Source organism: Magallana gigas, chromosome 5 (assembly GCF_963853765.1).
Source record: "Magallana gigas chromosome 5, xbMagGiga1.1, whole genome shotgun sequence".
Taxonomy (NCBI): domain Eukaryota; kingdom Metazoa; phylum Mollusca; class Bivalvia; order Ostreida; family Ostreidae; genus Magallana; species Magallana gigas.
Window position 1 is genome coordinate 3,323,999 of NC_088857.1, and position 72,089 is coordinate 3,396,087.

The 72,089-nt window shown below is 32.7% G+C and overlaps 3 protein-coding genes and 1 long non-coding RNA gene across 4 annotated transcripts in view; all 4 read left to right on the forward strand.

Annotated features, from left to right (window-relative positions):
• Nucleotides 1–694: 694 nt before the first annotated feature.
• LOC105331837 (peroxidase-like protein) lies at nucleotides 695–20,346 on the forward strand. Its single transcript, XM_066085597.1, has 14 exons — nucleotides 695–712; nucleotides 848–873; nucleotides 7,417–7,630; nucleotides 9,675–9,840; nucleotides 10,096–10,325; nucleotides 11,097–11,282; nucleotides 11,376–11,418; nucleotides 11,773–11,906; nucleotides 12,215–12,310; nucleotides 12,786–12,884; nucleotides 13,081–13,807; nucleotides 14,103–14,281; nucleotides 19,346–19,463; nucleotides 19,598–20,346. Exons 3-14 carry the CDS (start codon nucleotides 7,426–7,428, stop codon nucleotides 19,854–19,856), a joined length of 2,442 nt encoding a protein of 813 aa, XP_065941669.1. The 5' UTR covers nucleotides 695–712; nucleotides 848–873; nucleotides 7,417–7,425; the 3' UTR covers nucleotides 19,857–20,346.
• Nucleotides 20,347–41,299: 20,953 nt separating this feature from the next.
• Nucleotides 41,300–53,398, forward strand: LOC105331854 (peroxidase-like protein). The gene is made up of 10 exons (XM_066084216.1): nucleotides 41,300–41,426; nucleotides 41,848–42,033; nucleotides 42,127–42,169; nucleotides 42,929–43,062; nucleotides 43,439–43,534; nucleotides 50,477–50,575; nucleotides 51,438–52,161; nucleotides 52,452–52,630; nucleotides 52,761–52,878; nucleotides 53,023–53,398. Exons 1-10 carry the CDS (start codon nucleotides 41,300–41,302, stop codon nucleotides 53,279–53,281), a joined length of 1,965 nt encoding a protein of 654 aa, XP_065940288.1. The 3' UTR covers nucleotides 53,282–53,398.
• A 3,341-nt stretch (nucleotides 53,399–56,739) lies between these two features.
• On the forward strand, nucleotides 56,740–58,027 carry LOC136275421 (uncharacterized). The gene is made up of 3 exons (XR_010713973.1): nucleotides 56,740–56,829; nucleotides 56,969–57,071; nucleotides 57,737–58,027. It is a non-coding gene; the product is annotated as an uncharacterized lncRNA (long non-coding RNA).
• Nucleotides 58,028–64,362: 6,335 nt separating this feature from the next.
• LOC117687154 (peroxidase-like protein) overlaps nucleotides 64,363–72,089 on the forward strand; it is a 7,784-nt gene continuing 57 nt past the window's right edge. Inside the window, exons 1-10 of the mRNA XM_066084217.1 lie at nucleotides 64,363–64,566; nucleotides 64,919–65,104; nucleotides 65,198–65,240; nucleotides 67,799–67,932; nucleotides 68,350–68,449; nucleotides 69,023–69,159; nucleotides 69,989–70,712; nucleotides 70,869–71,047; nucleotides 71,155–71,272; nucleotides 71,409–72,089. The exon at nucleotides 71,409–72,089 is cut by the window's right edge and continues 57 nt beyond it. Of these exons, the coding sequence (XP_065940289.1) occupies nucleotides 64,440–64,566; nucleotides 64,919–65,104; nucleotides 65,198–65,240; nucleotides 67,799–67,932; nucleotides 68,350–68,449; nucleotides 69,023–69,159; nucleotides 69,989–70,712; nucleotides 70,869–71,047; nucleotides 71,155–71,272; nucleotides 71,409–71,667 (2,007 nt within the window). The 5' untranslated portion in view covers nucleotides 64,363–64,439 and the 3' untranslated portion in view covers nucleotides 71,668–72,089. The remainder of the gene's footprint in view (nucleotides 64,567–64,918; nucleotides 65,105–65,197; nucleotides 65,241–67,798; nucleotides 67,933–68,349; nucleotides 68,450–69,022; nucleotides 69,160–69,988; nucleotides 70,713–70,868; nucleotides 71,048–71,154; nucleotides 71,273–71,408) is intronic.

The window sequence follows — 72,089 nt, forward strand, 5'->3', positions numbered from 1 at the left end:
AAAATTTTAACGACGATTAAGTCATCTTTGATTAAGTCACCTCCCCCCCCCTTCACACACACACACACTGAACCGCGTGCGTAAATTACTCTCTCTCACTCACAAATACAATGATTAACTATTTCCAATGAAAGAATTTTAAATTTTTAGTATGATTATAAGGTTTTAAACAAGGATGACAAGGGATATATCTAGTCCATATTAATCAATCAAATAATGCATCAAGGGCACTTAGCTATGTCATGTTTTACGTTTATAAAGTTCAGAGTCATTAAATCTGTCAACGTTTAAAACAGGTAATTTTTAATATTTTCAAAACATTATGAGCACTTGAAAACATTAAAAATGTGATCATTTCTTAACACAATTTGCTTGTCGATGCTAATTGGCATTGATTTTTTTCTTCAAATAAGATTAAGAATTCTTAATACGTTTTATATAAACTAAATCTTAAGAATTCCCAAGTACCGTTTTTTGAATATTAATTTATTCTGCCATTAAGGAAGCCCTCGTCATTAATCAAAATTGTTTTTATGAATAGGTGAGTTTTCGGAAATTCCGTAAAAAAATACAATTTGAAAAAAAAATGAGGAAAACCGAGTTCCAATATCCTATAAATTAGGAGGATCAAAATTGAATCGGCTAAAGAATTTGTATTTTTTCCAGGAACAAGTCAGGTACTGACAAACACAGCCCCTGTCTTGTTTTGAATGTAAATGATTGTTTAGTGTTGCCGTTAAATTGATTCCTCACTTTGTGTTAACAAGTTCTTTTTACAGGTTGTGAACAGAAGATAGGTCACGTGACCAAATATCAATGTTTTTTAACTCTATTTTTTCTTAATTAGATCATTTAGGACCATATCGTACGAAGGTAAGGTTGTTAATTCTACTTGTGACAAATAATATAATAGATAAATCAAAAATGTTAGAAGTAAATAAAAAATAGGCATTGTTTAATAAATGATAATCGTTCATAATGATTTATAGTGTCTTTTTAAAAATGATTATTAATCGGTTGCATGAACATGTTTGATTTCTTTTTACCATATATTTTCTTTATCTCGCCATTTGACCAAGTATATTACCCACAATTATTCCTTACCATCGACACACATTTTTATCCATGGTTTTGAAAGACAAAGAAAGACTGTTTGTTGTATTGTATTTAAAAGCAATATAAGAAAGTTAATTTATGATATATATATATATTTATTTTTTCTTAAAAATAAGTTTCCTATAAAGATTTTGCATTTTGCAGATCGAACAATTTATCTGACATATTTTTCCACAGCGCTCCAAACCATTTCTTTCTCATTTAAAAAAAATAAGATATGCATTGTTTGAATTTGCATTCATTTGACATGTTACCTTTCAGATATAAAAAAATACTATCATAAAGTAGGCAATTTTTTGACTTAAATACAATAAAATATATAGAATTGGTAACATACAATTAATTGTTATGTAACATAATACTGCAATTATGATAGTGCTTGTGAAGTATACATTAGGACGAAACTTTGCTACACTTAAGCTTATCTAAAGGACATTAGTAAAATTTAATTCAAACAAACAGTATGGTTATCATGACCTCTTTCAATATCGAAACAATGACAGAAAAGCGATGCGCAGAAAGTCCGAACTCTACAATTTTACTGTCCAGATTCCAGGACATTTTATTTACGGAAAGAAGGCTTAATTGCTTTTCGAATTGTTTCAAATAAGTGGCAACTTGGTTTTTTTTTGTTATTAGTAAATAAAAGATTGAATAATATTTAATTAAAAAAAACCCACAGAAATAAACTTACTTAATGAAATATTTAATTACTTTGTGTATTTATGAAATTGATTGAAAAAATCATCTCGCTGAACTATACTTAGTCTACCTTAAGACAACTGACTAAACTAAAAAATCTTGAGTACAGCACTTTTAACATTCATCCTACCCAAAACAAACGAAAAACCTAAAACGTAAGAAAGTAAAACAAAAGTTATTACATTGATTAAAAGATAATCGAATCAAGTAGTGATCAATTAATTGGAAATGTTGAAAATAATGTTGCAAGTAATTGAAACTACCTTTAAGCAAACTTGTAAATAAAATAACTATTTACATAAAAAAATGGGATAAAATAATGATTTAGTTATATTCCAATTTTTATTTTTAACGTGATTTTAAAAAGGCTATAAAATATTTCAAAGTCCGATGGTCAAGTAAAGTCTGATGGTCTGCGTCAAAGTCCAACAATGCATTACTGATGGTGACGCTTTTTGGCGTTACTGACGCCAAAGTCTGATGGTGACGGAATTACAACGTTTGTGACGTTACGTCTTGATTACGTCATAGTTTACGTTGTATTAGCGAATCAAATGAACAAGAAAGCAGCGGCAGGTCGTTGGCACGATTAGCTGATACGTTTTCGACCACTGAGGACAAAAAGGGAAACTACCCATCCCAATCTAGAGTAGCTTTTTCTGTTTGAAGTGAGGTACAATATATTGAAAAATAAAGACGGAACATTTATTATAATTGTAACGGGAAATTGTTTACGGTGGAGATCTGCAAAAACGAAAAGTTTATATAGTGTAAAATACCTGATGCACTTTCAAAATGTGCTTTAAATCAGTTGATGACGTACAACTCTAACATATATGTAGAGAACTTGGGGTGGGGTCTGTTTGGTTAAAATATTTTTCACCATAAGCTGAGATTTACCTCTTTAATCTGAATTTATTTTGTTCATAGACCTACCTTAGTTTATTGTGACGCATACAGACAAACCATATGCATAACGGAAAACAGTTCTGGTTTTATGAGTCAAATAAGTACCATCGCACTTAGGCGTGTCACACTATCGGACGTTGGCGACTGCACAAGGGCCATTGGGCTTTGGCGTCTGTATCTATTCGGGTTAGGCGCATACCATCGGACTTTAGCGTGACCGTCCGATTTTAAAGTGCAATTTATAAGTTATGATAAACTTATCGAGTTTTTGCTATATTTTTTACTTGACATTTGTGGCATTTTATCAAGTATATCAATAAAACACCCTGATGCATTATAATATTTTTTCCTTCATTAAAGCTTACATTCTGAAATAAATATATTAACATTGATACCATTGCAAATTGACAAAACACCTTTCCAGTAAGTCAAGAACAAAGATAAAGATTTATTGTTAAAAAGATAATTGATGTGTACTTTTACAGATATTATGGCGCTATTGATAGAGCACTTTTGATTTGTTTTAAACGCATTTTGAATTACAATCAAAATAAAAAAAAATTGCAACATGCCCTAAAATTACAGTAAGTTGTAAATAGCCATATTTGTTGATTTTTGTAAATAAATGTGAAACATATGTACCAGAGATATATTTCTATGATACATTTGTGAATGAACAAAGTTGATCCTTTTATATTTTCTTGTAAAATCAAGTATTCTTGTGAAACAATATAAGCATATGGTTAAATAACTGACTCACATGGTCATGGAGATTTACTTTAAATCAGAGACAACAGTACATGTTTTAGTTTTTGTCTTGTGTCACTCCATTCTAAAAAGTGCAAACCATCTTTTAATATAATGTATAATGTATTACTAAACACTTTTTGATTGATCATAGTTCTATGATCCAGAGGGACCTGTACTTAAATAAAATTAAATGAGTAACCATGCACTTTCACTGGTTGAAGTTTTTCATTGCATTTTTTTCCCAACAAAATTGCATTTAAAATGTAAATTAAAGTTCACAATTCGAAGCGCGTACTTTTCAATTACGATATAAATACATATCGTTGATCAATATTCCATCCAAGTCGGTACCGATCTTCTGGTTAAATGTGTATAATCAAGGTAGGTCATTTAACATTCTTAAGGTCAAGATCTAAGAAATGAAAGTTGTCACAGGTTTATAAACTTAAAGATATTGGTTCTTTCAATGATGCTTCATAACAATAGCTTTGTTTGATGGGGTGTACCGGGGCTAAAATTCTTGGTAAACACAATAAAAAAGTTTTAAAGTGTCATTTCCAATGAAATATTAAGAAAACAAGGAACAAATTTAGGAGTTTGGTCCATTTTTAACTAAAATATATCTAGAATGCCTACAGTCTCTCCAAAAACGTAATTAAACAAGCTCTTGATCTCCTCTTTAAAAAGATGTCAAATTGAAAATAGGTATCAGGATTACCTTTCCCGTGATTTATTATAGGATGTCAAGAAATTGTTTAGTTATCTACATAATTCCTTTTGAGCCGTAAAGAACGGGTTAATATCAAAGAAAAATAATAAAATAGTTTACAGCTGTTTACCGAACTCTCAAAAAGAACCCCGAACATTTATCGAATACAAACTTTTAAGAAAGAGTTTAACAAGATAGCATACATTTGACAAGTTAGATATCTTTACTATTAGAATAAAAGTCGTCCCGACCCCGGTTTTCAACAGTTACTCCATTTTGTTGCGTATATGCTTTGAGCACTTGATTTATCCTAGTTTGAAATAGGATCAACGTATAACAACCCGAAAAACTAGAGGTACTGTGAGCAAGCTCACAATTGATACCCCCCGCTAAGATAAAAATCATAATGCGTATATTTTTCCAATTATAGAAAATATTGGAGGAATCTATTACACCGTCTATTTTCTTTAAATAACAACTGCTCTATTCTTTTAAAACTGTTGGTCATAAGCAATATTTGTGTGCAGTAAGAACATTCAATGCTTCTCCATAAGAAAGATAATGACCAGACACGAATTTTGCACCTTTTCTGCAGTGACCTTGACCTTGCCCAAATGACCTTGGGTCAAGGTCATGACACACCTTTGGTCCTTAGCAATATTTTTGTTAAGTAAGAACATTCAATGCTTCTCCATAAGAAAGATAATGACCGAACACGAATTTTGCACTATTTTTCCCAACGACCTTGACCTTGCCCGAATGACCTTGGGTCAATGTAATGACACACCCTTAGGTCATAAGCAATCTTTGTGTGAAGTACGAACTTCCAATGTTTCTCCATAAGAAAGGTATGGGCTGGACACAAATTTTGCACTTTTTCTGCCAGTGACCTTGACCTTGCCCGAATGACCTTGGGTCAAGGTCATGACACATCCTTAGGTCATAAACAATCTTTGTATAAAGTAAGAACTTCCAATGTTTCTCAATAAGAAAGATATGGACCGGACACGAATTTTGAATTTTTTCTGCCAGTGACCTTGAACTTGCCCGAATGACCTTGGTTCAAGGTCATGACACACCCTTAGGTCATAAGCAATCTTTGTGTGAAGTACGAACTTCCAATGTTTCTCCATACGAAAGATATAGACTGGACACGAATTTTTGTATTCTTTCTGCCAGTGACCTTGACCTTGCCCGAATGACCTTGGGTCAAGGTCATGACACACCCTTAGGTCATAAGCAATCTTTGTGTGAAGTAAGAACTTCCAATGTTTCTCAATAAGAAAGATATGGACCGGACACGAATTTTGTATTTTTTCTGCCAGTGACCTTGACCTTGCCCAAATGACCTTGGGTCAAGGTCATGACACACCCTTAGGTCATAAGCTATCTTTGTGTGAAGTACGAACTTCCAATGTTTCTCCATAAGAAAGATATGGACCGGACACGATTGCACAGACAGACGGACGGACAGACTGACGGACAGACGGACGGACGGACGGACAAGGTGATTCCTATATACCCCCCCCCCAAACTTTGTTTGCGGGGGGTATAATAACGTATAATTAAACATTTACTGAAAAATAAAACAGCAGGAACTAAATTCAGAAAAATTATAAAAACTAAGTTGCTTTAAACATATTTTGCCAACAATCCGCATGTAAATGCTGGACGACAGAGTTTTAATAATTCATCATTTTTTGTTATGTATAGTATATTGTTTTTAAAGTGGTTTTTTTTTTCAAAGAAAAAAAATCGATTTACGGGATTATGTGTACTTTCTTTTTTTTAGCAGTTCATGATCCATATTTCACAACGATGCCTCTATTAAATTTTTTGAAAAGTGTAATAAATAGCTGGTATGATATGCTATTGTCTGAGAAAATGATTTATTATAACAAATCATTGAACTCTGTCAGACTCCCTCCTCATCAGTAAAGAGAAGGGGGTGTCCTCTTGAATAAAAAAACCCCAATATGTCCGTTTATACAATTAAATCATTCATTGGTGATTCATAAGGAAATAACGATGCAATACACTACATAAAAACAAATCATGCGCCGTGGGTTTATTTAAATATCATTCCATTTTCCCCCGTACATAGCAGTTTCATAACCCTATTGTACAGCCAATGACATTGAATTTTTTGACTTGTACTTTTGATCTCCCAAAATTTCATGTGAAAAAAAGCCAAAATTAACCACACCAATTTGATTTATTATAAACTTTCAAAAAAAAAAAGAAGTAAAAAAAGAAAAGAAAAGAATATGTTTTACTGAATAAGCTTTTAAACACTGACTAACAATTACATAATTTAGAAAGACGTAAAGAATATATAATAAGATCGTGCATCGTTCGATATTTTTTTTCAAAAAATCAAGAAAACTGCCCCTAAAAATATTTTGAACTGTATAAGAAACGTCGCAGCCATTTGTGTTTACAAGGAAGCAATCAGCAATATTTATAATAGAAACCAACATGTGGTCGGGATAAACAGGCAATGACCACTGATCAATTCATCATTTATTTAAATACTAATTGATAAAAAGTGAGAACTGTTTATGATTACGTAATACGCGTTCTTTAGCCTAATAATGAGTAAGACCCTCATGAGCATTGATTACAGATGTGCACAGGAAAATTTCAGCTAACTTTACTGTGTTTTAAAGATAATTATCATGCTGGAAAGTGTGGTTTTTGGTGTTAGGCAAAATGTGGCATAATATGAGGTTGACGAATCTGGTCGATGCATCCGACAGAAGTAAAGACAGCGCTACTTATCATTAAGGCATGTTTGGTGATTTAAGCTCTTTCCCAAAGAAACACAGATGCAATTTGATTTTGTTATACTTTCATGTTAAATACTGAAATCTGATTGGTTTAGACGCAGTTCATAATCTGTTCTATTACCTTCAGCGTTAGCAACGCACTTAGCAACGGGTAACATTACGAATTGCTACATGCGCGAAAATCATGCGCGTACGGTTCGGCTTAGAATTCATGTTATTCCTATCTAAAAGCAGTGATGTTTTCTTTAAAATTAAGACATTCAGTATAAAAAAATAAATAGTGCCTGTTTGGGAGGATAACAGTTGAAATTGACACCCCTCGAAAACCATTGTGTTTTCAAAGGTTTTCTCGGGGTGTCAATTTCAACTCTTACCCTCCCAAACAGGCACTATTTATATAGTATTGAGTTTATTATTAATTATGTATTTTGTCACAAACAGGTGAAAGGAATGAAGGTGTCACTGCTGATAACCTTCAGTGTGTGTCTAGTATACGAAGCTGTTGCCCAAGGAAACATTGATGCTATTGTAAACGATGCTGTACAGTCCGCCTTTGGGGGTGGAGCAGCACCGGCAGCACCGGGCGTGGCAGGGTTTGGTCCGGCGGGTCTAACGGGTGCTGGTCCCGCCCCTGCTGTGGGACAAATTCCTGCAAGTATGTTCTTAAGAATTTAGAGGTTTTCATATACGGAATTTGTTAGTTATTGAATCATTAATTTAAAAAATATTTACTAAATTAAGTGAAAAAGATTGTTTCGCATTGTTGATAATTACTGTTTGCTGTTCGCCTGTTGTATCGGAACATGATTAAATGGTAGGTTTTATTAAAAAGGTTTTGATGGGTTAATACAATGGATAATAAAAACAATAACTTTCAGGATTCAATTATTTTGAATACAAAACTCTTCCTGAAAAGAGGATTACAGAATCATTGTCGTTGTGCCGAGGATAATGACTTTACCTTATTCAGCATTTTTTGACCTCTGCAAATGCCAAAACTTTGGAATAAAAATATATCTCAGTGAGTCTTGATCAATATTAGAAATAAAATGTTAAACAACTCTCAACGGAAGCTGACAAAAATCCTCAAATGCATTAATAGTAAAACAATTATAACGACAATATACTACTTTAGTTGAAAACATTACAAAGACGTATAAATTACATTTTTAATGATTTTTCAAATATTCTATTTTATCCACAAATGCAAATTTTAAATAAAATCATTAAAGCATTAAAAATTACATACACACGCATACATTTATGTCGCTCGCTTAAGACGATGAAAAATATGAGAAAAGGGGAAAAAAAAGAAATAACATAACTAATTCATATCTTAAACAAGTATTTTTTCTTAACAATATCTTATTCTTTAGTGGTTAAGCAGTTAAACACAATTATTATTTAGTGGTTAAGCAGTTAAACACAATTAACCATTGAACTCGACATAAACGATATATAAATATTTTGTTTAACATATAAGATTTTAGAATTCATGACCCTGCTTTTGTAAGACAATGATAGGGCACAAAAAATAAAACACTCTTTTAGAAGTCTTTCCATATATATGAAGACTTGAATTACTCCACGATGTTTGAACTTTGTCAGAACATTTGATATTGTTTCAACATTTTTGTACGATAGCCACAACAATTAGAAGTTTTATTCTTATTTTTTTTTTTTTTTAGAAAATTTCTTACAGGAATGATTGTATGCAAAATTCGAAATTATAAAACTGAACAAAAGAATCAATTTTGGTTATTTAACAGATTTTAGAAAATAATTTAGATCTTGTACTGATACTTTGTCTACTCTATATGGCAAAAGTTCTGCCTTTCACTCGCGGATTGAGGATAGAATAACTAGACTTTATCAACAACAAACATTTCAAAAAATTTCAAACGTTTTTAGTAAAATTAAGAGTTTCCAAAAACAAAGTTACAAATGACTTATGAAATATTTTGACAGAATTCGAATGACTAGAAAATGATTTTAAGTATTTTCAAATAGCTGTCACATTGCTATTATAATATCCTTAATATCCTTATAATATCCTTCAGTTGTCAGTGAGATTGTACACGTTTATAAAGACTTCAAAAATTCAAAAGAATATAAATAATCATCAAAGAGTCTTTCAAAACTTGTGTGTTAGCGTTAGCTACTTCTATATTATAGTAACACCACACAGGAAAGATATGTAATTTGTTTGAATGAGAACATGATTTCATATAACCAAAAGATTAAAACATCTTTCCAAAAGTATTGTTGTCCTTCAGCAAGCATTTAAACATAAAACTGTCTTAAAATCATACACCTTCTGTACAAATATCATTAATAAGTAGGTAAAGATACTTTTTAATTTTGTCTGGCTTGGATTTCTATCAAAATATCCAATAAAGTTTTGCCTATTAATACACCGTATTCTTTTTGGAGTAGAAACTGAAAGAATTAAACGGTTTGATTTTAGAATAAATAAATTTCCAATGACAGGAAGAAGGCCAATTGGAGTAAACTTTTTTGTTTCATTTTTTACTGATATTTTTTTATTCGAAACAGCAAGGTTTGACTAAATGTGTTTTTGAATAAAAAGAAAAAAAAAGAAAAAGCAAAGAGAAAAGTTTAATGGGATCAGATAATCGTTGTTTCATAATAAATTATTATCTTTTTAAAAAACAGTATTTTTTTAAATTTTTTTTAAGGTCGAACTTCTGGAGGTGGTATAGCCCCCAGACCGGTGAGTGGACAGGGGTCGGGAGCCGCACGTGCTTTGGCCAGGTTCTCACAGAGTAACGCCCCAGCTACTAATACCCTTCTCAGTGACCGGTCAGCGAGGGCTTCTCAAGCTTCCAGGACCATAGCTGCAAAGTAAGTAACATTAAATTTGAAATTTGAATAAAAATTATTTATATTCACAACTTTTTCATTCTGAGAATTCTAAAAACAGTACAATGTGTAATTGGCTTTTCCGTAATTTTATTGAAACCTTTGGAACATTAGTGGAATTGTACAACATCATTTTTAGATAGTTATCCAATTTCATATCAGAAAGCTTAATAACAATACATCATAAAATATTTTTCTGTTTCATCAATCTTTAAGTATTTCGATTATGTTCTTCAGCCCAGAAGTTGGTGGTTTTGCTGCTGGTGGATTACAAAGAGCAGTTTCTGACCAACAGATTCAACAAAGCTTTCAGAGAGCGTTCGAGCCGTATTGTTACGAGATTCCACGTTGTGACTTCAGCGACCCCTACCGACGAACAGACGGACAATGCAACAACCTGATCAACCCAATCCTGGGATCATCATTTACTCCTCAACAGCGAGTCCTGCCAAATGCCTACGATGATTGTAAGACTTAATTTTATGGCTGGTACTTTATGCATGTGATTTTTGCGATCGGCTTCAAAGTTGTGTCCATAAGAGACATCCGGGAAATTTTATTTGCGCACGCATTTCGCCTTGCACTTATTTATTAACTATGCTATGGCCACCTCAGTTAAATCTTTCATTACACGTAGATTACAAAAAATGTTACTCTTATCCGTTTGACTTGAAAATAAAACATTTATACAGTTTCATACTTAATGATTCAAATCACGTTTTTCTTCACACATGCGAAAGAATACTTATCGGAAGTAAAATTTGCATACTAAAAGCTAATCTTATTCATGCCTTGCTAATTCGGAAATCAACTAAACCGTGCTATATAAGGTTTACTGCATGTATCGTAATGCTTTCGTATTACATTAACAGAGCTAACAAATGATATTACATGCCGATCACTCCTTTCAGAGGAATACTTGTTTATCCTTTGTTATAGTCAGTATCAAATGTTATATCAAAAAAGGCAAGGATAAAGACATAATGACTTCGATATCATGTACTTGATAAATTACTTTTTCCTGTTTGATTTATGGGATTTTAATTCTGTAATCATCTAACTCACTTAAAAACAATAATATCGACTCTTTATTCAGTTTAACCTTGTACACACAGAAATAATTAATTAACAATGAATCACAAAAACTGAAACTTAACCAAAGCAATTCGATAGCAAGTGATCGAAAAAAGTTTAGAATTAAAAAAATATTTGATGTTTTCCAAAATGCCTTTCGATAGTTATCGGCCTACCACGCACACGGTCTGTGGATCCCTCTCAACGCTTGCCTAGTGCCCGAGTAGTCAGTAACAACGTATTTTGGAGGCGTTTTGGCATGACTCCGGTCAGCGCGGTGTTCTCTACCTTCCTCACTCACCACGGACAGTTCATTGACCACGATATTATTGCCACGCCCTCAGAAACAGGTATGCCTTGCCCACTTTTGAGCTAATTGACAGTTAGAGTTTATACTTTATAAACTTGTTTTTAATATGTCTTTGTCAATCCTTCTATTTCAGTTCCGATGAATGAACCGATATTGGACTGCTGCAACCCAATTGGGTAAAAATAACATTTATGATAGTTTTCAGCTCACATGAGCAGTGTGCTTTGGTCCTATTTCTTTGGAATCCATTTGTTTGTTTGTCAATTATATGAATATGGACCTTTCACCTTTTTAATGTTATATTTTAAAACCATGAATAAACTTTATCTTACCTTGACACAATGCATTATCGTTTAAAAGTATTTGTTTTAGAAACAAAGCCTGATACATTAATAATATAGCAGAGAATTTGTTATTTTAAAAATAAAAATCTTGACTTCCTATAAATATAAAAGTTGTTTTATATTTATTTACATTTACTTACATATGATAGTTTTGTCATTGTGTTAGATGCGTACTGATCTTTCTAGAGGTGCCATCAAACCCGACGCTTGCTTCATCATCCCCATTCACGAAAATGGCCCCGATCCCTTCTTCCCTTTGTCTCAGAGATGTATGCACTTTGTTCGTCACACCGGAGCACCACCCCTGGGATGCCAAAATGGTGAGTTCTATCATATCGTCTTTAAAACTTGTACATTCACACCATTTAAATTAAACTGCCACCAAAAAAAGAATTAACCATTTGTTTAGTTCCAAGACTAGATCATTTAGTGTTTGTGCTATTTAAATTAGTAAAAATAAAAACCCATTTCATTATGTATCATGTAGGCATGTATCGCAGGCATGCATCGCAAATATATATACCCAATAAATATTAAAATTTGAAATAATTGTTAATCAGAAACATCAAACATTGTTGTTAAAAACATTAAACAGATAAATTTAATTTTTCACGGTCAATGTTTGCAGGTGTCCGGGAACAGATAAACGAGAGAACTGCGTTTGTGGACGGCTCTATGATCTATGGATCCGATTTTCAGAGAGAATGGCAGTTAAGATCAAAATGTGCGTATGTCATAATGTTTCAAAATGATGGTCCTCTAATGACTTAAAATAAATATAATCAAATACAACCAATGAAAATGGTATCCTTTAATGGGTTTGGTATTTGAATTTATTCTTATGGATTTATCTTACACATTTACAACAATGCTTACAACAAGTTATATCATTACCAGGGTAAAAATACTCTATACTTTTGCATGGAACATTAGCAAATAAAAATCAGACTCGTAACGCTTTATACAGGAGTTATCTTAATGTTATTGTCCAGACATCACGTAAATAATGGACAAAACGCAATGATTTTTAATAACTAAGTTGAGTTTTCTATTGTGATGAACTCCTATACCTAATCTTGATGACATTATAAAAGAATTGTACTGCATGTATTACAAAGTAGGGAAATTAAGAAGCATGTATGTTTTAGTGTTTAGATTTTTCGTATCATATAATTAAGGTATGTGTAATTTTGTTTTAGTTTTGGGACGACTTGCTGTTAATAATCAGAATTTACTACCCAACCATCCTCAAGGATGTCCCGCAGGAATACCGGCTTCAAACAACTGCTTTATTGCAGGTGAATATAAGTGTTTATAATTGCCTTAAAACATGTTACATGTATTTGAAAAGAAAGCTTAATGTCCACTTAAAATTTAAAATAGTGAAAATGTTAAGCTCAAAACTTTCATATAGATTTTTTACTCATAAATGTTAAAGTGTCTGTGTTGTAGATCGTCGTTTTAGCAATAACATTTTCTTTTTAATCAAAACAGGAGATCACAGACCAAGTGAAACACCAACTTTAACTGTGCCTCACATCACGTGGTTAAGACGTCACAACTTGATTGCTGACGCATTAAGGGCTGCAACCGGTATTACAACCGATGAAGTACTTTTCCAGGAGGCAAAAAGAATTGTTGTTGCAGAACTCCAACATGTAACATACAATGAATTTCTACCGGCTGTTCTAGATGATTTACACATCAATGCATTTAATCTGCGTTCCCATCCATTCGGTCATGCTGGAACTTACAATCCTAATATTGACCCTAGGACCATCAATGCATTTGGTGTGGCTGCTTACCGAATGGGTCACAGTTTGGTCCGAAATACAGTAGGCCTTCTTGGAAATGGACCTCCAATATCATCTCCTGTTAGTCAACATTTTGAAAACCCAGATATTATGTATGAAGGTGGATACGAGGCAATGGCTCGCTGGATGTCAAGGGAACCAAAGTCAAGGGGCGATAGATTTATTGTGGACGGTATCAGAAATAGGCTGTTTGAAAATTTTGAGGGAGGCCCCCCTCCTCCTGGAGAAACGGGGTCTTTAGATTTGGGAGCACTAAATGTACAAAGGGGTCGTGATCACGGTATCCCGTCTTACAACGCTTACCGAGAGTTCTGTGGGCTCCCAAGAGCCAACTTTTTTGCTGTGGTGCAAGGTGGATTAGTTAATCACAGTCCTCAAGACGCACAAGCCCTTCAAATGACCTATAGGTACTCAACGTCATAGATAAAACAGTTTCAAAGCTCACAAAGACTAATTAAATATCATGTTTGAAATTATATGCCTTGCTAAAGTATCATTCTAACAGCATGATTTTAATTAGTTAACATTAGGACGATTGCTTCATTTAGCGATAGCTAAGTTATATATTACCTCGTGAACTTTTTTTTGTTGTAATAAATGACTTCGTATTGCATAGTTTTGCATAAAAGATTATTATTTATTTGTTATTTGTATTGGTATTTTGTTTGCCCTTTTTCGAACTTGCCTCTTCTTATTTTTCAGACATCCTGACGATATAGATTTGTTTGCTGGTGGTATGTCCGAGACCCCTCTACAAGGCAGTATACTGGGGCCCACGTTCCAATGCCTGATAGCCTATCAGTTCAGTCTCTACAAACATGGCGACAGGTTTTGGTACGAAAGGACCTTCCCAGAAAACCCACTAGCGGCATTTACTCCTGGTAAGGTCATGTGATCCAAATTTAAGCCCGATGAATAATCTATTGCTATCCGATATTGCCATTTCCTATGCGTTTAATTAGTAACAGCTTTTGTCTCTTTTTCGAAACTTTCAATATTATTTCCTCACTAGACGTTATGCATATATTCATAGAATAAAATTCATTAAGCTAAGCAGGAATTTTGAAATCCATTTGCCAAACCAAAACGAAATAATTATGAAAAAACAAAATGGGGACAGAATATCTGACAGACTGCGATTAAGGATATAGTCATGCTTGATTTACCATTTGGGAAATATAATGAATTGTAAGCCTCTATAGGAGGCTTTCCTCTTTTTAAAGTTTTCATTTTCTTTTCCTGAGTTTGTTGCTATATGTTGGGAATCCAAACACGAATTTTGTTTCTCTGGCAATATCACAATAGACGCTTTAAAAAAGCTATATGTAAAAACAAATTTCGGAGCATACAAACTCCAAGAAGCCATAGCAGAAAAAATGAATGATATGTTAACGTTAGTAATATGTACGAGGCAATAATAGGGCATTGACTAAATGTAGCTGTAATATGTACGAGGCGATATTATGGCAATGACTAAATGTAGCTGTAATATGTACGAGGCAATAATAGGACATTGACTAAATGTAGCTGTAATATGTACCAGGCAATAATAGGGCAATGACTAAATGTAGCTGTAATATGTACGAGGCAATAATAGGGCAATGACTAAATGTAGCTGTAATATGTACGAGGCAATAATAGGGCAATGACTAATTTAAAATGTAGCTGTAATATGTACGAGGCAATAATAGGGCAATGACTAAATGTAGCTGTAATATGTACGAGGCAATAATAGGGCAATGACTAAATGTAGCTGTAATATGTACGAGGCAATAATAGGGCAATGACTAAATGTAGCTGTAATATGTACGAGGCAATAATAGGGCAATGACTAATATAAAATGTAGCTGTAATATGTACGAGGCAATAATAGGGCAATGACTAAATGTAGCTGTAATATGTACGAGGCAATAATAGAGCAATGACTAAATGTAGCTGTAATATGTACGAGGCAATAATAGGGCAATGACTAAATGTAGCTGTAATATGTACGAGGCAATAATAGGGCAATGACTAAATGTAGCTGTAATATGTACCAGGCAATAATAGGGCAATGACTAAATGTAGCTGTAATATGTACCAGGCAATAATAGGGCAATGACTAAATGTAGCTTTGGTTTATTTGGTTATTTTCCATTCCGTCAAGGCTTTGGAAGTAAATATAATATATTACCCCTTGGAATGTTTATGTTTACCATTTTTTTAAATGACATATTTTTTACAAAAATTTCTTAAAAGGTCATCATTTTTATTATTAGCCATTTTTATTTTCTCGTCATTGAATAAATGCAAAGCAATCAAAATATTTAGAAAACCACTGTTTTTAGATTTCACGTTAATCTGATTCTTGGTTTTTAACAACATGATTTCTCTTATCTGTTAGATTAGCTTTAAAGCTGACATGAATTGATAAAAACGCCTTATTTCCCTTTGATATCCGATCCATATTAGTTGTCGACTTCTATCGTTCTGCTAATCGCTTCCACCCCGATATAAGGCCGAGAATACTGTAAGGTATATCATTCACCGAGACGCATTGCTTTAAACAGACAGATTAATAGAAACGCGTTTTAAACAAATATGACAACCGCTGCATTAGTAAGGAATATCCAGTTAGAGGCAAAAAGAGCAGACGGAAATCCAGACACACATATACTACGAGAATTTCTTGTCATTGCAGACCGTTTGCTGTGTCGGACTGTTATATCATGCTTGGACCACACACTGTAATAATTTCAGTAATGGCTTGAACTCGAGAAAACGGGTTTTTTTTGTAGAAACATAAAAAAGACACGAGGTTGCTACTTATTAGGTCACTCAAGTAAACTCAGGTGACATTTTGCTATCCGTTTTCGTCCGTCGTCGTGCGTTAACAATTTTGCATTTTTAACTTCCTCTTAAAAACTACAAAGCTGATTGTTACAATTTGTGGTGTGAGGCATCTCTATGGTAAGAGGAGTCTACATTGTGAAATTCATTGCTCTACCACCCCCCAGGGATCCACAGGTGGGGCCAAATATGCCCCAAAAAGCCAAAATTTTAAAAATCTTTTTCTCTACACACGGGAGGAAAAATCTGGTTGCATAGTTATAATGTCCATGAGGCCCCTACCAAAATTGTGAAATTCATGGCCCCTGGGTCAAGGGTTCAGGCTCTAGGGTGGGGTCAATATGGCCATATAGTAAAAATGTATTATAATCTTAGAACATCTTCTTCTCTACTCCCATTTACATGTATATTTGTTAAAAACTAAATGTATGATTATGGTGTCCATGAGGCTCTCTACCACAATTGTGAAATTCATGACCCCTGGGTCAGGGGTTTAGGCTGTAGAGTGGGGCAAATATGTCCATATAGTAAAAATGTATTAAATCTTAGAAAATTGTCTTTTCTACTCCCATATATATTTGTTAAAAATTAAATACATGATTATAATGTCCATAAAGCCCTCTATCAAAATTGTGAAATTCATGACTCCTGGGTCAGGGATTCAGGCTCTAGGGTATGGCCAATATGACCATATAGTTGAAATGTATTAAATCTTAGAAAATCTTCTTCTCTACACCCATACATATTTATTAAAAACTAAATACATGATTATGATGTCCATGAGTCTCTCTACCAAAATTGTGAAATTCATGAGCCCTGGGTCAGGGGTTTAGGCTCTAGAGTGGGGCCAATATGGCCATATAGTAAAAATGTATTAAATCTTAGAAAATTTTCTTCTCTACTCCCATATATATTTGTTAAAAATTAAATGCATGATTATGATGTCCCTTAAGCCCTTTATCATAATTGTTTAATTCATGACTCCTCGGTCAGGGATTCAGGCTTTAGGGTATGGCCAATGTGACCATATAGTTGAAATGTATTAAATCTTAGAAAATCTTCTTCTCTACACCCATACATATTTGTTAAAAACTAAATACATGATTATGATATCCATGAGGCTCTCTACCAAAATTGTGAACTTCATGATCCCTGGGTATGGGGTTTAGGCTCTAGAGTGGGACCAATAGGCCATAAAGTTAAAATGTATTAAAATCTTAGAAAATCTTCTTCTCTATTCCCATATATATTTGTTAAAAACTAAATGCTTGATTATGATGTCCATGAGGCCCTCTATCAAAATTGTGAAATTCATGGCCCCTGGGTCAGGGGTTCAGGCTCTAGGTAGGGCCAATATGGCCATATATTTGAAATGTATTAAAATCTTAGAAAATCTTCTTCTTTACTACCATATATATTTTTTAAAAACTAAATGCATGATTATGATATCCATGAGGCTCTCTACCAAAATTGTGAACTTCATGATCCCTGGGTATGGGGTTTAGGCTCTAGAGTGGGACCAATAGGCCATAAAGCTAAAATGTATTAAAATTTTAGAAAATCTTCTTCTCTATTCCCATAAATATTTGTTAAAAACTAAATGCTTGATTATGATGTCCATGAGGCCCTCTATCAAAATTGTGAAATTCATGGCCCCTGGGTCAGGGGTTCAGGCTCTAGGTAGGGCCAATATGGCCATATAGTTGAAATGTATTAAAATCTTAGAAAATCTTCTTCTTTACTACCATATATATTTTTTAAAAACTAAATGCATGATTATGATGTCCATGAGTCTCTCTACCAAAATTGTGAATTTCATGAGCCCTGGGTCAGGGGTTTAGGCTCTAGAGTGTGGACAATATGGCCATAAAGTAAAAATGTATTAAATCTACAAACATTTTTCTCTACTCCCACACATCATGACATGTGGACAAAAAACTAAATACATGGTTACGATGTCCACTAACTCCTCTACCTTAATTGTGAAATTCATGGCCCCTGGGTCAGGACATTGGGGGGGGGGGGGCAATATGGTAATATAAGTGTTTATGCATACAATGTTTAAAAAATTTCTTGTCTATTCTCACACATCTGTATGAAAAGCTGACTTATAATTATGTTTACCGGGAAGTCTACTGAAATTGTAAATTTCATGTCCCCTGGAGTATGGGTTTTGACTCTAGGGCAGGGCCAAAATGGATGTATAGGTGTTAATGCATATAATGTTTAAGAATTATCTTCTTTACTCCCACACACCTGAAAGGAAAGCTGCATCATGTAGACCAGATCTTTAGGTTTTTCGCAAAAATTAAAGGTTTCATAGTTCTTTTTGAAAGATGGCAGTGAGGTGGTCGTCATTACAAATTTATTATTTTTCTACTCAAGAATGAAATCTAATTAAATGCATATATGAGACTCATCGACAAGTTTGTGTATGGGTTTTATGCTACTCAGGTGACCGTTAAGGCCTCTTGGCCTCTTGTTTGGATTAACTATCGCTTGTATACTATGTTGAATACCCGTGATTGTTGAACATGTGATACAGACCTTAAAACCGATACACTTGCCCGACGTGCACGCGAAACGAGGCCGTATTATCTGTGAAAAATAATGGGAGAAAACTCGGATTTTCTCTTAAGTATTATTCCTTTTTGTTAATTGTCTTTTCTTTAATTTCCTTTTTAGAATATAATGCTACTAAGTGTAGTTCATGCATGTAGAGGATTCCGTGTAACCTGAATGCTTCGATCGAAAAGCAAACGTTCGTAACGTTTTCGACCCATATGTATAACCTAGTAGTAGTTGAGGATGGATTTGAAATAATGATAGCAACATCTTTAATTATGTTTATATGTTGTACTTTTTGTAGTGAATCATCGATTTTCTCAAGTACATTTAACAAACCTGCTGACGAAGTATTTAATTTATATTTGTGTCATTATTCTTTGTTTTCCATTCATAAAAAAAAATCCATTATTTTTAACAAATTAAAATTAAAGGCAATTTTATTTTCGTTACCTAAAATGTTGATTTGATTGTTTCCCTTTCCGAGATCCGTTTCAAGTACTGTAATTATTAATTAGCCATATTCTGAATCACAAACTATTGTTTTCCAGGTCAACTTGCTCAAATTAAACAGACTACATATTCAAAGATCATGTGTTCAGTAATGGGCAACATTGGAGTCGTTCATTCCTTTCAACCAAGTTTGATGCTTCGTCCCAATATTCAAGGGTAAACATCCACAGCTCTCTCGATCTCTTTTTCAAATGAAAAATACTTTTCTTTTTATTTTTAGAACAAATATATCCACTGTTTTGAGGAAATAATATTGCTACTGAACATTGTGTTGTCTCCTTCTTTGATAGAAACTCACCGGTGCCCTGCAGTGTTATACTTGGAGGCAATCCCCTTGGCTTCGACATAACACCGTTTGCTCAGCAACTGTTACAATTAGGTGGAAGACGAAGACGGGGCCCCGATCCCTGGAATTTTACACCATTGAATCCAGGCATGCGTGGTATTATTCCGGGCCTGAGTCAGATTCCAGGCAGTGGAAACTTTGTCTCACCGTTGAATCCTGCTGGTTTGTTCCGGGGAGGACAGCGAGCAAGAAGACTTTATTAATGAAAAAATATCCATGAAAACAGAAAAAAGACATATTTAAAAGAACATTTTTGTTGGGTTACAGTTGTAATAAATCTTGTTTATTCTCTTTTTATTTGCCGTTTCTTTCTTTAACAAATACAATGTATTGTTAATTGGCTCAACTAATAGGAATTTTTTTTCTATAATCTGATAAATGTTATCAACCTTTCTGTGTTTCCCATGCATGCAGTTTGCCAGTTGTAAACAAACAAAAAATTGTTATCTGTTTACATTGAAGAAGATTATAGGAACCAGTACAAGGTATAATATGCAATGAATCAATACTTCAAGTTCGAGGTGTACAATGTTTAATATTCAATTCTATGTATTAATAGTTGCATGAAATTAATGTATCAAAGTCATTGTTGTTGACATTTTTTTATTTGTTGACGTTAGGTAAATAAAACAATACTGAAATATAGATCTGTTGTTATGAGGTAGATCTGAAATAAAAATATCTTCAGTTATATCTTTAAGAACACATTATTTTTCACTTCTCTTTGCCTTAAATGTATGTTTGTGTGCATTCAAAATAAGTCAATGTTTATGGACAACAATGAATATGTAAATAATTTTATTTGGTAACAGTGCATTGTTTTGTGATGCATGATGATGTCCCAGTGATGCGCCGTTGAAGTAAGACAATGTCAGAACAGGGAAAAAAAACCCCAATAACTCCCATTTCATGTGATAAAGACGTTTCTCCGTCTGTCTTACTTTCACAGTGAAACACATTCATGTAAGTAACATGTAGAAGATATATTATTCATAATGTTTCGTTTCGTAATCACTTAATGTTTTTGAGATCTCGTGAAGAGAAAAAGAAACCTTAGTTAAATGCTAGAAAGTATTAACGGGAATTTTTTGGCATTCAGAATGTGGAGTTCTTATTGCTTTTCGCTATTCACTTTTCAAAAAGCGAATAGAATCCTGTGGTCGGTTCGCTATTCAAATTACCGTAAACATGCTAATAAACGTAAATTCAAAATTCCATATAAACTTCCCTTTTTAATTAATTAAAAGACACAGTTATATAGAAAAGAATATTACTTGCTGACATTGACACAATTTACACGACCAGTAAAAGGCTTAGATAGTCTGGCAAAAAGAGGTCATTTCATATAATACAGTTATAATGGGATTTCTTTCAAGGGGCTGGCAAACACCCTGTATCCCACATTTGGGCCTTCATATTTGGTGAGGATGGGGCCCCGGGAGAGCCCAGTCGACCCTGAAAAGGAATAATTCTTTGGGTTTACACGACCAGTAAGAGGCTTAGCTAGCCTGGCGAAAATCAATCAAAAATATCACGCTATTTAAATTGAGTTTAAATGTGAATTAAAAAGTAAAAGAACTTACAGTATGAAGTCATGTCAGAAGTCGTATTGAGTTGTATATCTCAGACATATAATGTCCACCTCTTTTGAGCTCGACAAAAACTAGCCCCACCAGGAAACTACCTACTACGCACCGCGGGAAATCTCTCCTAGCCAATCAACAACCAGAATTAAATAGAACCAGCCAATTGCTATTTTTAACTTTAAGGGATAACACGTATAATAAAACTTTTTAATATGAATGATTTTAAAATTGTAATGATAAACGTAAATATATAGCTGAAATAAAAAATGCATAAAAAATTGATATGTACAAAATTCAACACTATCACAATACAACCATGGAGAAAGAAAATTAAAAATTCTCCATTGTCAACCAAGAATTTTTTTTAAAATCTTAATGGTGATCTTAACAATTAATATTTAAGGATGACGTTTACTCAGACAGAAAAAAAAATTCCGCTGATGATAATGAAAAACCAACTATTGTGTGTTATAGACCTAACATGTTAATGCTATTCTTCACTTTCAAAAAAGTAGGTCAATGACCTACTTTTTGAGTTAATGGCCATTAAATATTTTTTGAAAATGTAAGAAAAGTCCCTAAAAATTTTACACTATGATTGAGATTTTCTTTTTGTGAAAATAATACAAATTGCTAAACTATTTGACATGTGAAATACAGTTTATAAACGGCAGTGACATTAAATAGATACAAAGCATTAGGTTTTCATTCACAATTTTTATAGATATTCAAGTCCTAATTTCCTCTATCAGTTTTCAAATCCCTACCCATTTTTGATTCAATATAGCAAAAAACTGAATGATGATAATGCTAAACATTTATAGCATTAAACTAAGTATATTGACCTTTCTCTCCTGGCATACAATTTATATGAGGTCAATGATCAAAATTTTGAGATATGGTGTCTTTTATCATTTTTAGGCATTTTTCAATATTTTTGTAGTGTGCCCTACGATTATATACAAAAAAGCGAGAAAAAAACAACAAAAAATATGCAATATTAAGTTGACTAACAAATAAAATCTTAATTTTTAATATTATAGTACTAACAAAAATATTTCAGTGGAAAACAAAATCTGAAAACTTACGTTCGAATTTCTTCTACTTTGCTAAAAGTCAAGCTTTGTTTGAGCCTAATTCCACAATATAGTAAAAATATCAAATGTTATGTCAATAATAATTTATTTAATAAATACTTTTTGTGTTTAGAACAAAATTTACTCATGACATTGAATTTTTAACAATCCGGATTTGAGAACTCAAACACTAAGTGAAGCCAGAAGGGCTTTATGGAAGATTGACATTGTGGCAAATTATGACAAAAACACTGCTCCATATTTTCTTTTTTGTGATGACCTAGAAAGCCGCTTCGATTAAGGTATCACACCGGTAATTGTTTTCACTATATAACACTATAGAGGGGAAAAAATTCTTAAAAATCAGTTTGTATTTTTCATGACAAAATATTCGGAGGAAATGTTATTTGTTACCTATCTCATCAGCTAACACCATAAAAAGGGCAAGCGATACTGCATTTTCTCAAAATATCTAGCTCCAAACAGGTCTACCCTCAAACCCACGTGTTTTCCATTTGTATGTAAACAGACTGCACACTCCACAGGAAGCTGCTGCATGAGCCCTGAAAGAAGTAGTCCCTGTGAAAAAAAATCATCACCTAACAAAATACATGAAATATCCTACTCAGTGGTACAAAAAATTTTAAAACTGAGTAAAGGAAAATGTAAAAATGCAGTCAAGGAAAAAAATAATTCTGAAGTATATATGGAACTACAACAGTTCATTTTGATTGGCCGATTACCGGTGTGATACCTTAAGATAAGAGATTAGAGTCTACTCAGGCATTTTCAGGGGAAACTCTATCGCAGAATCAGATTCCAAACAAAGGTGATTTTTCTCCGACATTATAGAGGAAAGCTGTTATTTTTACGGAATAAAACGGGCAGAGAAGCACAGGAGTTAAATTTGACCGTGATCCGTGAATGGACTAAACACGAAAGGTCTGTGATGTTGCGTTTGCGATTTTGATCGAAGCTTGTTTGTAATAAAGTTAAAAATAAATTTTAACTTAATTAACTCCTACGACAATTTGCATGCGATTGTAATGTTTAAGAACGCTACGTTTCGATGTCGATCCATAAACATTATTCTGTTTACAGGCCTATCTTACCTGAATCATTTATCCCCCGCAATTAATGTTATATTTTTTAAAATGAATGAATAAAACTTCGAATAACAAAATACAGATACGTTTATTTTTTATGCCAAAATTATGTTTTCATTACGGTTTCAGCACAAGTCAAGTTTAAGCGCATAGAAAAAGAAGTCACCTAGATTATTCATCCGCTACTTTGACTTCTTGACCCATAATGATGTTATGCAGAAATAACAACGGATTGCGCAAACAGTGTTACATGTATATAAGGGAAAATATTTGCAAGTGTAAATATTTCTGAATAAAATGCTTCTTAAACTTAGTTATACGGTATAACAGCTGTATGTAATTAAAGAGATCTAAAGACGATTTGATTTTAATTTTTATTTATGAAATGGATTACTCATACATTTCAAATATTTCATCAAAATTTGAATGGTAGAAGTCAAGTACTACAAGCGAGATACAGAGGAAAAAATCGTTGCTATGGAAACGAAGCTCGGGTGTTATATTTTATGTAGAACCAATTTAAAGACGCATTCCATTTTTGTTTTATTTCACTGTACATCTTATTCAAAACTTAGAACCAAATTCTTTACTGGTATTGTTTAACTATTGATTAGTAAACATACAAGATTTAGATTGCACTGGTTTTCTCTTATCTCACTTTCCTAGACAACTTTCAAAATTCGTATATTCAGCTTTTACATATAACATAGATAAAATGTATAAAACTATTATTCTCGTTAAATTCATGTTTTATTTGATTATTACGCGATTTTTTATCTCAGTCAAAGCATAAATAAGGATAATTTCATCCAATGCAAAACGATATTGAATTATAGCCGGAGCATCAGGTGAAAATTTATGACGTTACCTACACTAAATATAAAGGGTGCTTTTCATTTAACCGGTATCGTCGGATTTACCGATGTTGCCAACATTGCCAAATGCTGGAACGCGCGTCGCCGGCGAGCAATTGTGACGCGCATTTTATCGTTGCCGCTTAGGGAACAATATGGCGTCTAGGTTACCATATTTAACAAAACTTAATATCAGTAACTAAAGTTTGTCCTACTACATCGAAAAACATTAAAACTGCAAATACTCAAAGTGTCTGGACCAAATTTTAGATAAATATCAGTTTTACGCTACAGTCGTCCTCATAGTCAACTTTTTTGTGATGTAGTCACTGTTTAACTCGACACATATCTTCTGTCGCTTTACCCAGTCAACAAATATGCGCACAAACTGATTTGGTTTCTTACGTGAAATAACATTTTAAACTTCCTGTCTCAGTTCTTTTGAAATTGTTTTATCTATGGGGATACGACAAAGACCATGGCGGCCAAGTCCGGGCTGTATGGGGGATGCTAAAGGCACTCGAACCCCAGTAAATCGATCTCTGTGTTGTCTGAGATGTACGGGCGGAGGCATTATCTTTGTGAAGTAAAACTTGATCCAAACAAGTAATAGCTTTCCAAAAAGCTTGCCTGACTAAACCAAAATATTCAATGGAAGCATGCATGTATCAATTAGGCTATCTTATAGGAAATGAGTTTTTTATAATTAAACAGCTGTGCAGATTAAAGAAGAAATTTTCTTCAACCTAGTGCATGTACATGTACAGTATATCATGCAAAAATTAAATTTCATTAAATCAAATTGTTTTAGGAATGTACACGTATAATAATTGCGTGTAAGCTTGAAAGCGGAAGATAAAACAGTTTCAAGATGCAAAATCAACTGAAATGTATTTTTTAAAAGTTCCAATCATTGGAAATGAAGATATTCAAGCACGCATTGTTTTTTGAAAGTGTGTTGGGTAGCTTCACCCAAATCATCTTGACAAGCAATTAAAAAAGGTTGAATTCTCAAAATCATGAAAACCCCTAATTATAACTTAAATTCAATTCAATTAGAATTCCTTGCTTTCAGTTTAATTTATTACATGCTCTGCTCCGACAAAAGTGCAGGGGCGGCAAATCCATGATATTTCCATTTATTATATATGTAAAGTTAAGAAAAGTTCCTGCTGCAAAAGAAGGGGGAGGCAGCCCCCACACCCCCCACCCTCGATGCTCCGTGCCTGTGATATGTACACACGGTTTGTTCTGGAGTCGGCGCGCAAAAATATTGATCAGATTCCTGCTTTACCATTCACGCAACGACTGAGATGGTTTGAAGGCATAGATTAATGGGGAGGAGTCAAATAAATTGTTTGACATTTTTTTGTAACAACTGCATATATAATACTTTGGATCGAATGTTTTGGAAGAGAATGAACACACACTAGTAATTGTTTATTTAGTAATGTACATTAGTTAGACACGCGAGTTATGTACCCTTTTCAAGATGAATGAAATCGCCCGATCAAATCAGGATTACACATTTGCATGGTGTGCATCCCTTTTACCTGGAAACTCTTGCTTACTGTGTTATTACATCCCATATAACATTTTCATCAGTTGTGAATGTATTTGCCGACACATTGAACATACATCGATTAATCTTTTTTGTGAAAAATCTTGATATTGCTTGCTCCCATTGTCTGCACTGTTTCGGAGAAGGCAACTTTTAAACCTTAGATATGCCTGACGTCATGTCGTCAGGCAATTAGCCATTAGGTAAGTATGGAGGGTAATCGTGTTCAAAAATCCAGACATGTAAACTTGTAAATCCGAATATGCAATCGTGTTGATGTGTGAGCCTGAGCATGAATATGTGTAATTCTGATCGTGTAACCTATAAAACTCGGGCATAAACACGTGTAAGATTTGACTCAGTTCCTTCGCATGATGCACATTTTGCAACTTTATTGTTTACATTAGTTAATTAAACCTTCAACTTTGCACACTTTCAATCCGTAGTTTCTGCATTTGTAACTTCAGGCTCGGCAATAGCTCATCTGACATGATACAAATTGACAAATGTAAAGTCTACAAGTTTGTCGAATTTTGACATGACCTTATAAGGAAACAGTGACGTCACTGATAGAAAAAGGCTAGCTGCAGGTAAAGGCATGCCGTAATCGCCGGAATAGGGACGGAATAAATAAAAAAAAAATATTAGGTAAGCCTATAATCATATTATCTCTGGATAACAACATTTCATGAGATTGGTGTACATTTTATCAAGAGAATGTATAAAAGATGCGAGTAAAGAATTCGATCGGCTTCAGATATCCTCTTAGAACTGAAAAAAATTTACATTTTAATGACTTTGTTTGAATACATGTGTATAAAGATAAATACGCATTTTTATTCATAGGCGTCTGAACCGGGAGGGGGGGGGGGGGCTAGGGGGGGGGGGACTTAGCCCCCCCCCCCTTACTTTTTTGCCAAGTTAGACCTAACCATTAGGAACATAGCAACAGGGAGGATTCAATCCCCCCTACTTTTTCCTCGCAATAAACAAAATTGTTCCTTAAAAGACCTTAAAGAGAATGAAATATTAATAGTGATATTGAAAATTAGAGTCATAGTAGGTATACTAGCACTCCCCCCCACCACCACCACCACGGATTAGAAATTTCATGATTTGGGGGGGGGGGGGGGGGGGGGATTGGGCAGGTAAGATTGGATTTATTGGTATACCCTCCCCCACGGATTAGAATTTTCATGATTATGGGAATTCTTGTCAATATTTTTCATGATTAGTTTAGCCCCCCCCCCCTTTCAATTTGCTTCCGACGCCACTGTTATTAGAGTACATGCAACAAATTGTTAAAGTATAGGCCTCGGCTGAATTAAGAAAATATCTCCAAATGCATCCTTATCGCTACCACAAAGTTGTGACAAGACCCCCCCCCCCTCCACGCGAAAAATTACACGGGGTCCGTCAGCTGAGTTGCCAAGTTATCGATAAGAAAAACAAATTATTTTAAAGACATTGGTTTTGAGATTGTGATTACCCGGTAATATGAGACATAAGAAGCGACACCCTCTTTAAAAAAAATGAATAAAAATTCCAAAGATAAGGTTAACTGTCGTGAAATTAAATTGTGTATAAATTATTTTAAGAAATGTTTCTTTGCATTGTCGGCAATATATAGGAAAAAAGCCTATCATGCAGGTAAAAATTGACATTTTAAAAAAATTATTTTAAGCAATTATTACGGGATTGAGTATGACGTCCTGAATGTCGGTTCAATAGAGACTCACTTTGTGAAGTTGGCTGATAAAAAATTTCTGGAGAGCTAGTATAATACAGCTTTACAGCCACTTGTGAACTAGCTGCAGGTCTGTAGCTCCCTGTCTAAAAATACAGATGGACGATCTTTGAGCTACAGTGCCTCCCATAGTAAAACTTCAATTTACGGCGCACAAAAAATATGCTCTTGGTTTTTTTTTATTATTATTGAAGATTGTGTTATTATTTATCTTTCACTTACACAACAACAAAAAGTATAAATACATGTAAAGTAACATAAATTTATCCGCGAAAAATTACCAAATCCTTGCAGGTCGTTTATTCTAACTAATTCAGAAAAAAAACAAGAGTAAAAATGGGGTACTCTATATGCAATGTTTTTGCCCAAAAATGACTAAGTTCAACAGCTGATATTTTTATAAATTATCAGAAATCAAAATCCTAGCAATTTGCATACTTCTGATATATATGTATAAATGATCTGCAAAAGAACAACCTCCTATCTTGAAAACTGTTCGAGGAGTTATTGGTACAATAAGGGTACCTTTTTGACAGCCACTCGCCCGTCTGCAATTTTTACTATTTCAATAATCGGAAACCCGGTTAAAAATTCACTCTCAAAATTCTTAGAATTCAGAAGCATACCTCACGGCGGTCTTCGAACCCCATACCGCTCAAAATATATTTACCCCCTTAGGAAATTTCTTGATCCGTCTCATTTCTAGAAAAGAGTACGCATTTACTTATATTCCAGTTTAAATTACATGTCATGAGATATAAGATATTAGGCATTTCCTTTTATAATACCATGAGAATTATATTACGGAAATTATCGCATTCGTCACATCGGCAACGATTTTTTTTCTACATGAACCTCTTCCTGTTTGGTCCAGTTTCAATCATGCCTCAATTTTTTTTTCTAAAAATAATACTGGCGTTTTCGATAGAAAAGGTGTCGTTCATTAAAAGCTTATTGCAACAGTTTAGCTGAATATTATGTTTATTTTTCGTTCATTCCGGTCCGGTGGTTACGGCATGCCTTTTCCCGCAGCAAGGCAGTTGCCATATAAGGTCATGTCAAAATTCGACAAACTTGTAGACTTTACATTTGTCAATTTGTATCATGTCAGATGTGCTATTGCCGAGCCTGAAGTTACAAACGCAGAAACTACGGATTGAAAGTGTGCAAAGTTGAAGGTTTAATTAACTAATGTAAACAATAAAGTTGCAAAATGTGCATCATGCGAAGGAACTGAGTCAAATCTTACACATGTTTATGCCCGAGTTTTATAGGTTACACGATCAGAATTACACATATTCATGCTCAGGCTCACACATCAACACGATTGCATATTCGGATTTACAAGTTTACATGTCTGGATTTTTGAACACGATTACCCTCCATAGGTAAGGGTGCTTCTTTTTAGGTGCCTGTGCAAAATCCCTCCTCAGAACCTAACAAGAAAACAAATAACCTTTAATACCGCCTCAACAATTTAATTAAATAACATTTAATATTTCTAGAAAGCAAATTAATGCAATGTTATTATTGATTAAAATATGGTGAAACATTTATTTTTTTTTATTCAAATAAATAAATTAGATTAAAACCATGAATATTTGATTTTAATTTAAAAGTTTAAATTACCTTGCAATAGTAATCAGAATTTACCCTTTTGCCATAGGGTATTGCGTGTGTCAGAAAAACTACTAAACCTTTTGTACCACTAAAATACTAAGAAATAGCTCAGATTCCTAAGTTTTCCGACTGTTTTAGAAATATGCGGGTCTCTGTAGGAGTTTTTTTAGATCCCTACGCAAAATTTTATTACCGCTGGCTGCTCCGCCTTTTCCGAAAACGTCTTTCTTTTTTTTTTTAGAAATGACAGTCCAGGCTTTTTGAATTCGAACATCGCTTTCTCTGCCATTTAGTTACTGTGAACGTTCAAATTTTGCAGATATTATGTAAATGTCATCACCAACGTCATAATGTAAAAATCATTTCAATATTTGAGGAATTTTACGGAACACAAAAGGAATGTTTAGAACGATAAGTAACATATCTCATTAAAATTTCGCTTGCTCCGGGTCATCGTCCGGAGTCTAATAACGAAGACGTATCAGTAGTTATACATTCAAAATAATATAAAATTTTACAATTTTTAATTCCCATTTAGTAAAGAATTATTAATCTGCTTGAAAAAGATATATTAAACGCTACTTTTATTAAAATTCAGGCTTGTCCACGGACAACCCTCGTACCACTCAAGATAGAACCTTAATTGGAAAAATACAAACTTTGACTTACTGTCATACATAATTCAAAATGCATGTCACAAGGTGATTTATTCATGGAATATTTATTTTGATATATTGATATTTAATGTACTCATTCATATATCATCATCATCATTTTCATTATCGATTATAAGATATAGGGAATGACTTATCACTGCAATTTATTACATTTCAATGTCTATTTTATTCATATTCATTGCGTTTTATGCTAATTGGTTGATTGTGAAAGGTCTAATGTGTTTTGGTCATACAAGAGTTGTGCGATTGGTTGTTATTTTGGAAATAATAGTAAATGAGTGGTTTAACAAGTTTTAGTCTTGAGTGGGCATGCTCGTCGCCTAATTCCCAAACTAGCACACTTTACTCACAGACAGCCGAGAGAAAGGAAGATATCATCTCCATCTCAAAATATTATTTAATTTATAATAGTGATATTAAACTACTGTCGTTTAAGTAAGTTTGTTTGCCATAGTTGCTAAAACTTTCTAGTGAAATAATTTATTTGAATAATATTTAAATCAATTGTATTCAAACAATTCAAAATATTAAATGCATGAAGTTAAGCTGCATGAGTGTGTATTTTATTATATTCATTTCTGTAATAATTATTGTTTCAGATCAGCAAATTCTGTAGAAACTGGAAAAAAATATTACATAGCAACCCAAAAGCCGAGTTCATTAATTCGTCAACATTTATATAACATCTAATGTGACAGTTACATTTATATAAACACCCTAGAAATACACTGAATAAATGTGATTCACTGAATGACTCAATGTGAAGTCTCGCCATTTTCCGGATAACCAAATCCGCGTTTTTATATTTGTAATGAGGTGACATCAGTCAGAATAAAGCGATTGCATTCATGTTTGTGGTTCATTTACTCTGTGATTGGTGCAGTATATGCCAGTAAAGTCTGGATTCTGTTGATTAAAATGTACATACTTTATGTCATTCATCTGTTAACCGAGCCATCAGAGAGATGGGCCGTGTTGTTTGAAAGATTTCAGCGAACGTAGCGTTCTTTTATCTTGTTATCCTATTAAAGTGCATCACTGCCACTTTTGATATTTTCTTCAACATTTTAACATCGAAGTTCGTTATTTTTACATTATTCGAAGCTTTAATATTGGCTTTTTTAACTATATGTACATTCATAAGATCGTCATTGTTTTTATATCAGACTTACAGACGTTTGTCTTTTAAATAAAAAAAAATTACAATATTTGAATTTCCAACTTGTATTTTACGGGTTTTTAAATAATCCATAACTAACTTTATTAATAAAGAAGTTATTAATCTGGATTTTTAAAATCTAATTTAACCTTTTGATATACTGCATGAAATGTAATATTTTAACTGTATGCAAGTAATCTTCTAAATGAAATTGTAAGGAAGTAATGATTTTGTTTGTTAAAGATTTGGCCCAGAAATCGATTTGAATTATATTGGTGGCATAATTATAAGCCGTATGATAATCAAAAACGCGTTCATGTGTATATTCATCTTTTATACAACATATGTAATTAGAGTTAAGCTATCTCTTTGACAATTTAACATTTTTAAGTATTTCGGGTAGATTAAATTGTTTTGGTATTTCGTACATGTGGTTAAAATGACATGTGACAAGTGACAAAGTTCAAAGTAAAATTACAGAACAGGAGCAGAGCAAACTCGGACCTCTAAATGTATAGAGGTAGGATCAGGTGTAAGCATCTTCTGCTGACCGGTCACACCCGCTGTTTGTTCTTTGTCGTAATGGAGAAAAACGGAAATGTCGTAGAAAATAAGATAAATAATTATAGTCTTACTATAAGTATGATAAACGGCATGCGAGTCAGTAAAAGTGTTGTTATATAATATATATTTTTCATTCCCTTTATCTCATTAAAAAGTATACACAGGCAAGACATGACGTCAAAATTTAAAAAAGTTATTTAGAATTGGATACAAATAGCCAATAGACTTTTTTTATCTCTTCTCGAATAGGAAATCAAGAGCAAATATTTTTGCAGATATTAGTCTTGAATAGATAAATCTTTTATAAAACTTTTTTGTTTGTTCAAGCTCGCGTTCAAAGTTTTCTGAGAGAGAAACCGTGCAATTTTGTGCCAAATAGAAAAAATTGCGGGAAGATTGGTTTAAGTCATTAATCGGAATTATGGGCACTTCAGTTTAAAAAAAGAAGAAACTTAATAGTTTCTGGTGTTCAAAAAGCATATGTGCAATAAAACGTAGATACATTTAAACCACTTCTGTACTAGGTTATTTAACTTGATAATTCCAATACCAAACGCCAATAAAGATAAAACCCTTCGTTTCAAATGCATTTCATGATAATATAAAATCAAATCCATAATAGACTGTCAAATCAAACATTAAAAATCAGTCATACAAATCAACCTTAAGGTTATTCCTAGAATTTTATCTAAATTAGGACACTGTCAATACAAAAGACAATGCGTCAATAAATTTAGGATTCTCTACAAATCATTTGAACTATCGATCAGGGTTTTTTGGTTTTTTAATGAAACTGACACAACTAGGTTTGCTTCAAGGTGTTTTCCGGGGAAAAATCTTAGTCGTTGGACCAATTCCAGTAAGCATATTATAAGCTTTGCTCTTTGCTTGGAATCTTATAAAATCAAAACCCACATTTGTCACCATTTTCCTATCTTAATAATTTTTGTTGCTAAATAAAAGACAAAAGCAATCTCTTAAAATATAAAAAGACGAAAGAATTCCTTCTTTTGTTGTGTAGAACACATACTTGTATAAATGACAATAGTACAGCTATGCATCAACCAGACCCCGAAAGGAGCTGATTAAAAATGTTTATACACCATGAATCTGAGATACAACGAATAAAATACGATTTCTCCTTGGATTCCCAAAAAGAATATTTTATTGGTCAAACAGAATTTTTGATTGTTTTGAGATACGACGAATAATATACAATTCCATTGTTATAATAAGAAACGACATCTTATAGTTAATTGTGATAGTTTCCATTATTTTAGTCACAACATGACAAATGTAAATTAATTTTGTTTTATGTAAACTCCGTTAAGTTGCGCTATGTATTTTTTTTATTTATGACATTGTTGTTGTATATAAATGTCTTTTACTAATTAACAACTTTTAATTGCCAATGAGTCCGTAACTGGTAATGATTAGTCATGAGCTTAATGAATTGTTTTTTTAAATCGTCAATAAGTGGGAAAAAAACTAAAAAAAAAAAAAAAGCAGATGAGGACATTTCATTTGTAAGTTAACATATCTTGTGTGATGCTAGTATAGAGGTCGTAAAATTCAGGGTTTTTTAACCAATTTAACGTCTAGATAATGTATTCTTTTAACCAACAAAGTAACTCACAAGAATGCACGATACATTGATGGAACTACATTGTAAATTTTAATGTGAAATATTTTGTATAAAGAGATAGAAGCAATAATGTTTATTTTTCAAGTTTATATTTATGAGCTAGTACAATTACTTAATCCTCTGCCTTGTTATTAGGTATTTCAAGGGACAAAACTATAACCTCTTACATCTCAAAATAACGTTTTTTTTAAATGCAATGTAGATTATAATGCTTAGAATAAAGTTCTTATTGACATCCTAATGTAGAAATGTCATTATACGGTCCCGAATAGGAAATAAAAAAACATCTTATAAACGATATATCAAGAACGAAAACGATTTTGTACATTCGTTGTACAAAATGTCTTTCAAAGCAAAAGAACATTCATTTAATATCAATATATATTATATAAATATATATCAATATAAACAAGCAGGCGGATAATATATGTTAATTTTGTTTATATCAATATATACAATGTACAACTTACATAAGAAACAATATCGTTACCAGCTTTAGAATTTTAGAAAGATTTGCAAAATCTGTTCAAATTATTTCAATTCATAAATTTCAACTTTTAGAGGTTTATTTGACTTTTTTTTTTGTTTTTTTTTTTTGATTTTCACTATATAAATTTCTCCAACCGGTTGTAAATTATTACTTGAATTCGAACTACAATAAAGAACCAGTGATAAGCGGTTTCTATTGGCATTAATTTTTATCGTGATGGTTCACAGTTTTTTATACTTAAAGTTACAAATGTCAGTTTAAATCACTTATTCGTTTGACGTGTTTGCCATAAATCAATGGCGAAGATGGAAGTGATACATAAAGTGCCAACATCTCCGTTTTCTTTAGTTTGCAGCTTTATTCAGCAGTCGCTACTTGCGCTTGATGCAAACTAATTCTTGAAGTATTACTTTATAAAGTTATATTAATTATGTATCAGAAACATACAATAATGAAGCGAGCAATTCTCACAACCTTCAGTGCATATGTATGTTTAGTTTTCGAAGCTGTCGCCCAAGTGAACATTGATGCTATTGTCAATGATGCTATGCAGTCTACCTTTCCAGGTGTACCACCATTGGGACAGATTCCAGCAAGTATGTATCTAGTTCTACTACATCTAGTAAATGATTTATTCAGGGATAAAATCCATTTAATGTCAGACGACACATTCTTTGAATTTCCTTAAATAAGTTATATAAAATTGAGTTTGTATTAATTGGATATTTCAGAATCATTTGAATCAATATTCATTTCCTTAAATAAGTTATATAAAATTGAGTTTGTATTAATTGGATATTTCAGAATCATTTGAAATTTGATTTTCTGGTTAAAACCGAAAATATCATATTAATACTATGATCTTTGAAAGATTCTTTACAATAATCTAATAAGAAAATACATAGATTCCTGAAACTATTCTCATCAAGATTCAATTTGCTATTGTTTATTATATTGCTAACATGGATGATAAGATTGCGTTGATAAAACCACAATTCCTTAATTTTATCAAGGTGTACAAGATGGTAGCTATTTTATCATAAAAATAAAAAAGAAACACTTTTAACGCGTTTTCCTCAAAAGCAAGAATTCTTCAAACTGTGTATATATTAAGACCAGGGTTGTGATGCTATACGTTTAATAGTTTTTTCCAAACTTTTTCGTAAAAAGATAAATATACTGTAAAATGACTACTATCATCAAACCCTTTTAAAGCAATTCAAAAGCGATGCTCTACTTGTAGGTCGAAATCCTAGGGTAGGTATAGCCTCCAGGCCCGTCTTTGGTCAGGAGTGGGGGCCCGTTCGGTACCTACTCAGATTATCTCAGAGTAACCATCCATCGACCAATGTTCTTCTTATGGAACACGGAGCAATGGCATCTCAAGCATCCAAGATCATAGCAAGACAGTGCGTACCCTCAACTTCAATTCAGTTAGCTTCCAAACTCTCTAATAAATCAAAATGTATATGTCTGTGCACAAAGATTGACACAAAATTCGCATGAAGTTAAAAGTAAAAAAAAACTTTTTTGGTAAAATAGCATAACTCTTAGAACATTATAAAAAATATTACATACCAATAAAATGACATAATAAATCTATCTCCAAGGTGTATTCTAAAATATTCTAACGGACCTAATGATAGTATAAGCCTTAAAGTAATCTATTATGAAAGAAGTACTTGTACAAGTACAAACATACATTGTTTCAAAAGACATGTCTCAAATTTTCCGGTATACCGGAAAATGTAAACGAAAATACAGACGACCTTGTGATTAACACAATTAACTCATTCGTCCTGCCACCTGATGCCAGAAAACTGGACAAATACGCAATAAGCACTTCCCACAGACTCGGTCCTCGGAACAAGGAAAAACCACGCGACATCATCGTTCGTTTTGTTAGATATCGAGACAAAGCCGTGGTTTATGCTAACAAAACCAACCTTAAAGGGTTCAACACAAACTCCAATAACAGTTACAGAATCTTCATCAATGAAGCCCTTACGAAGAAGCGATCTATCATTTACGCCAGCGCCAGGCAGGCTGTTCGCACCGGAAGTGCCAAGGGATGCTGGACTATCGACGGGAAGATTTTCGTTAAACGTAATGACGATAAACGGGTTTCGATCAGGACACAGGAAGACTTGGACACTCTTGTCTCTCGTGCAGCAACGATGCAGGACGCGTACTGTGAATCTGACATTGAGGAAGCTACCGAATCTACCAATCAAACGCGCCGTAGCTCGTATTCTGACGTGGTGAAGAGTTTTCCTACACAAGATGACCGATCGAATGACTGCGTTAAATCCTAAATAAACTAAATGTGTCTCAGATATGTGAACTTAACAAATTTGTGTCTTCTACACCTATCTGTGTGATTCTACGATCGATAACTCACTTCACTAATTGCGGAACTGTGAACTAAGTGTATATATTTTTGTTTACACTATGTTGCATTACGTTATTCTCATAGTCATGCTATATTTAGCATTGTACTGGTCAGTAGGAACCGTCCAGTACACTTTTTGTTTTCTCCTTTCTGAGGAGCAATCAATCAATCCAGTCTTTTGTACATTTATTTTCGGTGTTATTGATTTTTCATTACACCATCTGTTTTATATAACTCATATTTTTTTCATTTTCTTTCATATTTACTACATTCTAACGCAATACGTTTATGCGTTATTTAACTACCTTTGTATATTGTTATTTACCTTTTGTTTTGTCATTGTGCACATACATTTTTTATGCTATTACTTTCACCCCTACGTTTTGTTTATCTCTTTTGTTGAACAATATTTTGTCAATTGTCATATTGAGGTATCGTCATTTTCATTTGAATACCTTCATTCAGCTGTAAGTTTACTACTAGTGGTGTATCTTCCGGTTTTTGGTCTTATTCATTACCCATATACGACACATTATACAGATTGCAGCCATCATTTCCCCCCTATTGTTATCAAACAGTTAATCATTGACAATGGGTAATTCATTAGAACAATACCGTGCTGCAATCGGTAACTTCTATTTTTCATGCAGATGTGTATGCAGAAGTGTTCTGGTCAATTTTTTTGGTTTCTCATTTTTTTCTAAGATCTTTATGTTTCGAAGTATTTGTCTTTTTGCATTAGCTATGAAACACTTAAGCCGTCACATTGTCGTTTATAATTTCTATCTACAATTTTTCATGTTTCTTTTACTTCTCTGCGGTGATATTGAAGTCAACCCGGGACCTATTATGACCAATGTCCTTGACATTTTACATTTGAACATTCGCAGTATTAGAAACAAAGTCGCGAATCTTAATACTATAGTGCATGATTTTGATATACTTTGTTTTACCGAAACACATCTAGATCGTAATGTTACTAACGAAAGCTTAATGTTAGATGGATTTAACACTATTTATCGCAAGGACAGAAATTGTTTTGGGGGAGGGATAATGATATATTTATCAGATTTATTACGAGCAATAAGGCGTCCTGAATTCGAAACAACATGTAATGAAAGCATATGGATAGAAATTGAAAGCCATACCTGTAGTTATTTTCTATGTTGCGTGTATCGACCCCCAAATTCCGACGGAAATTTTTGGACCAGTCTTTCTTGGAGCATTGAAAAGGTCGGGGAAATCACAGACAATATCATTATAATAGGCGATCTAAATGTTGATTTGTTAAGTATTCCACAAACTCATGTAATTCACGATATTATGTCCAACGGAAACTTTGTTAACAATATCAATGAACCCACTCGTGTCACAAACACTTCGAGCACACTCATTGACCTAGTTTTGTCAACACCGGCTGTAAAGGTACACGAGTCCGGCGTACTTAACATAGACTCGTCCGTTAGCGACCACAAGGCTATTTATATTTCCTTCTCCATCGACATTGAACTGAATCGTGCATACGAGCGTAATATTTGGGTATATAAAGATGCAGATTTTGAAAAATTAAACTCTCTAATTTCCAACTGCGATTGGGATATTACAATTAACAGCGCTCCAAATATTGACGCGGCAGTTGCACAGTTTACTTCAACATTTATGGCATATGTTAGTGAATGTGTACCCGAAAAAACTATAACCATACGCCCCCGCGATAAACCGTGGTACGACTCGATGCTTCGTAAAACTATGAGAATTAGGGACCGCTTACGAAACAAAGCTTTAAGAACCAATAATGATGCCGACTGGACAAAATTCCGACACGTTCGCAATAAAGTAAATAATATGAAAAAACACGCTATAACTAATTATTATGATAATATTGAATCTGCATTGCATGATAGTAGTAGGAATGGTAAAATATATTGGAAGTTGATGAAAGATTTATTCAAAGTTAAAGCAACAACTGAAATACCCCCATTGCAATTCTTTGAAAATGGACAACCTACATTAGCCTTTTCAGATATTGAAAAAACAGAAACTTTGAACAAATATTTTTCATCAATTTCAAATATTGAATCTGCGAATCGTTCATTACCAAATTTATACTATATGTGTAATAATTTTTTTTCAGATATTCACATAGAGGTTCAAGAAGTTTTTGACATTATATCAATCTTGCCCGTTAATAAGGCTATTGGCCCTGATAATATTAGTCATAGAATGTTGAAATATACAAAATTTTCCATTTCAAAACCTTTATGTATGCTTTTTAACAAATCACTTGTTGAAAATTCATTTCCAAATTATTGGAAAATAGCTCATGTTCTACCGCTCTTTAAGAAAGATGATCCATCTGTTACAAGTAACTACAGACCGGTATCCCTGCTAAGCTGTGTCAGCAAAATTATGGAAAGGATAATTTTTAAGCACGTTTATAATTTCTTTCACGAAAATAATTTATTCTATAAATACCAGGCAGGTTTTTTGCCTGGCCATTCCACGGTATTCCAACTATTAGAAACATATCATAGCATTGTCAAAAGTATAGAAGATGGGAAAATGTGTTGCATGATTTTTTGTGATTTGTCTAAAGCTTTTGACAGGGTGTGGCACGAAGCCCTAATTTTTAAACTTCAAACTTATGGTATAAGTGGGCATCTTTTACAATGGTTTAAAAGTTACTTAAGTGATAGAACACAAAGGGTAATGTACAAAAACAAGTTATCATCAACGTTATGTATCAATGCTGGTGTTCCACAAGGGTCAGTATTAGGACCACTTTTATTTCTTATTTACATTAATGATGTAGCAACGAATATGTTATCATTTTGTAGACTTTATGCTGATGATAATTCATTACAGCATTGTGATTTATATACTAAAAACATTGAAATTGTATTGAACCATGATCTGAAAATTCTCAGCGATTGGTCTGACAAGTGGTTATTGAAATTTAATCCGTCTAAAACAAAAGCTGTTTTTTTCACTAAGAAACATGTAGAAGAATTTCCTAAGTTATTTTTTCAAGGGTGTCAACTGGACTATGTTTCAACCCACAGACATCTTGGTTTACTTTTTTCTAATGATTTAAGTTGGTCTCAATATATTAATAATATAGTAAACAGTGCATACAAAAAATTAGGACTTTTGAAAAAACTTAAGTTTACTCTAGGTAGAACTAATTTATCAAAAATGTATATCACGTTTATTAGACCAGTTCTTGAATATGCTTCTGTAGTATGGGACGGTTGCAATATGTTTGACATGGAGAGATTAGAAAAAGTTCAATTAAGTGCTGCAAGGATTGTTACTGGTTTACCCATTTTAGCATCTACAGATTCTCTCTACACAGAAACTGGCTGGGAATCTCTGGTCAGTCGACGAAATAAGGCTAAATTAATAACCATGTTTAAAATTCATACAAATCAAGTACCTGAGTACTTGAGCAATATTATTCCTCCCGTAACAAAAAATGTCTCAAAATATCACACAAGAAATAGCGAAAATTATAGTGTTCCAATCAGCAGATTAGAACTTTACAAAAAATCTTTTGTACCTGACACCATTCGGAAATGGAATTCTCTCAAATTAGAAGTTAGGGAAGCAACGTCTCTCAACATATTCAAGAAAAACATTACTGAAAGTATTCCTCAACCTCCAAAATATTTTTCATTTGGTAAACGCACTATTAATATTTTACATACCAAGTTGAGACACAACTGTATTTTGAATTATGATCTGTATAGAAGAAACATTATTGAGTCATCCAATTGTATTTGTGGTCAAAAGGAGGATATTTATCACTTTTTCTTTGTATGCAAGAATTATGTAAATGCAAGAAACAATCTTTTTGAATTACTTTTTAATAGGCTTGATGAAACAATTTTAATTAACTCACATTTGCTTCTTTGGGGTAGTGACAATTTGTCTTACAATACAAACTGCTTTATTTTTTCAGCAGTTCAAAAGTTCATTAATGAGTCTGGAAGATTTAATAATTAAATTCCTTTTTGCTTTTGCTTTCTATACTGTACATTAACGTTATCTACTATATATTTGCAATTACTTTGTAAATGTATGTCCATGAATTTAATTATTATAAAGTCAATAACTATAAGTAACATGTAATATTACATGTACTATGACAATTGTATATATTGTATGTATTATCATTAGGAGAGGAACTTGTAAGTTGTAAGAACTTGTTTCCGATCCTTTTGTGTTACTTACACAATAAAATATGTTCAAATCATACATTGTTTAATTACACTATATATATATATACTTTTAGAGTAATGTGATTATATAAGTATCTTTTAAAATTGCAACATATATCTTAAATGGTAATTTTTTTGTTCAATAAATCTTATAACAAAGCATAGAAAAGAGATTGACATAAATAATGGACATAAATAGAAACCATATTTTAAAAAAAAAACTAATAGGATAGACAAATCACTTTCTTCAAGATGTAGAATTCTTCTGCATGACTATACTCTGTCCCGAGTTTTTGCTTCCGCCACTTTTTGCTTGATATTTCATTAATAGTAAATACCTTTGTGTTCACATTACGTTAATCCACTAATATGAAACATTTCCAGATTATCTGTCTTGAAACGCCCCCTCTACCGCTTTAGGTTTCAATACACATCCAAAAATTGAAAGTCTACGGAGATTTTGCATTGCATCAGCCATTAATAAGCCGGGATTATAACATTTAAAAATTCCACAAGATATCCCGAGTACTTCCGAATGGAGAAAAGATGTAAACATTTCCCATTATAAATCTCCGTAAGAAAATTGTTTTCGTTCCTGTAAAAATTTATGAGTGTTCAAAAGGGATAATTGTTCAATGAAGATATCTTGGATATATTCCATTCATCGATTTCAATTCCATTTCTTTCACAGGTATGTTTTTTTTTAATTAAAAGTCATCAAAACTTGATGGAAGCAATAACTTGGGACAGATAGATCGTCAACATCAAATATGATACATTTATTTAATACATTAAGATTTTGCAAAGTAACTCAATACTCAGAAAACCCCTGAAGTTATATTTTTTTCCTTTGTATTTAAGCCCTGAAGTTAGCAGTTTCCAAAGGGCGGTATCAGATCAACAAATCTTGCGAAGTTTTGAGAGAGCATGTCGTCCGTACTGTTACGAGATGCCCCATTGTGACTTCAGCGACCCCTACCGACGAACAGACGGACAATGTAACAACCCGATCAACCCCCTCCTGGGAGCTTCCTTCACTCCTCAACAGCGAGTCCTACCGAATGCTTACGATAATTGTAAGACTTCAATTTACATCTAGTTCCTATGTCAAAATATATGTTTTTAATTACATGTAATTCATTCTTAAATCAATTCTCCCTGTCAGAAAAATATATAGCAAACGATATTAGCTTATATACATATAGTAAGATGGCCGTATAGATCCTTACACTTTTTATCAGTTATTGACACAAATTTATAATTATATATTTAATTATGATTTGACCGATAGATATATTTGAAAATCTTAAACATGTACCAAATTTCCTTTTTAAAAGAATTTTTTGGTGAAATATGTGACTATATACAAAATTAACATTTAAATTGTCCTTCTCAAATGATTTTCTAAAAATTAAAACCAAAAAAATAACTGTTTTTTATTGATAACACTACATTACTATATAACACTGTCAAACAATTTCTGTTGTGTTTCAACAGTGATTGATGCCCCCCGTACACGGTCTGTTGACAACTCCCCCCTGCCCAGTGCCAGGACCGTCAGTAACAGGGTCTTCCAGTGGACCTTCAGGGGCATGACCCCGGTCAGTGCCAAGTTCTCCACATTCCTCACTCATCACGGGCAGTTCATTGACCACGATGTCATCTCCACGCCCTCGGAAACACGTAAAAACATATACATTTTCAAATTTTCAATAATAAAAGCTTTCTATCGCACAGAAAATTTGACTTATTATATCATATGAACTTTATTTCTAGTTTCAACAAATCAGGCAATCACAGACTGCTGTAACCAAGTTGGGTAAATAACACTTAAGACTTCTTATATCTTTTTAATATCAGTTTGAAACTTAATAACAGTAAGGCCATTCCAAGTTTTTTATGTTTAGCGTCCGCGGACGGATTGGTTTTGAGATGTAAAAATTTAAAAAGAACACAATTTTTGTTCATAAAATTGAATCGCTTTTTCATATGTCGGGCTCAGGATCGCACTTTTAAATCCAGATCAGAAATCAAATATAACAACTTTCAAAATGGCAATCATGTAGTAGGTATTTGCTATTTTTGTTACAAAGTGAAGAAAATACTTCAAAATATATAACAAATTTTATTTTGTTGAACTTTTAAAGTTGTGTTTTTTTTCTAAAGTTTGTGGGTTTTTTCCTGATAGAAAGTTTTGGGTGGACGCTAAACAAAGAAAAAACTTGCAATGGCCTAACAGTAGAATTTAGGTTTTGTTACATATCATTTCTAGAGAAAATACTTAAAAGTAAAATTGTGTTTACCTTGTTCTATTTGTTTTCAAGGACTGTATAACTTCCTTAACGCGAGCACAAATGATAACACATAATACCTACCATCCACCAGCGTTTTACATGTCGTGCATGCGCTCTTCTCACAAACAATGATTATTATTTGCATGCAAAATCTGCATTTATTCATTATATTTGTTTTTACTCTTCCTGCTATGATACCTAAAATGTGCATTTCTCCTTTAGCTATATCTACATACATTACCGTGATGTCCATTATTAATTACGATTAAGATGTTTCTAATCAGGGGCTTAATGAAACCCGAGGCTTGTTTCACCATCCCTGTTAACATAGAGGAGGCAGACCCCTTCTTCCCCCCGTATCAGACTTGTATGAACTTTGTACGTCACACCGGCGCTCCGCCCCTGGGGTGTGCAAATGGTGAGTTCTATCAAAACAACGGTATGTCGTATTAGGTAACTGACTGCCCCGCTTGAAAAAGATTACCGACAATTGGTTGTGATTCCTGAAACATCATTATTTAATCTACCAAACTCATTTCAAAAGGCGCATTGTAACCAACACATAAAAACTCATTATTATACTTACGAGTCCAGGTATTACCTCTATAAATTGGACATGTATATTTTGCAATTATGTTTTTGTAATACTTGAAGTTGTTTCAATTACAACAAAGTCAAAATAACTGATACTTAATTGTAAGACTTTATCATAAAGTTGTCAATTGTCAATTTATAACCCTTTTAAACATATACTTGCATTGGCGTTTAATTTTTTTTACCGATATTGAATGCAGGTGTACGAGAACAGGTGAACGAGAGGACATCGTTCGTGGACGGCTCTATGATCTATGGCTCTGACGCAGACAGAGAACGGGAGCTCAGAGCTACATGTAAGTAACGCTTGGGTACTGCATGTGTAATAACTGTGAAGATCGGTGGTACACGTTTTATGCATGAACTATCTACTTAAAGAGAAAAAATTCATCTTTTTAAATGTGGTCTAAATAGAGCTTCAAGTATCATTCTCCTTTAAAAAAATCTCTCTCCTTATTTTTAAATAAGATTAATTTTGTATCATTTTTTACTACTAAAAGGTTGACTGACCGTTTAAATCAATTAAGCAAAAGTAATTATCAAATGAAGCAAAGATGTTCTGGATTTTTCATTGTACCTGAAACTGAGAAATCGAATGTAATATCTTATGTATGAATGCAATATTTGATAAACAGCACAGACAAAAATCTTTCTAAATTATAAGCTGTATCATAAATGATACAATTAATGAATTAAAACCATTCCTTGATGTGGACTTGTTATTAAAGCATAAATTTTAGTTGATATCAATTAAATTTGAAACAAATCATTTATAGGTAAAGAGAATTAAAGCTTGTTTTAATAAAAGGTCAAAATCTCTCTCTCTCTCTCTCTCTCTCTCTCTCTCTCTCTCTCTTCTAATCGATCTATATACCGATACCTTTATAAATTGTTGTCATTTTTAAAAAGAAAATGCTCTTCTTATTACACTCATTTGGCCGAAAAACTGACACTCTTTATTAAAGACTTACGTTTGTTGAAATCAAATCAAAAAACTATTTTTACTTTTAAAATGTTAACAATGCTTTCTAAGGTTTTCTAATAGTCAACCAAAATTAATGTGCAGAGAGAAAAATCAGATTAACAAAAACTTATGTATTAAATTAATGTAAACTAAAACATGGCACGAGGTTTGCTTACATAACACAGAAATTCAAACTCTGTATCTTGCTTACATATACAATGGTTGATCCACAAGTAATGTCACACAACACATAGCTCTTCTTGCGTACACTTTATTATATCAAATAATATATAAAAAGAAGGCGTAAGGATATGATCGAGATAGCACAAAAGCCCGTATGGTTTAGTTCATAAAATGCAATTTTAAATTTATTTTATTTTCCCAATTCATTTATTATATAATGTAAGAGTACATAATTGCAAAAGTAATACCGGTATTTCGAAATTTCAATGGTTTAACAAACGATAAGAACAAAACTATTTTCTCGTTTTTTCGAAGCCACAAATGTGGAGCACAGACCCACCCTATTAATGGTAGAGTTCTATAAAATGACACCATTTCCAGATTTTGGTACGCATACTTAGGTTTCAATCAACATAGTCTAAGTATTGAATATATCAAAGGCTTAAAAATCGATGTTATTCAAAATGTACTTTGTTTTGAATGGTTTTTAATAGTATTATTGCATTTTTTGACATTTTATTTTTTTCAGAATATTACCTTTGCTTATATTTACAGTAGGCATTTTAACACGCCTTATCCACTCATTTTCTTTGACAATCAAAATTTGGTATAATTTTGTTGAATGTTTACAAAGATAAGAATTTATATCATAAAGCTATTTACTGGCTATGAAGAGTAAACCCCCCCCCCCCCCCATAGGAACGGTTTCAAAAAGCAAAGCCGAGGAAAATAGTTGCTGTCGAGGGGGTCAATAATCTTTAAGCTATCGTCTGAATAATCAATACATAGGCATTTAATTATTACAAAGAAAAGTTTAATTGCCCCCGATGCAAGATTTCTTGATGGAAACAAATAAGAATTATCAGAAGATGAAGGAGATGGAATTTCGCCGGTGAATTGGTTCGATGATTATTCACTATGAACAGATAGTACAGGAACTATTTCATGCTTATGTAGAATAGCATCTTTATTCGTTGTAACTTTACGTAGAAAATATAAACAGAGTAATAATAAACATGATAAATACGAGGCATCGCTGCGTCATGCTGTAATGTCTTTTTTTTATGATTGTAATCCTCAGAGAAAATGACATGGTAAAAAAATTGAAAAGCTACAAACAACATAATATTTTAAAACAAATATAGCATAGACTATAAATAAATTATAAAGTCAGAAAAAGGTAAAAAAAATTTTTATCAAAAATATTATAAGGCTCATGACTTTTTAAGCACCAATAAAATTGATAAAAAAATCCAATATATGAGTGCATTCGCATTCCTTTATCACACATAAAGAAGTGCTCATTTATTTACTGGAAAAAGTAATTTCACAACTCTGAATAGAGTATCACCGTCATTTCTTTATAAAGGACTAAATTAATGAAATTTTAACATAACGTCAAGAATAAAAAATAACGTCGCCAGCGTTCGGAGCCTGTCCTCATTTCACGCATTATTTAATAAATAACCTTACAAAATTATTATAATGATGCATTAAAATTTTCAGTCCTGAATTGTCATGGGTAGATATTTCAAAGTACTAATTTTTGTTACATGTACTTTACAAGTAATTTTAACGTTTTTATCGCATCTTTCAAATTCTCTTTGGAATAATCCTCGTATGACTGACTCTCAAATTTTGATTGATTAATCAAATATTAAACTATTATATTACGAAGCATTGTAAACAATTATAGATAGCGAAATGTCGAAATATAACCATATCCTATAAAATGTGAAAAACTTATGAAATGTCTAGATTTATGGGAAGAAAAAAATGAACACTCTGATGGATTTACTTGGTGCGATGCAAATAATACACCAAGAAGTAGGATTGATTTTGTATTCATGAGTGAAAACTTATCTTTAAAAACTAATAATTTAGCACTACAAAAAATTCCCGGTACCCATTCTAATGGCAATAGAATGTCCGATCACAAATCGATACAATTTGATCTAAATATTTTTGATAATAAAAAGGGGGGTGGTTATTGGAAGCTTAATACGTCTCTTCTAGAAAATAAAGAATACACAGAGCAAATTTCTGAAATCATAAAAAATATCTCCAATACGCATGAAACATTTATACAAAAATGGGAAATTTTGAAGGAGGAGGTTAAAAAATTCTCTTTAATTTTCTCCGTGAAACAATCAAACAGATTTAAAAAGAAAGTATTAAATATAGAAAAAGAAATTGAATATATAGAATCTTTGCCTTACAATGAAATTGATATGATTAGGAAAAGAAACTTAGAGACTCAGCTAAACGAACTTTATGATAGAAAGTCTAAAGGTGCTCAGATAAGATCACGTGCAAAATGGATTAACGAAGGTGAAAAGAACACGAAATATTTTTTATGTCTAGAAAAAAAACGTCAAACACAAAACGTAATTTACGAACTACAGAATGAAAAACAGGAAAACTTAACAACAGATGATGAAATTTTAGGTGAAATGTGTCATTTCTATGAGAATTTATACGATACAAAAAATGTAAACGATTTAGAAATTGAAAATTATTTAGAATCTAGTAATATTAAAGCTCTTTCTGCTACAGCTAAAGACAATTGTGATAAATTTCCAACCTTAGATGAATGTAAAGATACAGTAATGAGTATGAAAAGTAATAAAGCTCCCGGGCTTGACGGATTGCCAGCAGAATTCTATCAATGTTTTTGGGATCAACTATCTTCACTTTTTTTGATATGCTGAAAGAAATTTTCCAGTCAAATGAAATGTCTTTCTCTCAACGCCTAGCAGTTATCTCTCTTATCCACAAAAAAGGTGAAAAATATCTATTAAAAAATTACAGACCTATCAGTTTGACGAACACGGATTATAAAATCATTGCGTTTATATTTGCACGCAGATTGCAAAAAGTGATAGATGAATTTATAAGTAATGAGCAAACAGCGTACATAAAGGGAAGATTTATAGGTACAAATGCTAGACTAATTCTAGACATTTTTGAATATTGCGAAAATATTAATCAAGAAGGGCTACTCCTCTTTTTGGATTTTGAAAAGGCTTTCGATTCTGTTGAATGGAATTTTTTATTCAAAAAGTTAGAGACTTTTAATTTCGGAACCAATTTTATTCACTGGATTAAAATTTTATATAAAAACCCAATATTTCGATTGAAAAATAATGGATGGATTTCAAGAACATGTCAAATGCATAGAGGAATTAGACAAGGTTGTCCTATTTCAGCATTACTATATCTTTTCGTCGCTGAAATCTTATCTGATAAAATAAAAAACAATGGGTTAATAAACGGATTTACTGTTAAAAACTTAGAAAAAGAAATTAAAAACATCCAACATGCAGATGATATGACATTATCACTGAAGAATATAGATTCTCTCAAACAAGCCATTAAAACCATTGATATCTTTTGCAAACTCGCGGGATCAAAAATAAATTTATCTAAAACAGAATGCATCCTTCTTGGCACTCTTAAAAACCAATACAACAATGTCGAAGGAATACATGTAACGAACCAATCAGTGAAATGCTTAGGTATACACATTGGTCATGATAAAATTGAGTGTTACAATAAAAATTGGATGAAAATCTTTCATGAAATGGAAACTTTATTTGAATCTTGGAAAAAAAGAAAACTAACAATATTTGGAAAATGCACAATAATAAACAAATTAGCAATCTCAAACTTATATATGTAGCTAGCATTTTGGAAATACCCGACAATGATTTCATAAAAAATGTAAAAAGGCTTATATTTAATTTCATGTGGAATAAAACAGATAGGATCAAAAGAAATACAATCATAGGTGAAGTATATGAGGGAGGAATAGGCCTTGTTGATATAGAATCTAAATTTACGGCCCTAAAAGCTATGTGAGTTCCACGTTTACTCAGTACAGAACACAATATTAAATATTTTTTTAACAGTTTCTGTAAGGCTTAAAAATTGATATCGAATATCTGATGAAAACAAATGAGACTGTTGCCAAAGACTATGGTATAATTAATAACTTTCCAGAGTTCTACAAGCAAGCTTTTGTATGCTATAATTTATGTAAAGATGATACCCAAACCAAAATACCAGTTTTTTCTACCGAATCTTTTTTATTACAACCTATCTGGTCAAATAAAATATTTAATTTTAAAGGTAAGACAATCTGCTTTGAAAATTGGATTAAAAGCGGAATACTATATGTAAAGGATGTTTTTGAAGAGAATGGAACTTTAAAAAGTTCTTCGGATATATTCGATACTTTGCGCATAAGAACAAACTGGCTATGTGAATACAAAATAATAAAACAAATTTTTACCAAATTTGAACTCAAATATGATTTTTCAAAAATTCCATACTTACAAACAAAACAAATACCAATGATTTCCCATCAACATAACACCAAAACTTTTTATTCAATATTGATCAAACGTAAATTTGAAGCACCTTGTACACAATCTATATTAGAAAAAGAATTTAAGTTGGAAAGCAAAAATGTATGGAAATCAATATACACACAAAAAATTAAAAATATTAAAGACAAAGCCTTAGCGGAGTTTAATTACGAACTACTGAACAATCTGTTATGTAATAATCTTCTAGTGAGCAAATGGAATAAAAATATCACTGCTAAATGCAAACAATGTAACTATATTGAAAATTCGAAGCACCTTATTTTTGATTGTGTTAATGTAGAAAAAATTTGGAAAGCGGCAAGCGAGTGCTTAAATTTTGATATTAATTGGAAACATATTGTTGTGGGGTTCTACCTGGAAGAAACACAGGTCACCAAATTATATAATTATTTTTTGTCATTTATTGCATATAGAATATACAAATGTAAAATGTATTGTCGACTTGAAAATTCGCCCGAATCAATTATATTGATAAAAAATTCATTCAAAGAGTATTTTACGAGACATTGTGCAGTTCTGAAAATGCTAAAAAGTGCAAAAGAAAATGAACTTTTTCAACTTTTGATAGCTAAACTTTGATATTGGTAATTCTTTTCAAAACAGTAATACACCTGATACACATAGGGACTGTCTATGTGTATTAGCGCTTTACCCGGGGACGTAGTGATGGACTGTATGAATACGTGTGTGTTATGTCAGCCAGGGGTTTAACTTATTTTAACTTTTATTACGTAAACCAATGAATATAACATTCCAATAATCGCATGCATTATTATGTTTTCATACGATACATTATGTTATTATGTGTTATTATATTTATCACTGTGTGCATAATAATGTATATATATATACAGTGGAGCCTCACTTATCCGGACACTTTTGTCCCCATGCCAAATCGTCCGGATAGGTGAAGCGTCCGGATATCTGAATTGTGATATTTACCTTTAATATTTATGGAAACATAACTCATAAATTAATTATACAATTAAATATTTTATTTTGATAGCCATAAGCACTACAAAAAAAGTTTAGATTTTTTTTAAATTAACAAAACAAAATTTTGTTAAAAACATTATTTAAGGTATGTTTTTTCCACAGGAAACCAAGCACTACATTCTTTAAGGCAACACATGTGCATGTACATGTACATAACAATCACTGTATTAAACCGATAATTTAATTACATTCGCATAACAAAGCGATATATATATATTCTTGAATTATGATTTCAATTGAAATTCATATCTACGTATAAGCTATCTATGACCACAATTTTGTAAATTGTTTTATATATAATCAATAAAAGAGAAAAAAATATAACCATATCCCTTGAAGAGATGATGGAAGGAGAGAGAAAGGAAGAGGTGGAGAAAAGAGATGATGGAAGGAGAGAGAAAGGAAGAGGTGGAGAAAAGAGATGATGGAAGGAGAGAGAAAGAAAGAGGTGGAGAAAAGAGATGATGGAAGGAGAGAGAAGGAAGAGGTGGAGAAAACAACACAAAGAAATGTCAATCCTTATTTGGCCAGAAAAGTTGAAACTTGTGTTGAAGAAATCTCAAATAGTGTATATTTAATGAATGATTTATTATAATCAAATCATTATTGCCAAGAGAAGAAAAAGGCTACAATTTGGATTTGAATTTTTACATAACACATACATTACATATAGTAATAAGGTCAAATCTTATTATTTTTTGTAGTTAGTGGACGACTTGCTGTAAATAAAGAAAATCTTTTGCCAATTAACCCCCAGGGATGTCCAGAAGAAATACAAGCCAAGTTTCCTTGTTTTGCTGCAGGTATAATGTAATGAAATGTATTTTGAGTTCTAATGCATAATTTTAAAGTAATCATCAAATCTACTTTAGAGTTTTAATAATTTTTTTTATATTTCACATATTATGGCCTTAAACTCACTGTTATTCAAACCTTTAGATATTTTTTTACATACTTTTATACAGAGTTCCTCTTGTCTAGGAGAAAAATGTGATATCAGAATGATTATGACTATCGAGTCCTTAAGGAAGGAGTCTTTTCTGGTTTTCGACTTGTCAAACGTAAATTTGATTAATTGTTCATTAAATCAAGATGAAAGGAAATTAAAATAGTATATTTTTCTTTCTTTTTTACTATCATACAACTTGGGATAGAAAAATGTAATCAATGTTTAGAATGGAACAAGGACTATATTTTTGGCGTAGGAAAATATCACATGTTGCACAATTCAGAATTGCTGCAGATTATATATATATAATAAGTCTGTTTTAGCATTTTAAAAACAATAACAATAATGTTGGATTTTTTTTTACTAATGTGAACTAATAATATGATACTTGGGTTTCAGAATATGTTTTTAAAATATGATTTGCCTATCAAATAATATTTTTATAAGCTTTTTAAAGCGCCCATTCTATACATTGATTTTTGTGAAAAAATCACTAAAATCAGTTTTTCTCTCTTATGAAACGGTCAATATATTAGCTTTTCTGTCAATTTATATCTTTATATAAAGTCTTCATAATACATAAAAATTAGAAATATTTTATTATTGGAAGCATAAAAAAATAATCAAAATTTCTTCAAAATTTAAGAAAATTAGAGGAAATGCGGGCTAAGCAATATCAATTTTAGTATAAATATTTATTCCAATTTTTCAAACAGGAGACCACAGACAGAGTGAAACACCGACATTAACCGTTCCCCACATCACGTGGTTAAGACGTCACAACTTGATCGCTGATGCATTAAGAGCCGCTACGGGAATTACAAACGATGAAATCCTTTTTCAGGAGACGAAAAGAATTGTTATTGCGGAACTACAACACGTTACTTACAATGAGTTTTTACCGGCAATACTGGACGATTTACATATGAATGCATATAATCTACGGTCCAAGCAAGTAGGTCATGCAGAAATTTATAATCCAGATGTTGACCCAAGGACCATTAATGCGTTTGGTGTGGCAGCATATCGAATGGGTCACAGTTTGGTCCGAAATACCGTGGGACTTTTGGAGAATAGTCGCAAAAGGGTTTTCCCTGTGCAAGAACATTTTGAAGTTCCCGATATAATGTACAAAGGTGGATATGAACTTATGGCTCGCTGGATGTCAAGGGAGCCGAAGTCAAAATCGGATCGATTTCTGGTCGATGGTATCAGGAATAGGCTGTTTGAAAATTTTATTGCAACTACTTCACCTGGCGAAACGCAGTCTTTAGATTTGGGAGCTCTCAACGTTCAGAGGGGCCGTGACCACGGCATTCCGTCCTACAATGCTTACCGACAGTTCTGTGGACTCCCTAGAGCTAACTTCTTCGCAGTAACACATGGAGGTTTAGTTAATCACAGTCCCCGAGCAGCAAACGCACTTAAACTGACATATAGGTAAATGATTTTATCATACTATTTCCATTCTTCAAAAATCAGATAAACATTACAATGCAATTTGGTGTAGCATCTTTTCAGAATAATTTTATACACAAATTCTTCATGTTTTAAAATCTTATTTATGCATTTTTTATTGCAAAATTATAACAAATATTGACAATGTAATACCGTTGCGTTATCTATTAACGGCTCAGCTAATAATGTTGCAAAAATGATTTACAATTACACAAAGGGACTTTTATTCAAGCTTAAAAGTTAAGGTTCTATTCTTAATTATAATCTTCCAGACATCCTGATGACATCGATTTGTTTGCTGGTGGCATGTCTGAGACTCCTGAATTAGGCAGTATACTAGGACCGACCTTTCAATGTCTGATAGCCTTCCAATTCAGTCTTTACAAACAAGGAGATAGATTTTGGTACGAGAGGACCTTTCCAGAAATTCCACTAGCAGCCTTCACAACAGGTAATATATATTTGATAGCAATTAAACGAGCAGTACGCAAACAATTATTTCTCTGGTTAAGTAAAATAGATTAGGTTGTGTGAACTTATATAAGATAAGCTGTTATGAATAACTTTCTTTTTTCATCTAGCCCAGCTTGGTCAAATAAAACAAACCACGTACGCAAAGATTTTGTGTTCAGTAATGAGTGACATAGGAGTTTTTCATTCCTTCCAACCTAACTTGATGCTACGTTCCAATATTCCAGGGTACTATGTAAATCAATCTCTCTCTCTCTCTCTCTCTCTCTCTCTCTCTCTCTCTCTCTCTCTCTCTCTCAATATTGTTCTTTGCCATATTACTTTTATGAAGTTGTATACAGATTTTTGAGTATTTTTTTTTTGTTTTAACAGAAACTCTCCACTGCAATGCAATGTTATACTGGGAGGTAGTCCTCTTGGATTTGATATAAATCCATTCGCCGATCAAATTATTAAGCTTCGCGGAATGCGAAGGCAAAACCCTTTCCTCGGAGCAATTTCCCCATTTAATCCAGGCATGCACAAAATCATGCAAATTATGGGTCAGTTACCACACAGAAATAACGTTTTCCCTCCTATTAACTCTGCACGAGTGCCCAAAATCAGACGGAAACAAAGAAAAGTGTATTGAAATTATTTTTAGAAAGATGTTACAAAGTTGTAAACGTGCTAGATATCAGAAAATAAACAATTTGTTTTGATTGGAAACATGTCTTTAAATGGTGTTATATGTCTAATGCGAGGCAAGCTACTGACAGACAAGTTGATAAAACAAGACTATCAACAGTCTCGATTGAAGTAATCTCTTCGTAATATCTATGCTCGATACAACGACCTTGTCAGCAAATAAATCTTCCACTGGGTCGCATGCTGACTAAAGTTTTTCATACTAATTGTTGGACCATAGTTAAGCACCTAATTGTCCACGGACTTTCCCGATTATGACAAAGAACACACGGCGGGTGTGACCGGTCAGCAGATCTGGAGGATGCTCACTCCTCCTAGGCCCCTGATCCTACCTCTATCGTTTTGTAGGTCCGTGTTGCTCTGCTTTGATTTGTATTTCGTTTTATGGATTTTTGAGATGGTTGACGGTTTTTTATTGTCATTTTTGTATGATCAATATAAAAAATGTTTAGGGGAAATATTACTGACGAAAAGGTGCACAATCAAGATTAATAAATAATTTAATGCAGGGAATTACAAACTACAAGAAAAACTATCACGCGTAATAAAAATATCATTTGTATCGGTTAGTATATATCTTTTAACTCTACCTGCACATGTATTTACGTCATAGACTGCTGGCAAAAGATCAGTTGGTTTGTGTTATTTTTTAATCTCAAAAGGTATGAATGGATATCAAGGTAGCGTAGTGAATAATGCACGACGGAGACCCAGGTTTGAGTGGTTAAATGTTAATGGGTATGTCGGCTGCTCACTTGGACCTATAGTTTTTTTTAGAATCTACGGTTTTCTGATTGACCAAAGCTCCCCATTACCGCGATAACATACTTGCTTAGAAAAAAAGTTCTTGAACTTGTTTATCAATCGTTGGTAAAAAAAAAAAACAAAAAAAAAAACAGTGTATTTTAACCTCTCATAATCTAAAAAAACCGTTTATGATGCAATTTCATTTGCCTCATTTCTTTAAATAAAATAAGTCAATTATCGTCCAGTTAAAAAATTACAAATTCACTTTATGTACCTCTATGTAAAATTCTTATCAAGACAGACAACTCTCTCATCTTCTGCATACAGTGACTTACACATTTGGTTTCGCATAAAAAAATTTCTCAATACATATTCATACTGTAAAATGATCACTGAAGAAATTGTTAATTCTTTGGTAATATTTCAATATCATTTTCAACGCCAATACGTATTCACCCATTTAAGTATAAATATCGTTACTACTTCTACGAGCTATTAATAAATCCATTGCATTTTTTCTCTTTTTTGATTTTTACCAATCGTTTACTTTTAACGCATTTATAATTACAATTCTTCCATACGCATTGATTGTGTTTTAATGAGGAGCAATAATTTGTATAATCAATATATTAAATGCTAAAGAACCGAACATATTGAATGTAAAATTTTACAAAAGGCAAAAAAACACATCTTTATTTTTTAACTGGAACACTAGAAAGCATAGTACAGTATGCTTTGAGAACATATGGTTGTTTTTTTTTTAATTTAAATATTTTTTTGGACCAAGGTCGTGTAGTATGCAATTTCCCATATAATCTTATTGAAGTTACAAATTTATCTCCAATCGTAGAAGAGCGCAGAAAGGAACATAATCAAATAAAATTTTTGAAACTTATTTCAGTTCACATATTGAATTGCTTGGTGGTATATACACACATGCTAAATACAAATCTTCAGGACTTTCTAATAGACATTTATCAAGCTTAAGCCATATTACAGTGTCACACATATTTTCAAGAAAAGATACATAATGCTTTAAAAGTTTTTTTTACGAATTAGAATAACACAACCACCTCCTTGTTTTGATTTTGAACGCATTCTTCGAAAAACAAAGCTATGAAATCCTTTCACGTCAATTGAGAAATTATTTTCTATCCAACATTCCGTAAGGAGAATGATGTTATATGAGAGAATAGAGCACTAACTTTTTTATCGCTGAATTTACTGGCAAAACCCACGTTTATGTTCCAGCTGATTATCTTCACGAAGTCATCCTCCAATTGCCCCTAAACTTCACTTCTGCCGTATCCAGCATCCTCTGTAAGTATCTCCGCGGGCTTGTCATCCTCGGGATCATCTCTGCCAGCCTCTGTGTTAATGGTGTCTCCTGTCTCTCCCATGTAGAGTTTGCCGTCAATGAATAGTTTGTCATATTTCAATACAGCCCTTCTATTTTCCCCCAATGCTTTTCTCAAAATAGGCATCAAAACCTTTCGTTTCTCGACGATTGTTTTAGGAAATTGTTCTCGTATATTGTACTGCTTGTTTTTTAGCTTGTATCCAGATGTCCTGACACTTTCCCTGACCCTGAAGTTCGAGAATTTCACAACAATAGGCCTTGTATTGTTGTACTAGAATCGTCCAATCCTATGAGCACGATCGATATTATCTTTAATGCCAACAATGTTTAGTTCTTCTTCACAGAACTCGTTGATCAGGTTTACACAGTTCTCCTTTCCACTGCCGCAGCATTCTGCGAGTCCGAAAAAAGCAAATTGTCCCTCATACTTCTTGCCTGCAGATCTGTAATTTGGCCTTGTAATTGTTTATTCGCTATCATTAGTTCTCTTATTTCCTTAACTGTTTCCTCAACGTCTCCTTTTAGACTAGTCTGAGATTTCTTGATGCCCCCCATCGAGTTCCCCAAGTTACCAGTAAACTTCTCTAGATTGCCAACTCTAGTCTGTATATTTTCAATGCAATCGCACAATGCAGTCAAATCAGTACTTACCTTGTCAATTTTCGACATTTTGGCGTCAAGTTCTGCGATTCGAATCACTAGTTGATCCACCCATGCTGGTTGTGCAGTGTTCGAATGTGCGGGCGGTGGTGTATTCTTGAACGTGCCGACTTGCCCGCCATTGGCTCCCCTCCCTGTTTTGGCTGACTTAGTGTCCGGTTTTGGTGTCGAACCATCCGAAGATAACCGTCTCTTGCTATCCTTATTATCCTCCGACATTATGGGGCATGCACGAAGAGTTTTGTATCACACAAAAACAGATATATCACCGTAAAAAAAGAAATAAATCTCCTCTCAAAAACTCTAGGATCTGACCGTCCATTCCTAACGCATGCGCACTTTTTCCTTGTGTCCAGCCACTGCCGTTTTCGATGAGGATCAAAGTAGTAAGTTTTTAAAAATACTCTTATTTTTTAAGCATATCTTTTTTGATCTATATACATTTGCACATATCAGTGTTAATTATATCAAGGAGAATTTTTCATGACCATGATAATCAAAAGAACATTTGTTTGTTATGGAGTAAACAGACTACACTGTATTTTTGTCTTTTAGTCTGAATGGCAGTCACTACTGACCTCTTTACATAAGGAACATTGGTGAAGAACATCAGTCCATTGAGGGGGGGGGGGGGGTTGTTCAAAGATATTAAAAGTTGTTGGAGGTGGAGCTGATGTTTCCTATCTTAGTAGTGACAGCGAGTGGTGACTACAATAAAAAGCTGGGTAAGTTTATTATAAGTAACTAAGCACTAGTCAGAAAATTTGGAAATGTTGAAGAAAATTGAAATTATAAATGAAATCATGCTTTAAATGTTAAGGCGTTCAGAAAAATTCTGATAAATTTTAAACATATTCATTTTAGGTAATACATATACTTCTAATCCCTGTACTGCCAGTGTTGAAGGAATATTCAATAAGCTTTTCACAATGTACACAGGGAAGCCACCTAGCAGCCAATGGGAAAGGTATGGTCAATGAAGAATATCATAAATTAGTTTACAGAATTGCAAATTATGAACATGTAATGAGTATCAGTGATAACAAATATGCAGCTTTTCAGTCTTATAAATACATGTAAGTAAATGTGTATCACTCTTGACATATAATGTTGTAATATACATTAAAGGAACTTTGATTTGACATGATTTGACTTCAAATTTTCAAATTTCATTTTTCCATGTTCATTGTTTATACTGATAAATATAGAAGTTTATAATGCTAAGTCAAAATTTGAAAGTCAAATATCAAGTTAGAGTTCATAATTCATTGTTTTGTAAACAAAGCTCGAATATTGTCATTTTTTACATATGTGTTGTATTGATGTAAGTTTCAATCAAATCTATCTTTCCTTTGTTGATAATAGTATCTATGAAGATATTGAATTAGTTTAAAGTGTTTTTTACATGTCATTTTGTCCAAGGAATGGTAATTCTCTACATTACATTTTTGTAAACAACTATAGGAATCGAGCTTTGTTTACATAAAAACCAATTCTTACCTCTGTATCTTGCTTGTAACTTGACTGTAACATTCAATATTTAAAATGCATCAGTAAACCGTTTTATACATAAAAAAATTAAAGAACATTTGATCTCATATCGTGTCCAAGTCCCTTTAATTATGTTAACAGGAGAGCCATTAAAACCTGTATTGAAGAGAGAATTGAAGAGAGTGCTGGGGACTGATCCTTGAAAAGAAATACTACTTTCTGTCACAAAACATGTCCAATTATTAATCATAATATATTTTTCTTAAAGTGAGTCAATCTCTTTTTTTCAATGTCATTTAATTCATTTTCATTCTACGTTTTTATTATGTAACCCTTGACATTACCACAAAATGGCTTTGTAATGCTTAATGTTCATACCTCCAAAATGTTATCAAATCATGAAATGTTTACTTGCTATTGTAAAGAAATAGTTCAAAACACCTATATTTTTTTGACTTGGTCAATTGATTTATATAAGGCATTATATGCATTTATTTACATCATGAGGGACAAAATCCTATAGTTCATAAGATAAACAGATGATACCTCCATTGGCTCTAGAGATTCGTCCAATGCCTGCATTGGCTCTTGTGTGATTAGCTCAGTGCCTGCATTAGATCTAGAGGAATTTTATCCAGTGAGTCGCTCAATGCCTGCATTGGCTCCAGAAAAGATGCTCAATGCCTGCATTGGCTCTTGAGAAAGTCGATCAATGCATGCATTGACTCTTGAGAGAGTCGCACAATTTTTGCATTGGCTCTGCAGAGATTGAGCCATTCGATGCATGCATTGGTTGTAGAGTGAAGGTCGTTCAATGCCTGCATTAGCTCTTGAGAGAGTTGTCAATGCCTGCATTGGCTCTAGAGTGTACAAGCGAATGCCTGTATTCGGTAAAGTGGCCAAATCACTTTACATACTTCTATCTTCTATTAAACAATATTTCAGTATTCCTTGTTCATTCATTTTATGAACGTTTCATCTCTATTTGTAATTTTTTTATCGGCAAAGTCAATTCCAATATCATCAACTGCATGAACATTTGTGATAAAAATAAAAGCTAATTGCACTAAGAATAAAAAATATAATTGATAGTTGATCAATGTTACAATAGAAGTGTTAATTGAGAGGTTTTGGGAATATATAAATTAAGCCGTAATGTGTTTATTCGGCGTGTTCTGTGATTGTAATCAAATTTCATTCTAAATCGGTGTAATACATGTATCACTCATTTTGATAGAAAAAGTCAATTGTTATTTCATTCAACGTAAAAGTTTCTAAATATACATTTTTTAAAAAAAACAGTTAAGACAAAAAAATTATAGTGTAGACTCTATTATATTAATGATAGTTTATTACCTTATGATGTAAGTGGATTTGAAAACAAGTTAATTCTTCCTTACTTCCTTATGAAAATAAATGGTTAGAAAACTTATGATAAATCAACTATCAAAATTGCGATTGTATAATAGTAACAAATCAAACTTTAAAACTAAAAATTACCTTGAAATGAACATTTCAAAATCTCTCCGATCTATTTTTGCACAATTAAGAAGTGGATGTGGAATGCTTCCAATTAGAATTGAAACTGGACTATTTAAGAGGGATCCTCTCGATGCCAGATGGGCCGGGTCTTTCATTATTCATTATGTATCATATATATGTAATTTTTTTAATAACTTATCTCACTATAGATTACTTACTTACTTACTTTACATTCCTGCATATAAGCACAGTAACATTTTGCGAAATTTGGCATATTATAAAATTAGGTCAGCCTCGCTTAAGTAAATAATCTAAATAAGTCTTTTATGTCCATGACATAAAAGATAATTGCACAATGTTGTTTACACAGCAACTTAGTTCTCAAGACATATGACATTTTTGGCTCTTTTAAATCACCAAAGATATATGTGTAGTAACAATACCATTAAAATTTGGAACTTAATGTAGCATCCCACCTCAGAGCTAATTGGACCTTTTTGGGAAGATGTGATATCAAATAATAAAAGTAAGTAAGGGCTGTTAAACGGCTTGACGAAGGCACACCCGAGGCAACCGTGTAACAACACTTTTGTTGCAAGGTCTTTGTTTATAGGTTGAATGATTAAACTAATGACTGTGCACTGAAATTAGATAAAACGTCAATAATATTACGATAAATTAACTCAATTCTTAAAGCTAGCTTTTAGCTGACCTTAGTGATTGGCCAATTGATTAATCAATTGACACTGTCCATTTAAAAGACCTGTGCATGCATCAGTGATATACTACGGAGAATAGAAATTTGCAGTCATTAGAGTGGAATCATGCGACAAGAGAGTTTTAAAAAAGTGCCTTTATGATATGATATGCTATTAATGTTAAATTGAAATAAAAACACTCTAGGTACAAAAAAATCCCCAAATATTCGACAGAACACTTTAAGAATACACGCATATTTTTAAAAATATCAACAATTTTAATAATCAATCTGTGAATAAGCCATATATAGCTATTAATATGCGAAATTTCAAAGTTGACAATGCATAACATGTACGTCTGTTTTGATGCAAATATTTTCTTGCAAGTTTCATTGAAACCCTTTTGATATTGTTTTAATTTTTATGAACGCCAACAGATTTATTTTTCAAATCAATGAAATGCACAATTGAATAGAAAATGGAAAATGGATTCTCATTTCCTTCTTTCAATGAACCGGTCCACATGACGAGGGCTATTCATGACAGATTGATAAATACCTTGAACATTGACGATATTTTTTCTTGGAAATGATATCGCCTACCTATCAAATCCTTTATTTATTAGGGTCATTAACACGTACCTGCTATTTGGTCGATGTAAATTTAATTTATTTTTTAAAGAATTAGCAAATAGAGCTTAAATAAATCTTTTAACTATCTCATTATAAATAATTATTATCACGGTTTTGTGGTATGGTAGAGTGGATTTATGAAGTCTAACAATTTATTTCTAATTATTTAAAAAAATAACTCCGGATTACTTTAAGAAAATATCGAATTTTTGGCTAGAAAAGGAAATCCTTTTAATTGTTTCATAACTTGAGTATATTCAAGAAGTAAAGCACAATGATAAATAATATTAATCTCGCTATGGGGCTCAAACTTACAGGTCTGAAATTGACACGCCCTGTTTATCGATTGCTCTAAGCCATTAGCGACCTAAGAAAAATTACGCATTGCACGAAATATTCATGATGATGTCAGACTCAAAGTTTCACAGGAGACGATTTGGCTGTTTCTTTTAGCTAACGTACTTATGTAAATTAACAGTAATTTTGTGAATTTTACTAACTTTTCATAATCAATTCATTAATAAGTTAAAAGAAAAATTGTAAATTTAAACAATAAAATGCTTTCTTTAATGATTCATTCGGGTTATGAAGGTAGCGATCATAACGCGGGCCATGTATTTTTTCTGCAATGTCGCTACCTTCATATCCCGAATGAATTATCAAAGAAACCATTTCATTCTTTAAATAACAGAAATGCATATTAATGTATTTAAATGAAACCTTACGCATCAATAAAATCAGTATTTGTGTATCAATAGATATGTTTGCTATGTCTAAGAGGTAAATGATATGACAGGCATTGACAGTTTTCGCGCACTTTTTACTGACATTGGTATCGCTTGGATGTTGAAAAATTGGAATAATGTGGAATCATCATTGTTCGTGAAGGTCAAATGTTCGTGATTTTCGTAAGGAATCCTTACCCACTTATTTACATCCCCTTGAAGGTATATACAAGCATTTGTTTGATAATCATTAAATTCCTTCCGAACTTATGACTAACGAAATAACTTTCTTACGAACCAGGGAAATGTTTCTTCCTATTAACATTGAATCTCACGAATTAAAACGATTCCACAGAATGTGACAATCCGTTAATTACATATGCCGGGACATTTTTCCTCGCATTTGACATACACAATATTGCCATTGCAGTGTGTTAGCAAGTGTTAAGATTTATCGGGTTTTATGACATCTTATACAATTATAAATAATTACGAAACTTCTTGAGACATTTGCATTAACAAATTCAGCGTCATTCATCTTATATGGCTTAAAGAGAATACGAGATAGATATTGATTAAAAAATTTCCTTATAATTTATCAATAACAGGCACTAAAATCAAGTGACACAAAACCTACGATATCATTATTATCAAGGTATTATCAATTCATTAAATCATAAAAAAAAAAACAAAAAAAAAAACCCCACTAGATTATAATACGTATGATACAAGTTTAAGATTTTAAGAAACTCAAATAGATTTCTGACAGGGATTCGAAGTAATTAAATAAAACGAATGTTATACAATATCGAGTGGTATTCCGTTATGCTTCACTTCTTTTGATACTTAACCGTACTAATATCAGTTTGAATGACTTAGAGAAATGTACATCTTACTTTCACGTGTTTGCAATCAACCAATGGCGAAGAAGGAAAAAAATAATAAAGTGCGAACTTCTCTGTTTTCATCAGTTTGCAGCTTTATTCAACAGACGCTACTTGTAATTGATTAATTAAGAATATAATAAGAACATATGATAATGAAGCGAGCAATTCTCATTATCTTCAGTGTACATGTATGCATAGTTTTTGAAGCTGTCGGCCAAGGGAACATTGATACTATCGTAAATGGTGTTATGCAGTCTATCTATCGGGATGTACCATCGATGGAACGAATTTCAGCAAGTATATATCTAATTTTACCATTTTAATAAATGACACAGTCAAAAATTATTTTTTTTTGGGGGGGGGGGGTTAAAAATTATTTAAATACTTATGACTTTTAAAAGATTTTTTAAATAAGGTAATCGAGTACTGTATAACTTTATAAGATATTTATTGATAAGTGCATCAATCTACTTGAAATTTTACCATTTTAATAAATGATACATTAAAAAATTAAATTTTTGTAATGGGGAATACTTTGTCGTTATTAGTAGGTATTTAATGTATATTTTAAAATAATTATACAATGTGTTTTGTGGGGGTTTTTTTTTGGGGGGGGGGGGTTAAAAACTATTTTAATACTCATGACTTTTAAAAGATCTTTTAAATAAGGTACTCAAATACTGTATAGATTTATAAAATATTTATTGTTTAGTGCATCAATCCACTTGAAACTTTTTTGGTTAAGATTAAATTTGCTATTTATTGCATTAATGCCAAAATATGTCATAAGATTGCGTTGATAAAAACACGACGTCTTGAATTTATCTAGGAGCACGAGATTGGTAGGTTCTTATTATGGAAATATACAAAGAAAAGTCTTTTTAAGTGTTTTTAATTTCTCAGAAGATAGAATTCTACAAAATGTGATAAAACCAGACAAGAATTGTGGTTTTCAAACCACTACATTTTTTCAGGCTACAAATCATCCTATTTTCTTTCTCATAGTCACAGGTAAAGTTGCAACATGTGTTCAACATACGTTTCGACTAAAATATGTTAAAAATACGTTGAGCATAATTGAACATGAAATATTTTTAGAGTATGTTAAAATATGTTTCAAAAATTTTGTAAACATATGTTTGAAAAATATGTTAAACATTGCAGGTCGAACCCCTGGCAGAGCCTCTAGGCCCGTCTTTGGAGAAGAGTGGGGGCCCTCTCGGTACCTATACAGATTCTCACAAAGTAACCGTCCATCGATCAATGTTCTCTTAATGGAACAAGGAGCAAGGGCCACCCAAGCATTAAAGGCCATAGCAAGGCAGTATGTACCCTCAATTTTAACCTAGTTAGTCTTACATAAAACAAAACTTATATGTATTTGCAAAAAGATAGAATCGGAATGACGTTAAAGTTTAAAAAAAAAAGGTCCTTTGGTAAAGTAGCAAAACTTCTTAAACTATATATATTGACCTATTACAATATAGACAAAATAAATTTATATATTGTGTGCTTTGTAAAACATTTTATCGGACGGGATGCTAGTAAATGTCTTCAAATAATTTGATACTTAAGGATATCTTAATTCAAACCGATTTGTACGAGTACAAACATACAATATTTACCTATTACTAATACTTCTAGTTAAATGTATTGATATAAGGATCTTTTTTAGAATTGTTATCTTACATGGTAATTATTTTGATCAATAAATCATGTTAATAAACTTTAAAAAAATAATTCTATATAAACACGCCATCTGATTGGTCTAGGCAGATATAATTGTGACAGGGTGAACATATTTCCTTTTTTCGCAGGAAGTAGATATCATATTCTACCCCTTTTCATTAAATTGGTATAGAAAAACTGAGATGAGCCAACGACGTGAATGAAAAGGATTCAATGTAATATTTGAAGAATGTCCAATGTGAAAGTCTCATATAAAAAATTATATATTTCAAATTTTGAGGTTCCTGACATTCTTCCCAATAGTATGGAGCAATCTATAGTTGCTCATGTGTTGTGTAAGTGATTTACCGACCCTTCTACTTGCTATATATTTATAATTAATTTATCTATTATTAATAAAGTGTTTATACCTGGTAGAAAACGTAATGCATACTTTTTTGCTGGCAACTGTTATAATGCACTAAGAGTATGGTAGACAAATTCCTTCGGGAAAATCACTCATTTCTTCAAGACGAAGAATTCTTCCTGGATAACTAGACATTTAGCTCACATTAAAATTTTAAAGCTTTTGTAAAATAACATTATGCAATGCTAACTTAAAGGCATTCCCATTGCTACGGTTTTATTCTTCATTCTTCTTCAGTCCTGACGTTGGGAGTTTCCAAAGAGCGGTGTCAGATCCACAAATCTTGCAAAGTTTTGAGAGAGCATGCCGTCCGTTCTGTTACGAGATGCCCCAATGTGACTTCAGCGACCCCTACCGACGAACAGACGGAAAATGTAACAACAAGATCAACCCTCTCCTGGGAGCTTCCTTCACTCCTCAACAGCGAGTCCTGCCGAACGCTTACGATAATTGTAAGACTTAAATTTATATCTAGTTCCTCGATCAAAAAATATGTTATCTAATAATTCATTCATAAACGAATTCGCCCGGTCCCAAAAATTATAACAATAGATGCTAGTTTACAGTAAAGTATTTGTATAGATTCTAAAACAATTAATCAGTCATTCTCTAAAATATAAATTTAATATTATATATTCAATGATATGACTGTTGTATGGATTTGAAAAAAAATCTTATGATGTCTTTATACAAAATTAACTTCGAAATGGTTCTTTAATCCTCAATATTTAGAATTACTTTCTCTGTTGATAATCTTACATTCCTAAGTAAACATGTCAAACAATTTCTGTTGTGTTTCAACAGTAATCGACGCACCCCGAACACGGTCTGTTGACAACTCCCGCCTACCCAGTGCCCGGACCGTCAGTAACAGGGTCTTCCAGTGGACCTTCGGGGGCATGACCCCGGTCAGTGCCAAGTTCTCCACATTCCTGACCAACTTTGGACAATTCATTGACCATGATGTCATCTCCACGCCCTCGGAAACACGTAAAACATATGTATTTACAATTTTTTACCGATTAAAGCTCTGCATTGCACAGAAAATTTGACTGTCTAATATCGTAACAAATCTATTTCCAGTTTCATCGAACGAGGCAATCACGGACTGCTGTCACCCATATGGGTAAATAAAACTTAACGGTATTTTAACCTTTTTAGCATTAGGGTGAAACTAAAATATTAGACCAAATTTGTCATTTTATATCTTATATATCTATAGAAAGTGGTCACTAATTCTGGTTTTCATGCTATTTTATACCAAAAAAGGTTTGAATATTTCTTTGAATGCACAAACCACATTTATTTATTGTGAAATTGTACCAAAAATAATTACATTGTAATATGAAATCTTGATAGGGCCATGTAGTTCAAAATCACATCATCGCACAATCGATATTTGGGTCGATAGAGCGTTGATTCGATTTTGCAGTGACAATGAATTGATGCTGTGATGACGATGAAGCGGTTTTGCGATAGCGCGATGACGATGTCGCGACAATGTAATGATAATGATGGAAGAGCACAATAATGCGATAGCACGATAATAATAACGCGATGGTGTGATAGCGATCACGCGATCGTGTGATTTCAAGACGCTCACTATCGAGAACGTTGGGTCTTTTTCGCGCTACCATCATCATTTAATCGCACAATCGCGCAGACGCAATTTGAAATTGAAATGACGTCAGGCAGAGAATGAATTAACATATTATATATCAGAAATACATCTTTCTTGGTTAATAAACTTGACTCTCGAATAATAATTAGATATGACAAATTAACACCATGCCTTTCTGTCAGACAAATAAATATCTTGAAAAGTTATTCTTCTAAAATGGTGAGCTATATTAGATTTGATAAATAATGTGTCATGAGTGCAAGAGTGGTCGCACCCCCCTCTATGAGAGAGAGAGAGAGAGAGAGAGAGGGGTATGTATGTGTATAAGTATTCTGATTTATCTGTTACAAAGTGGATGTAATACAGAGTGTGAATGTTCTGTGTAATAATCAAAGTAGGCGGTGGAGACCGTATGAACGTATTAAATAACATATCAAGTTTTGAACAACCTGGTAAAAGGTGAAAAATAAACAATCTTTAAAGCCAGTTCGCTTTAAAAATTCATTTTATATTTTTTTTAAATTCGGTCGAATAACTCCTATACATGTTTTGTATTATTCGTTAAAAACTTGATATTTTTTTTCCTACAGGAATAAAAGGACTATTTTGTAGTTTAATTTAAAAAAACTGGTAACTTTGTTGAAAATGGTTCCATGACGAAAGGAAATAAGTTAAATGTGAGAAACAGACAGGAAGGGACATTAAGGAAAGACAACAGATAGTGATTAAAGTTCCAAACATAAAAAACAGCTTTCCATGAAGAACCATGAAAAATAATAGCAAATTCTCAGAAATATATATTTTTTTAAATGAAATAGTCACTGTGGTTATTGCTTTCTTAAACTCTCAACTAGATCAATTAATTTATTTGTCAATATAGTTGTCATTTCGTCTGCAAAAATTCTAATTCGTCCAAACAAATAACTTATCCGTCCAAACAAATAGCTAATTCGTCTGAACAGATCCAAATATATCAGATAAATCCAACTTCGAATGAACATGTCCTAAATATGTAATTTGTTAAACAAAAATAGTTATTATTTTTCCATCTGGCTCTTCAATGCGCCGTACTTTTCTACAATGTAATATTATTAAGATCTCTATTTTAGAGAGTTAGAACCTTGATTTCGTCGTTAATTTTAAAGAGATAAAAGGTCATATAATTTACGAAATCTTGAAATGTAGTTACTTCAAGAGTATGTGTTTTTTCCGATGAAAGTTTTGTTTATAGATAAACAGTTCATACTGTCTCTTAAGGTCAATTTCAATCGTTAATGTAAATATAAACAATGCTAAAAGGTTACAATTGATACAAACTATGCTCGTGACCTAGCTCATAAGGTTTCACAGGATTTAAACACGTGACCAACCAAATTTTATTCCAATCCTATTTCTTAGATGAACACACAAATGATAAATTATTTTTATTAATGTATTTTGCATTATATATTTTGCACTCTTTCACAGTATATATTAAATATAAAATTCAATTATTTTATCTATTACAAAACAATACATCCTGCAAAGTAAAAAAAACCCCACGAAAAATCAGGTCAAATGTCATTAAAAAGCAATAACCAAAAAAACTGTTCATAGAAAAAATCTACTTCTTAGAAAATGCAATTATTATCCATGATTCTTCATGGAAAGCTCTATTTTAATGTTTGGAACATTAATCACTATTTGCTTTCTCTCCTAATGTCCCTTCTCGCCTATTTCTGACTATTTCTGAAGTTTAATTTATTTCCTTCGTCATAAAACACTTTCAAGTAAACCACGAGTTGTTGTTTTTTTATTGTTATATAAAACCACAAAGTATGTTTTCTAAGTAGTAATATAATTATTATGTCTTAAATTCTAATGTATAAATCAAATGAATACGTGTGATGTTAATATATATATATATATATATATATATATATATATATATATATATATATATATATATATATATATATATATATATATATATAAGCTATGCTACCATTTAAGATATTTTCGATGTGTATTTCTCCTCCAAATACACATGTTCATGCATTTATATCTTGGAGTTCATTATTCAGGGGTTCCATGAAACCCGAGGCTTGCTTCATCATTCCTGTTAACATAGAGGAGCCAGACCCCCATTTCCCCCCTTATCAGACTTGTATGAACTTTGTACGTCACACCGGCGCTCCGCCCCTGGGGTGTAAAAGTGGTGAGTTCTATCAAAACAACTGTGTGTCGTTTCAGATAACCGTCGGCTCGGAAAAGGTTACAGACCATTGGCAATGATTCTTGAAATATCATTTATCTAATCTACCAAAGAAAACCAACTCATTTCAAAAGGCACATTGAAACCAAAAGATAAAAATCCTATTATTATTCTTATCTCCTTAAAAAAAATGTTTTATACATAGAAATATCTACATTTCTTTGTAATACCTTTATACATTGCGTATGTAATTTTCGTTTTAAAGTTTTAAGAGATTTGAACTAAATTCATTTACAACAAAGACAAAATAGCTGATACTTAATTTTAAGCCTCTATGAAAAACTGATCAATTTTTAATTTATTGCCCTTTTAAACATATGTTTGCATGGGTGCTTACTTTTCGACCGGTGTTTAATACAGGTGTACGAGAACAGGTGAACGAAAGGACCTCATTTTTGGACGGTTCTATGATTTATGGATCTGACGCATACAGAGAACAGGAACTCAGAGCAAACTGTGAGTAACGATTGGGCAATGCAGGTTTTAATAACTGGGAAGGTCTGTGCTGTATGCTGTATGAACAAACTACTTTGTATAGCAAATTTATTTTTAAGGTGGTCATTTTAGTTTCATTCTCGTTAAAAAAATTATTTCGTCCTTTTGAAAATCAGAATTATTTCATAACATTTTATACCACCAAAACCATTGACTTACCGTTTAAATTAACTAAACAATTGCAAATGTAATCAAAAGATAAAGATTAGTTGGTATTATGTCCTAGTTGAGTGATTGAATGTCTTGTGTATGAGTGTAAGTTTTTCTAATTACTTTCTGTATGGCATTAGTCTGTCTGTGGGTGTTAAGGGAGGAAGGGACAAATGAAAAGGGGAGATATAGAGAAAATCACAAAAAGAATTCAATTACCATTTTGCCAGAAAAGTCAAAATTCGTGTGGAAGAATTTTAGATAATTAAGATTCAAGTTTAAATAATTATTACCATTGGTAGGCTGGGGCGACAATGTTTGAATTTTTACAAAGGAAGAAATAAGGTAAAATCCTCAAACATTTTTTTCATTCAAAAAAACTATTCAGCATGAGAAGCTTAAACCGATACGTTATCCTTTTTTTAGTTAGTGGACGACTTGCTACTAACAGAGAAAATCTTCTGCCCAATAATCCCCAGGGATGCCCAGAAGAAATACAAGCCAAATATCCTTGTTTCTTTGCAGGTAAATTGAAAGATATTTTGGGTTATAACACATTGTTCACTTAGTTGGTACATGTATATATTTATATCTTTATGAATGAAAAATTTCAAAATTAATTTTTATAAGAAAGACTGCCATGATACGACTAATTTACTATAGCCCATAAATAATGTATAAATAATCAAAGTGATAAATTTGTTCATCTTCATTTTCACGAAATAATTTTGACAAACACACGAGGCCCCGATACGTAACATTTTTGCTATAGCAATATCGTCAGAATGTTTGTGGTATTACCGAGGCTGGATGATCAACAAAGTACCCATTTCATCTACCTAAGAGTTTTAAATATGATGTTTCACATAGTTTTGCCATAAACTTTTATCCAACTATTTTAGCTTTAGAATTTTAATGATTTTGTATTTTCTTATACAAGGATCTTTTTGTCTCTCATATTATTGTAGGATAAAAATTATAATGACAATTTAACCATTCGATCACTAGTAAAAATAGTTTTACCGAAAGGTCAAATAACAATTTCGAAAAGTGACGTGGCAGAAGTGACTATTACCTGAAGTTTCATTTTAACATATTATCATTTTGATATTCAATCAAACAATATGAGAACGTGCAGCAACTGTCTTAAACCTTACTACAGAATTACTATTTTTATTATAGTGTGTGAAGATAGCATACATTGGAATTGACCCAAATCCTTCACAATTTTCATTAGGTGTCTTATTGTAAAGCAATCAACAAAATGACGTAGTCATGGTTAAAACGACAAACAAATAACGTATGTTCAGTATCATAAATAAACCTTCACTTTTTTATTTTTATTTTCCACCAGGAGACCACAGACAGAGTGAAACACCGTTATTAACCGTTCCCCATGTCACGTGGTTAAGACGTCACAACTTGATCGCTGATGCATTAAGAGCCGCTACGGGAATTACAAACGATGAAATCCTTTTTCAGGAGACGAAGAGAATTGTTATTGCGGAACTACAACACGTTACTTACAATGAGTTTTTACCGGCAATACTGGACGATTTACATATGAATGGATTTAATCTACGGTCAAAGCCAGTTGGTCACGCTGAAATTTACAATCCAGAAGTTGACCCAAGAACCATCAATGCGGTGGGTGCGGCAGCATTTCGAATGGGTCATACATTAATCCGAAATACAGTAGGAGTTTGGGGAAATAGTCGCAAAATAGATTTCCCCGTGCAAGAACATTTTGAAGTTCCTGATATGATGTACAAAGGTGGACATGAACTTATGGCTCGCTGGATGTCAAAGGAACCTACGTCTAAATCAGATAGGTTCCTTGTGGATGGTATCAGAAATAGGTTGTTTGAAAATTTAAATGTAACTTCTCCAACCGGCGAGACGCCGTCTTTAGATTTGGGAGCTCTTAATATACAGAGGGGTCGGGAGCACGGTCTCCCGTCTTACAACGCTTACCGAGAGTTTTGTGGGCTTCCCAGAGCTTACTTCTTTGCAGCAACATACGGTGGATTAGTCAATCACAGTCCCCAATCAGCAAAGGCGCTTGAACTGACATATAGGTCGATGTTTTCATAGATGTTTTCATTTTAAAATTGCCATTCTTCTAAAAGCAGCTAAAATTGCGATACATGTGACATCCTTTTGAAAATATCTTCGTATATAACTTCTTCCAGCTTAAAACTTTTTTTAACTTCTGTACTTAATCACTCTTGTAGGCATCCTGATGACATCGATTTATTTGCTGGTGGCATTTCGGAGATTCCTGAACCCGACAGTATGTTAGGTCCGACCTTTCAATGTCTGATAGCCTTCCAATTCAGTCTTTACAAACAAGGAGATAGATTTTGGTACGAAAGGACCTTTTCAGAAATTCCACTAGCAGCCTTTACAAAAGGTAATATATACTTGACAGCAATTTCATACAATTATTTCTTTGGTTAGATCAGATACTTTATGTTGTGTAAGGATAAGCCGTTATGAATAACTTATTTTTTTATCTAGCTCAGCTTGGTCAAATAAAACAAACCACGTACGCAAAGATTATGTGTTCAGTAATGAGTGATATAGGAGTCTTTCATTCCTTCCAACCTAACGTGATGCTACGTTCCAATATTCCAGGGTACTATGTAAAAATCTCTCTCTCTCTCTCTCTCTCTCTCTCTCTCTCTCTCTCTCTCTCTCTCTCTGGTGTTTTTATAGCATATCACTTTTATGAAGCTGTACACAGATTTCTGAATTTTTTCTTGTTTCGACAGGAACTCGCCACTGCCATGCAATGTTATACTGGAAGGCAGTCGTCTTGGATTTGATATAACTCCATTTGCCAAACAAATCATGCAGCTTCGCGGAAGACGAAGACAATACCCTTATCTCCGATTAAAGTCCCCAATTAACCCAAGCATGCGCAACATTTTAGAAATCCTGGGTCAGGTCCCAAACGGTAGTAACGTTTTCACTCCTATCAATCCTGCAGCTGTACTCAAAGTCAGACGGAAAGGAGAAAACATGTATTGAAAAAAAATTGTTAGCATGGACGATATCAATAATAAACAACTTGCTTTGATTGGAGGAATATGTTTCAAACGTGTTTTTATTATCAATACAAATAAGATTTAAGGGAAAATATTACTGACGAACATGGACAGAATCAGGATTATTAAATAATTTTTATGCAAAGAATTACAAACTGTATGAAAAATATTTCACTTAAAAGAAACTCGTTTTTATCTATGTGGCTTATATCTTCAACCTCAACATCATATACTGCTGGCGAGAGATCAGTTGATTAAGTTGATTTTACTTTTAGACCTCAACAGGTCTGAAGGGGTATATAGAAAGTGCATTGGGCAATGCAGTGCTGCGACCCAAGTTCGACTGGTTGTATGTTATTGCTCGCTTGATCCTGTGGATTTACTCCGGCTTCCTCCTTCACCATT

Coding starts and splice junctions, on each gene's coding strand:
- LOC105331837 (XM_066085597.1), top strand. CDS start 7,426: ATGAAGGTGTCACTGCTGATAACCTTCAGTGTGTGTCTAGTATACGAA. Junction 11,419..11,772: donor GACTGCTGCAACCCAATTGG/GTAAAAATAACA, acceptor TGATCTTTCTAG/AGGTGCCATCAAACCCGACG. Junction 12,311..12,785: donor ATGGCAGTTAAGATCAAAAT/GTGCGTATGTCA, acceptor ATTTTGTTTTAG/TTTTGGGACGACTTGCTGTT.
- LOC105331854 (XM_066084216.1), top strand. CDS start 41,300: ATGCCCCATTGTGACTTCAGCGACCCCTACCGACGAACAGACGGACAA. Junction 42,170..42,928: donor GACTGCTGTAACCAAGTTGG/GTAAATAACACT, acceptor GTTTCTAATCAG/GGGCTTAATGAAACCCGAGG. Junction 43,063..43,438: donor GCCCCTGGGGTGTGCAAATG/GTGAGTTCTATC, acceptor TATTGAATGCAG/GTGTACGAGAACAGGTGAAC.